The sequence below is a fragment of the Coffea eugenioides genome, chromosome 1 (genome assembly GCF_003713205.1).
Source record: "Coffea eugenioides isolate CCC68of chromosome 1, Ceug_1.0, whole genome shotgun sequence".
Taxonomy (NCBI): Eukaryota; Viridiplantae; Streptophyta; class Magnoliopsida; order Gentianales; family Rubiaceae; genus Coffea; species Coffea eugenioides.
The window spans coordinates 1,068,799-1,139,346 of NC_040035.1; the positions used below are offsets into that span (position 1 = coordinate 1,068,799).

The 70,548-nt window shown below is 36.1% G+C and overlaps 6 protein-coding genes and 2 long non-coding RNA genes across 12 annotated transcripts; 3 read left to right on the plus strand and 5 right to left on the minus strand.

The window, feature by feature from the left end:
• Window positions 1–1,077: 1,077 nt before the first annotated feature.
• On the minus strand, window positions 1,078–5,244 carry LOC113777334 (protein arginine methyltransferase NDUFAF7, mitochondrial). Its single transcript, XM_027322369.1, has 9 exons — window positions 4,893–5,244; window positions 4,600–4,805; window positions 4,387–4,497; window positions 4,114–4,303; window positions 3,547–3,605; window positions 2,832–2,884; window positions 2,511–2,733; window positions 2,161–2,269; window positions 1,078–2,008 (listed from the first exon to the last, which is right to left on the minus strand). The coding sequence occupies exons 1-9, from the start codon at window positions 5,131–5,133 to the stop codon at window positions 1,746–1,748; spliced, it is 1,455 nt and encodes a 484-aa protein (XP_027178170.1). The 5' UTR covers window positions 5,134–5,244; the 3' UTR covers window positions 1,078–1,745.
• Window positions 5,245–6,328: 1,084 nt separating this feature from the next.
• Window positions 6,329–10,828, plus strand: LOC113779132 (peptidyl-tRNA hydrolase, mitochondrial). Of its 4 annotated transcripts, none has more exons than XM_027324595.1 (9): window positions 6,329–6,488; window positions 7,236–7,343; window positions 7,436–7,520; window positions 7,643–7,710; window positions 8,360–8,410; window positions 8,491–8,564; window positions 9,802–9,860; window positions 9,934–10,010; window positions 10,462–10,828. In XM_027324595.1, exons 1-9 carry the CDS (start codon window positions 6,423–6,425, stop codon window positions 10,591–10,593), a joined length of 720 nt encoding a protein of 239 aa, XP_027180396.1. In that variant the 5' UTR covers window positions 6,329–6,422; the 3' UTR covers window positions 10,594–10,828. The 4 variants fall into 4 exon arrangements, with proteins under 4 accessions (XP_027180396.1, XP_027180422.1, XP_027180403.1 ...); XM_027324621.1 differs by having other exon boundaries at window positions 9,944–10,010; window positions 10,462–10,562; XM_027324602.1 differs by having other exon boundaries at window positions 6,398–6,488; window positions 7,205–7,343.
• Window positions 10,829–14,949: 4,121 nt separating this feature from the next.
• LOC113750984 (transcription repressor MYB5-like) lies at window positions 14,950–16,988 on the plus strand. The gene is made up of 2 exons (XM_027294864.1): window positions 14,950–15,529; window positions 15,993–16,988. Exons 1-2 carry the CDS (start codon window positions 15,213–15,215, stop codon window positions 16,696–16,698), a joined length of 1,023 nt encoding a protein of 340 aa, XP_027150665.1. The 5' UTR covers window positions 14,950–15,212; the 3' UTR covers window positions 16,699–16,988.
• On the minus strand, window positions 16,604–24,264 carry LOC113751000. Its single transcript, XR_003464754.1, has 3 exons — window positions 24,032–24,264; window positions 17,986–18,078; window positions 16,604–16,694 (listed from the first exon to the last, which is right to left on the minus strand). It is a non-coding gene; the product is annotated as an uncharacterized LOC113751000 (long non-coding RNA).
• Window positions 24,265–30,815: 6,551 nt separating this feature from the next.
• Window positions 30,816–38,538, plus strand: LOC113749923 (probable cytokinin riboside 5'-monophosphate phosphoribohydrolase LOGL1). Its single transcript, XM_027293804.1, has 6 exons — window positions 30,816–30,912; window positions 31,048–31,145; window positions 31,305–31,335; window positions 31,479–31,578; window positions 31,934–32,004; window positions 38,441–38,538. Exons 1-6 carry the CDS (start codon window positions 30,817–30,819, stop codon window positions 38,516–38,518), a joined length of 474 nt encoding a protein of 157 aa, XP_027149605.1. The 5' UTR covers window position 30,816; the 3' UTR covers window positions 38,519–38,538.
• Window positions 38,539–39,364: 826 nt separating this feature from the next.
• On the minus strand, window positions 39,365–41,833 carry LOC113762158. The gene has a single exon (XM_027305468.1). It carries the CDS (start codon window positions 41,320–41,322, stop codon window positions 39,661–39,663), a length of 1,662 nt encoding a protein of 553 aa, XP_027161269.1. The 5' UTR covers window positions 41,323–41,833; the 3' UTR covers window positions 39,365–39,660.
• A 1,893-nt stretch (window positions 41,834–43,726) lies between these two features.
• LOC113761669 (protochlorophyllide-dependent translocon component 52, chloroplastic-like) lies at window positions 43,727–52,939 on the minus strand. The gene is made up of 7 exons (XM_027304756.1): window positions 51,908–52,939; window positions 48,383–48,570; window positions 47,875–47,964; window positions 47,589–47,775; window positions 47,270–47,467; window positions 44,695–44,882; window positions 43,727–44,124 (listed from the first exon to the last, which is right to left on the minus strand). The coding sequence occupies exons 1-7, from the start codon at window positions 52,466–52,468 to the stop codon at window positions 43,869–43,871; spliced, it is 1,668 nt and encodes a 555-aa protein (XP_027160557.1). The 5' UTR covers window positions 52,469–52,939; the 3' UTR covers window positions 43,727–43,868.
• A 9,541-nt stretch (window positions 52,940–62,480) lies between these two features.
• LOC113782532 lies at window positions 62,481–64,117 on the minus strand. 2 transcript variants are annotated; one of them, XR_003469809.1, is made up of 4 exons: window positions 64,006–64,117; window positions 63,446–63,874; window positions 62,917–63,065; window positions 62,481–62,807 (listed from the first exon to the last, which is right to left on the minus strand). It is a non-coding gene; the product is annotated as an uncharacterized LOC113782532 (long non-coding RNA). The 2 variants fall into 2 exon arrangements; XR_003469808.1 differs by having other exon boundaries at window positions 63,446–64,117.
• Window positions 64,118–70,548: the final 6,431 nt, after the last annotated feature.

Consider the following 70,548-nt stretch of genomic DNA (forward strand, 5'->3'; position numbering starts at 1 on the left):
ATGATTGTAGTATTAGATTTATATTCTCTTTTCAATTTGTCACTCATTTTCCTTTTTTGTGACAGTAGTATACAACAACTCTTGCTAAATTCTCTTTTCTTTTATGCTCAACATCTGAAGTAGACTCATGAGTACACTTGGGGATGACAATGGAAGTCTGCCAACCCTAAAACCCTTTTGATCACTATAAAGAATTAGAGCATAGTTTCATTGTAGCTGGTTTTTTTTTTTTTTCGGCCTCCATTCAACCCAGAAAAAATATACTTTTTTTTTTAAAAAAAAATTGTATTCTAAGGTTAGCACGCTCAAGGATATGGCTCAATAAATTGTAAACCAAGGTTAAATGCAGCTAGTGATCCTAATCTCAATTAATAGCGTTGCATGTATTAGCTCAATAATCAGAAGTCAAGGGTTTTGCTATACTAACACTTGCTTGCTGTAAACAAACCAACAACATATCCATAATGGCTAATTACACTTCACCCTCTTATAAATCAATACGTAGCGTTGACCGTGTTAATTAACATATGTTGTTAGTATTTATGATCACTAGCATAGGTTTCTAGACACTTAATTGCCAGGTCAATCCCTTCTTGTTTTCCATCAAAATTTGTATGTAGATTAAAAGCTTAATGTGAGTTGTCTCATTTCATTTTTTTCTTTAATGGAACTCGAGTGATATTAACACTTAGGATACGTTTGATAATACTGAAGTTGAAATCTGAAGTTTGAATCCATTAAATTATTAAATTGTTAAGTATTAAATCTAATACATTTGAGTACATATCACATTCAGTGATAAGTAAATAGTTTATCATTTAATTTTGGAAACAAATTTTACCAGGAAAATTTAATGCTACTTAATTAATTCAGATGTTCAATTTTTGGTTATCAAACAGTCTGAATATGTTAAGATCTGGTTATCAAACAATCTGAATATGTTAAAATTTAAATCTATTAAGTTTAAGTGTTGAATTAGATTATCAAACAGGGTCTTACTACACTGCATTGTTTTGGTTGCAAACTGACATACGGTTCAAAATTATGCGTAAAATGAGTCAAAAAGGAAGAGAAAGGTAGTACAATTCGCAATTGAACATGTGTGGTCCTATTTCATCCCTCACAATTGGGAATTAATGAGTTGAAATGATACCTAATTCCCAACTACGAGTTGTAAGCCTCTTCAGAGGGTAAAGTCTGGTTAATCTCTGTCAAAACAGAGAACACCATCCCATTTTAGATACCTTACTAACTGGCCCTATGCTGACTTCTAAAAGAGCATATAACTAGGACGTTCATTGTGGGGGGTCAAAAATCCAAGATTGAACAGTCACTCTGAAGACAATACGAACACCTAACTAACATCCATACTGAGTCTGTTAAAGAAAAGCTTTATTTTCAGTAGTATAAGCTGCTATTTATCTTCGGAACCCAAAACTTCCCTGAAATGAAGCTGCACAATCTTGTAGAATCTGCTATTTGAACCATTTACCAGTGAAGCTCTTGTGCAATCAGCTCTCCATGGAGATGCTACCCCAGACTGCACACCTCCTTGATCAATATGCTCTTGATAATCCAGCAGGAAACAGCATTTTGATTTCTGAAAGAAATGCAGGGAAGAACTAACATGGATAGAACTCTGACCTTCAAATATGACTAGCATCCTGGCGTGGGTCATTGAATTACAGACAAATCCGTGGTAGCATATTCTAAGTTGAAGAGTTGAGTATTCCGGCTAAGCGTATTTACTGAAATGGCACTGGAACACCTATCTCCGTATTGATGATAGCCATAGCCAAGTACCGCGTACCCATTCCTATAGGTGTCTGCTCATCAGGACCCTCCCAAAATGGGGCTTCACCTTCGCCAACCAAACGCCAGTAGCCTGTCCTCAGGGAATCAGCTTGTTCATCTGTGCAATTCTCTAGCAATGCTTCTACTCGAAAATTAATGCCAAGAGAGCCAAGAAACTGAGACTGGGTGATTGGGCCATGGACTGTCACATTTTCTGCAAAACATCACCCTATCAGCATTTGCAAACTAGTAATTTTCACATTCTCCGTGTATTTTTGAGGTAGGTTTTTATTTCTTTTTTCAGATTTCTATCTCCAAAAGCAAAATAATTTAACTAAAAATCTCAGAAGATGAGAATGAGGTTACCTGAAATTTCCTCAGCAGAGTGCCTTATTGCAGTGAAATCAACATATGCACTGAGATCAGCGGAGCCAGGATTATCCAATATATTGACAAATTTGTGTTTTCGAATTGCCTGCAAAAAGCTGTCATGAGTCCTGGAATAATTTTTCCTTTATTAGCTAATGAATCTCAACAGAACAATTGATATTAACATGGGGCACCAGTTTGGAAAGATTCAATAATAAAACAAACCTTATGCAGTAAAAGTCCTAATTTTACACAAAAAAAGAAAATATCAAGCAACTCCGATATCCGAAACACAGCTTCAATCAACCAAGTGCATGTAGAGTGCAATGACAAACCAAGGCAACAACCTGAAGACTGTCTGAGACTATTCCGTTGACTCCATAATCAATGATGAGAGCTACACCACCATCTGAACCTATTCTTTTAGCAATTGTTTGAGTCAAATCCATTGCTCTTGGGCAAATTTCAACCTGCGAAAGCTTTTCTATTTCTTCAGTCTCAGCCCACTTGCAGCGTTTCATTAAATACAGAGTTGCAGGTGTAGGCCGAGGAGATAAAACAAAATGAAACCTAAACAACAAACCACACACCATTTATCATCAGCAAATTCAACCCTTTTAGTTAAAACTATGCCTACAAAGAAAAGATGACATGATTCTAAGACTTACGATGAGTTTTCGTCAACATCAATCATTTTCTCATGCCATCCATGAGAAGCTCTCTGCAGACAAATCACAAACAGGGTAAACGTGAAAGGGAATAACAAGATGCAACATAAGATGATCAATTATTTCCCTTTTGGGTTTTTTTGTTGTTAGTTTATTTCAGATGAGATATGACTGTTACATCAAAAGAACAGCCCTAGAAGATTTGCTCTTCTTGATTCAGAATCCTTCTATGAGTGGATGGAGAACAACAGAGGAACCAAGAGAAAAAAAGTCAGAGAATCACAGAAGAACAGAAAGCATTGTGTTATCAGCCTGAAAGTCCAGAATGGTACCATAATTAATGGAACAGTGTTCTAGTTCCAAAGGCTTATAAGAGAGTTTCAGAAACAAAGCAGCCAAAACTTGACGAGTCCCAAAATTACAAAAATCACATCACATGGCCCCTAAGAACACTAGATTCTACAACTCAATTAATAAAGTGCAAGAATTCAGTAACCTAAGTTTATTCAACCTACCAGATTTTGCAATTAATTTTTTTCTTAACAGAAGCTCAAATGAAAAATCTATAGTTGCTAAAATTTCCAGCTATGCGTGAAATCTAGAACTTTTCAGCATCAAGTTTCTAAGGTTAGCCCCAATCACATGCATTCACATATAAATGATGCAACAAAATAACAGAACAAAAGTGTCAAAATAACAGTTCTACTATACACACCTGAAACTGATGAACAGGAAGGGCATCATAGAACTCATGGGCTACAATGATCGTCGGCACTGGAGAAAAAAAAAAGCATAAAACCATTGCCTGGGTACTTAGTTTCAGGGATTTTAAAAACATCAATAACACATTAGACTGCTATGACATTGATTCCTAAGCACAGGAGATCTTACAGAAAAAATATGGGCAAGGATTTCCAAACTGAAACTGAACAGCCGTTATGACAAAATTTAGATATACTTCTCAAGCATGTATGCATTAGAAAACATTTCACTGAAAACAGATAATCAAACTGACTGAGCTAAATCGTAAGTAAACTAGGAGACAGGAGAATCAAAAGTAGACATCAATGCCCGAGCACTAGCACTGTACAACTTCACGTGCACATTGCACAGAAAAAGTCCATTTTGGAGGCATATTGCATTCCAAACAAGTAAATACAGTGAATGAAACATATTAGCAGCAGTCAAGCTCAGCTCCCATCATTGGTATGCCTGTTTATTTTTTTCTTCTATTTTTTTAATAATATATCTATCAGATGCAGAGCCCAAAATATCTTCTTACATCCAGTAGGAACCTCCTCCATTGTAGCATGCCAAGATACAGGACTGCCAGTCATAGTACTGACTATTTGTTTCTCCCCATCCTCACCCTCACATTTCAAGGTCTGATACTGGAGTTTCCGCAGCACTGGACTGCATTCAACCATGTGTATGTGCACAGATTCTGTAAAGTTCTTAAACTTGGAAACACCCTACAATTGCAACCTTTTAGAATTCAATAAACAATACCCCACAATTCATCAATGGACCAGCAAAAAACAACACTCTATCTTACTCTTAGAAGGTCTGCCAAGAGAGTTCCTCGCCCTGGTCCCAGTTCAACTAAATTCACCTTTTCCGGTCGTCCCATTTGCTCCCAAGCGCACATTACCCATACACCAATCATCTAACATATAAGTAGTTTAAGAACAATACTAAATCAGGAAAAAACAGACAACCCATCTTAAAAAACATGCTTTTGACCATATCAAGGTTAAAAAAAAATCACCTCCCCAAACATCTGGCTCACTTCAGGAGAGGTAATAAAATCTCCTTGAGCTCCAAAAACATCCCGGTTAATATAGAAACCAGCTTTTGGGTTCGTCAAGACTTCCTCCATGTACTCCGCCACCGTGATGGGTCCACCCCTGAATTTGATGATTCCTTTTAGATGCTTAACAAGCTCAGAATCAGAAGTCGGGCCATGGGAATGTTCTGCCAAAGTTCAGAAGCAAATTATTTAGGTCATTAAGCTAATTGAAGTAATTCGCATTGAAAATTGTCTAAGCATGTAACAAGCACCAGGTGGGTTGTACAAGCCAGAGCGGTCGATGGAGATTTTGGTAGATGGCGACGGAGTGCAGGCCGAGTCTTCCAAATGTTCGACGCAAGTACTATTAGGAGTGTGTGAATGTGAAGAAGAGGAAGGAGTGGAAGTGGAGCATTGGCGAAATGGGTTATATATGCCCGGTGAAGAAGATGATGGTGCCGCGAGAAGGCGCCGATAATTAGCGGAAGCCTGAGCTGCTACTCTTCTCAACATTTTCTCGTCCTACTCTCGGCTGCTGCAGCTACAGAATTCAGGAGGATGCGAAGGCGGGGAAGACGAAATCAGTGGAAAACGAGGTGTGCGGACAACGGGGGCCTGCACGAGCCGCGCCTCGCGCGTCATATGCTTGTGGAAACTTTTTATTTTCTCGTGGAAACTCCTCCCCTCTTCTTTTTGTGGTTAAAGATGCTGAAGAACTATTATAAAAAAAAAAAAAAAAGGATGCTGAAGAACTAATCTCGCCTTTACATAAGATTATAATCTCTCTTGAGCCATGATTTTAATGTAATAATGTATTTGGATTCTTCTACACAAACTCGTAAAGACAAATTGTGATAATAAATGTTATTTGATTTTGTGATAATAGAAATTCCTGTAATTCTTATCTTGAGAGTTTATATTTAATTTTTTTTGTCAATCAATTATATTTTGCATATTAACATTTTCAAGTTAGTATTTATTACTTTAATTGGAAGTCGACTTTAGATGGGCAAATCAGTCAAGCATCTTGACTCGAATTTGCGAATAGTTCGATTAAGTACTCGACTTGACATTGATTAATGCTGAACTTAAATCAATTTTAAACTATTCGATTGAGTTTTCGAGTTAAACTTTGAGAGCTCGTTGAATTCTGTCAAGTATTCAGTATAATATTTAATTAATATATTATAAATAATTAAGTTACTTTTTTAGATTGATTATTTGTAATATTTACGCCTCTAACCATTTGTTGAGTTTGCTAAAATTCTATTCAATCGAATTTGGAGCCTCTTAGTATTACGTCGAGCCAAACTCGAATTTTGTTTGAGCAACTAGCTCGAATTTAAGTATTGCTACTAAGCATCGAATTCAAGTTTGAATATGACAATATGCAAACTGGGCTAAACTTCATATCACTCAAGTCATATATTATTGTAACAACTTTCTTAATTCTTGATGATGCTTCTTTCATATATTAAAATTTCAAGTTTCGAAGTTTGAAAAGAAAAAATTCTTTTAAAATAAAACAAATGGTTTTTTAATCGAATTTGAAGTCATATATTAGTTTTTTAATTTTTTTTTTGTGATTTGATGTTTGTGAAAATGAAAAGATAAAAAAGATAATTGAATTGAAAAAACGTGTTTTATGAGATATAACCACCTATCCAACAAAACCTAGTACTGCATCTAATTTTGAGAAATTTGAGAATCAAAAACACATGCATGAATGATGTATGCTTAAGGGGAACATTTAATCAAACAGGTAACAAGCAAGCCCAGCAGGCGCATCAGTTCCATGGCCGATGCTGGCCAGTCCTCTGAGCCGAAGCAGCTTTAGACCAAACAAAAACCAACCGGGCAACGAAACTGTAAGTACATACGCAACATCATTTGACTCTCACAGATAGAATTGGAGTGGTTATATATATTCTTACGGTTTTTCGAATTTTTTTGTTTGAGGTTAAGTTTTCTTTCTTCGAAACTTTCAAAGACTTTTTCTTCGTCTGATTGAAGAAAAGAAGAAAATCCTCCAACTTGGGTCTATTATGCGTATGCCTTCTGGGTGTTATGCTCATATTTTGCTGTTATGCTTTGCTTCCTGAGTATGAAATGGTGGGATTGTCTGGCAATTGAATGCAAACTTCATGCTGCTATAGTTTTGTTCTGCTGATGTTTGGGGACTCTGATCCAAAAGGATTCCTTTTTTAATTTCTCAATGATGTTGGACAATGTTGCTTTCTCATAGCAAGCCTCGGTTTTGAACATATGCCCAGATATAGGTTTCTCTTGAGTTTCACAATCTAAATCACTTGCATTTATTCTCTTGAGTATTTTTTTTTGGGGATTGCATCACCATGAAGGAAAAAGGTGCAGGGAAGACAAAATTTCGTGCTCTGTTAGTTATATATTTATGTAAAAGAAAAAAAGAATTCTTGAAAGCTGCAAGTGAATATTGATAGTAATTATGAATAGTTCATTGTTTCAATTGGTTCTGTGACATTACTTCAGCACATTGTTTAGAAAAGCTTGAGACTTTACTGTATTGCATGACTATTTGTGCGAGTAATTTATGTTTTTTTAACAGATAACCGGGGGAATTGATGAAATAGTAATAGATGCTTAGCAGGTTGTCAAGGCACTATTTTTGCAGCATTTCACCTCAGCCATGGCTCTTTGTGGGCTTGGGGAATCCCGGTGATAAATTCAAGGGAACAAGACATAATGTATGTCTGAGGATTTTCTTGTTACAAGAATGATGTATGCTTTTGTTTGTTGGAAGGTCTAACTTTGCTCTACCGCTGTGGGATTGAAACAGGTAGGGTTTGAAATGATCGATGCATTTGCAGAGGCAGTAGGGATTCCAATGGACATGGTTCACTGCAAAGCTGTATTTGGAAAAGGCATGTAGTGATACTTGACTTGTGTAGACCATATACATGTGTTGTTGTGTTTGAACCTGATTTGCAATAAGCATGCTTGTCCTTTGAAGTTTGACAACAGGAGTTGATTAATTGATCTTCAGGTTTTGTAAATGGCGTCCCTGTTTTCCTTGCAAAGCCCCAAACATACATGAATCTCAGTGGTGAATCTGTAAGTGATTAAATATTTCCTTTACATCTCCAAGGTTGACAAATTTGAATATGCTCATTATGATAAATTATGTTCCTGTGATAGTTCTGGCTGCTCTTCCATTTTAAGAAAAAATATATATGAGATAGCAGTTATGCTTGTCCTTCTATTTCTTCCTTTTCTTGTTTTCTGCAAAATTAGTATTATAATTTTCAATTCTTTCCCAAAATCTAGATTGAGCAAATGAATAATGATCAACTAACACAAAAGAAAAAAATAAAAGAACAAAAGAGTGGCAGAGAATTTTTGTTGATTGCCAATAATACGATCTTTGTTACAATTTGTTGCAACGCTGATTTAATCTGGTACTTGTTTTCATTTTGTGGCAAAAAGTTTCCTTTCTCGCATGGTTTATATGTTTTTAGTGTTGTGAAGCATTTTTATTTGCCTTTTAAAGGATAACTCTATTGATAAACTAGTTGGAGATATGGAATGTGGTCAAGATCAAAATGTTTCACAGAAAGTGTTTGTCTTAAACTTTTTTTTTTCCTTCCTAATTACTTTTTGAGAAAACCTTCTTTTTTGTTTGTGTTTTCACTTAGTATTGCTCAGCATACAAACTATTCATTTCATGATTACTTCCATGTGTCCTTTTTTTTTTTTGGCTCAGAGTGGTCCACTTGCAGCATATTATAAGCTTCCTCTCAATCGTGTCATTGTGGTAGGTAGCTCAATCTTGACTGATATATGTTTACCTTTGGGTTAAGGGATGTATTGTAAAGACATGTTTTTTGGTTGTAGTTTCATGATGACATGAACTTGCCATGTGGCGTACTTCGTCTTCATCACAACGGGGGCCATGGAAGTCATAATGGGTATGAAATACCAACTTTCTGTGTTGATATTGTATAAGATTAGTTTCCATTGTCCTGACAAGTTGTTGTCCTTGTCAACCTCCCTCTCCTAAAGTGATAATAGTGTTTTTCTTTCTATTTGTCTGGTTATGTAATGCAAGTGAAACTTGACTAAACAGCCATTGCACGATCTTGATGGTCACCGACTAAACTTGACTAAACTTCAGTATTTGTTGATCATATTTTAATTTGCTTGGTCGACAAGAAGCACTTCATCTATGGTGTTGGCAGAGGGTTCTTTGCCCCTTCCTGTTCCCTGTTTCTTTTCCCTTTCACTGAATTCCCACAAACATGTATTCACTGCTCAAATTGAGCATGCAGCTGGTTGACAAGGAGTTCTTAAAATTTATCCTCTTGGGAGTACATCCAAAAGCTTTGCTTTAGTATCTTCTGAATAAACTGCAATGAAGCAGCCTTAAATTCTTTCTTTCCAATGTTTTATTTTCTTGTCCTATCAGATCTCTCAGTTTCTAACTTGTGCAATTTTTTCTGAAAGGTTATTGAAGGAGTCTACTTATCGTTATTTTAACTCTCTTATGAAAATTGAGCTGGCACACAACCCCCTAGTTTCCTTTAGTTGCGCAAACAGCTATTACTCTTTTATACTGCCATCTATCAGGTACACACTAGTTATTTGGAGTGGTTTGTCTTGGGATCAGACATTATTTCACAAAGTTACCTTTTGGAACTGATCAGTTTTTATTTCAATAGCAAACACATGCATACTCAGATTATGTGGGACTTTGTGGGCTTGCAGAAGATTCAATTTGGTATAGCTGTACAGGAAAACTGAAATTGGTCTGTACTTGTTAACTTTTTTATAGGTTTACAGAGGATACTGCTAACCATCCATTATGAGTAAATTATAATCGTTCCTATAGAAGGAATTGGTGCCCAGTAGATATCCAGACTCATCAGTTTTCTCCATTGTTCCTTGCTCTGTATGACGATTACTAGAATAAGTTAACTCCCCAACACATTGCACTAAGGTAAAAAGCCAAAGGACTAAATCTTTAGCCCCCTGGCTGGAAGTGTTACCAATGATACAATTTTTGAAATGGAAGAATGCAATATTGTGCACATGCAAATAAATACACCTGTCACTGTATAGAAATTGGAAATTTTACTTTCAAAAAGGTCTCTGTTTTTGTTGTATTCAGGATGTCTGACCTACTTGCATGTTTTGATATTTTGTCAGGCTGAAGAGTGTAATACATAATTTTCGAGGAAATACGCTGTTTCCTAGATTGAGAATAGGTTAGTTGCTTTCCTTTTTCCTGCTCCTTTGCATTACAGTGTGAAGGGCACAGCCATTATTTCTGCACCTTAGGTATTGGCAGGCCTCCTGGTCAAATGGATCCAAAAGCATTTTTGCTGCAAAAGTTTAATGCGGCTGCTAGGGAACGGGTATGTCATTCAGAAAGGCCCCTCTCTCTTCAATTACCCTTCTTATATTGTTAATACAGAATTCTGCAGCCTGTAAGCTGTTTTTTAGGACTTATTTTGGAACCATTAGGTAATGCCATGGCCCAGCCATGAGGTTAATGGTTAGTTCAACTTGATTTCTGTCAGATTCTAATTTCATCAGATGTCCTGGAAGGGACAATTTTCACCAGATTTGGTTTCATGAAAAGGATACATTCTGTATTTGACTTTGTTTGTCTCCTTATGTTGGCTGCAGTTTGTTTCTTTTTTTATTTTTGTGGGTATCCTTTTTCATTTTGGCGATCGTTGATGACATTTACTTCTATCATGCTTCCCAAATGAATTTCTCTGAGCAATATTTTTCATTTCTAACTTTTGAAACACGAAAGGGAACGGCGAAAAAGCTGACTTCTTCACTTTTTGGGTTCACTAGATTGATGCTGCACTAAAGGAAGGGGCTTACGCATTGGAACAAGTCTTGTCTAAAGGCCTCACAGAAACAGCAAGATGCTTCAACACAGATCAGAAGTACAAGCATATAAGATTGCAGACTATGCCTACATAACAAGTCCTTGTACCAGTATCTTTTTCCCGAGTAGCATGTGACTTTTATTACAGAGTTACAGTGTATAGACAGTTTACTAGCTACATCTGTATCAGAATTTAAGGTGACCAGCATTCTTTGGCAGCCTATCCTCTATAGACATTTACCCCTCTTAAACTGTATGTATTTCAATCCAAAAATTACCGCTAGAAATATGATAATTAAATAGAAGAGGCACCTGTTAATTCTTTTTAAAGACGGTAGGTATTGGAATTGCTTTGGTCTTGATCAGACACATTGCCGATGCCTTGCAAGATACTGCATAAATGTAAGGTATTATCAGAAAAGAAATATGAATGTAACGTTAGTTAATATTCAATAGGGAAATGTAAAAGATTTTATAAGACTAATTTTACTTTTATTATAGTGTGTGTGATATAGAAAAGCAAGCGCCTTTGATAAATGTTGGGATGAAAGTCGTGAATTCAGAACTCGTTTCCACCTATTTTCTTGAAACTTTTGAGGCAAAAACCAATGTCCACTAACCAATTTGGCTAATGCTTTTCTTGCTACTAAAAACTCGAACTCGATCAATGCCAATACTATTTGAATTTGACCTCAAACGAGTACATAACATTAAACTCGAGTTCGATTCAAGGCGGTTGTAATCAAGCTTGAGCTTGACTCGATTGAGCTCAAGAATACTGTGAACCTTTTGGAAGCTCGAGCTCCATTTTTGCTAAGATATGAACCTATAATAGTCATTTCATAATATTCTTAAGTACTCGAGTACTAAATACTGATGCTCGAATTCAACTTGCTATATATATATATATATATTGAGAAATTGAGTTGGAGTTGAGTCTTTGACCAAGTAAACTTGGCTTGCCTGCAGCCCTACTAAAAATAGAAGACGAGTTTATGATCAGGCACCCACCATCCCTGGTGATTGCATGGTCCGTGGGAGGATCTGGAGGGAATGTGAGGACCTTTCACCGTGATTTAAGCAGCTGTCTTTAGCTATTGATGAAGGAGAAAAGTAGAAACAGGACCGAAGAGTTCAACCATGGCTGACAAGGGTTGAGGAAGGGTGGCTTATGATGCATGATCTATTGAAGGAGGAAAACCAACTGAAGCCAGCCAAACGTGCGCTTTTGTTTTCTTTTCCCCAAGAATTGCAAATTATTGGGTGACTTTGCTGCTTATTTGGTATTTTAATTTACACGTCAAACTACAGTATACGACTTTATAGACTAGTTGCATTTGGTGATCAGTTAGGTTATGCAATTTATTTTGTTTGTTCATTGTTTTGCCTCACCCATGCATCTGCTTAATTCTTCTGGATTTTGGTCTACAAAATTTATGATGTTCTTCTCACATGTCTGTGCAGGCACTGCAAAAGCAGCAGCTGCTTCTTCAAGTCCTGCCTAATATGAGAATGGGGGGCTTTGTTTGAGATGATTATTTATTGTGCTTAAACTATTGAGTTGCCTTTTCATCTTCGGACTTGTTTTGTGAAGGTTGGGTTCACAAGAAACTTTTTTGTCTTTGGAGTCTCCGGAAACACTCCAAAAACAATTTAAAAGAGATGCACAATTTCAGGTACGCTGTTACAGTAAAAGTTTTTCACGTACACAGTTACGTATTTTATCTATTAATTCATACATTTTTGCAAAAAGTTGATAAACCAAGTCTTAAGATTTGCTTGGTTTAGGAGGATACATTGAGGGTTTGTTCTTAATAATGGTAATAGTGAAAAAGTTACAACAAAAAGGGTTGGCATGGGCTCAACCAACAATAAAGACCTTGTTTGGAAGCTAAGTTTTTTGTCAAGTTTGTCTGCTACAAGTTTTTTAAAAACTTTAGTTACAGTAATCTCAAAAAATTTTTCAAAATTTTTAAACTATACACTTCAAAATATTTTTTTTAAAAAAAACACACTTCAAAAAATTTTTAAAAAACTTCTACAGCAAAGACAAACCGTATGAAATGTCAATTAACTTGAAACTGAAATTAAACCTTAAGTAGCTAAAGACCAATCAAGTTAAAGATATGCCCAACTCTGCAACAATATTTGTGACAAACTGAGGTGTGATTCTGATTATTGACGTTAAGTTCATGTAATTTTCAAGAACAACAGAAATTGGGCTGACAGTAACAGAAATCACAAGTGGAGTGTAAATCTATAAAAACTTAGGAAGGTTGGGTGGAGTCGGTAAATAATGTGGTTTTCACTTTGATCATGGAGAATAATCAGAATCATCAAAAATTACTCTCTGAATGATTATAAACTTTAGCCTCTACGTTCATTAAAAAATTAAAAATTCTATAATCACAATATAAAAGCAATCTAAAATATCACAAAATTTGATTATAAAACAATCAAAATCTATAATCAGTTAAAATAATCAATCAAGAACAAGTCCATCCTATATATTATTGGGATACCTTGTGTCAAAACTAGAAAGACTTCTTAACAATTTTCATACCCTTCAATTTTTAGTGTGTCATTTTCACATGATAGAAATGACCTTTGAGCTTGGCATAATACCTTCTGTGACTCCCTCCAATTCTACTTTTCTAATCTTTTACTATCAAAATTCTTTCAGATTAATTTTTGTAGTTAGATGTCCAGTGGGAACTGTGTTTTCTTCCACACCGATCGATTATAATATCAGTTCTTCTCCAAAGTTTTCCAACATAGGAAGTAGCCTCGTTAACAAGAAACCAAAATGATACTAGTTTCCAACCATTTTTTGCCCCCTAAAAATGCAGACTCATCTTTTCATCAATAAACCATCCTTTTTCTTTTATAAAAACCCAAAATGATAATTAAGAACGGAAAAAGAGAGCACAAACTCATAATCTATTGCTCCCTTGTGCATTTAGACACTTTCATTAATTTAATTTTACTTCTAATTAACGTTTGAAATCCCTTTTAACTACTGACAATTAAACGCGGTTAGATTTTCAATATGTATTCCATTTTTTGTTTTACAAGGTTTGCTAATATCTTTTGAAAGGTGAATTTGATCCCTAACGTGAAATCTGGCAACTTTGCCTGCTGTTGTCTGAATTGAAGATTTAGCATTTGCACCAAAAAAAAGAAAAAAAAAAACTAAAAGAAGAAGAAGCAGAAGAAGAAAGCGCCGACTGGTACAAGGGGACGCGTAGCGCCTTTTCCTTCTCCAATATTTTTTCGGACAAATCGATGTTGCTGCGAGATTCGACCCAGAACCTGACGATGCTGAGGAAGAGACGCCAACCACCGGCCATTCGCGTGGGGGCTGGCGCCAACCACGAGCCTTTTCCTTCTCCAATATTGGAAAGCGGAAATTTGTAGGGGCCAACAAGGATCCCAATTGGCCCCAGATGCAGACCAAATTACGTACATCACGTTGAGTGGATAGGCATTGTGTGTCTTCCCAAGTGCATTCTTTGCGCGTGCTGTTCACTCTCTGTCACGTGTCTTTTTTACCCCTCGCTGTCTTTTTCTGTCTTTGTCTCTTTCTCTTTCTATTTATGATTAATCTTGGGATAAAAAATAAAACAACTCCATTAGGTAAATCTAATATACAGAAAAATTTTCCGTAATTTCAAAATATACAACACGACACTCCGTACTTTGAACTAAATTATAAATGTGATAGAATCCGTTAAATTTAACGGAAATAAATGAAATGACAACACGACACTCCGTACTTTGAACTAAATTATAAATGTGATAGAATCCGTTAAATTTAACGGAAATAAATGAAATGACCAGAATGCCCTGATATAATTAAGCAAAATACAGATAAAAAAATCATTTGTTTTATTTTTTAGATAGAGAGAATTGAGGGTTCAGGGGTAGAATAAGTATATTTGTTAAAAATTAGGTATAATTTTTTTTTTTAGATTCCAATAAGTCATTTCCGTTAAGTTTAACGGATTCCATCACCTTTACAATTTAGTTCAAAGTACGGAGTCGTGTTGTATATTTTAAAACTATGGAGAATTTTTTTGTATATTAGATTTACCACATGCGACTTTTTTGTAGTTTATCCTTAATTTTGTATGCATTGATAGTGTATATATTAATATCTTTAAATGCATGTCATATGTGCAGAAAATAAAATTCAAATTCAAAATTAGAATAAGGTAGCATGCATGTAAAGGCATACATGTTAGTGCATTGATAGTGTATATATTAATATCTTTAGATGCATGTCACTGATTTTTTTTTTTTCAACTATAATCTAAGGAATTGGGCTCAAAGAAAAGCAATGAATAAATCTTGGCAAATATAAGAGCATACAAGTTCAATATTTTTTCTTAATAGGTGACAAGTGAAAACCGCACAAATAGATCAATTAAAGATGGATGATGTTAAACGAACAAAATTCATCATTCTTTGAAAGGAATATTTGAAATAATGTATTTTAAAAAAACTGTAGTAGAACTTTCTTAACCAAATAATCGTAATCCACCAACGACAGCGCGTGCCATCACGCTCGCATGGGGTACGCGTGTGCTACAATTCTATCTCCATCCTTAGCTCCTAAGCATACATTTCGATTTTCAGCTATCCATTCCGTCTTCAAAATCTACCAGACAACAACCACAAGAACAAGGGCAAAAACTACTGGAGAGTGGCCGAAATGAGGAACCCTTCATCAAAACCACAAGCAGCAGCAGCAACAAATAATACAGGAGCTGGAGCTTCTTCAAACAAGACGAAGGTGGGTTTAAAGAGAGGTCCGTGGACACCCGAAGAAGACGAGCTATTAAGCGATTACATCAAGAGAGAAGGCGAAGGCCGGTGGAGGACTCTGCCTAAGAAGGCAGGTCTCCTCCGCTGCGGCAAGAGCTGCCGTCTCCGGTGGATGAATTACCTCCGTCCTTCCGTTAAGCGCGGCCACATCGCCTGGGATGAAGAAGATCTCATCCTCCGCCTCCATCGCCTACTTGGCAACAGGTCCATCACATATATTATTATATACTCATCAGACTAACAAAACAAAACCCAAAAAAAAAAAGCGAATATCTTTGGAGGGTTTTGATCAGAGAATTCCATGTCGTCATTCTCGTGCCTTTCTTGACTAGGGTTTGTTTTACATTTTTATTTTTTTTACCATTAGGTCTAGGGTTTCACTGTTCCACTCGTTGAAAAAGCGTTGTTTTTCCCTATTTGATGCGGGATTTCTTTTGTTCTTGGGAGACGAATTCCGGTAGATTCTTCTGATCTAAACTTTTTGAGACCAACAAACGTAGGTAATATGCATCGAGCAACAAATGCACACAAGATTCTTCTCGAACATTTAGGTTGAAAGACAAACGTACGAGGAGCAATACAGTGGACGAGAATTTGTCTTACAATACTAGTGTGCTTTCACTAATTCATTTAGTACTCTCCTAAGTTGTATATGTTATGGTTGCAGGTGGTCTTTGATCGCTGGGAGAATTCCAGGACGAACGGATAATGAAATCAAGAACTACTGGAACACTCACCTGAGTAAGAAGTTGATCAGCCAAGGAATTGATCCAAGAACTCACAAGCCTCTGGAACCTAATTACTCCGACTCCAACAATGAAAACAAAGCTTCATCCTCCAAACTGCATCACGCAGTAGCTGATCATCCCAGTTCCAGTAGCTACGAGCCTTCTGCAGCAGTAGTTATCAAAGACTCGAGAGATGCAAGTACTAGCAACATCCCTATCGATGGGATTGAATTTAATTCTGACGATCAGTACCAAAACCCTGAAACAACAGCTGGAAAAGTTCATGTGAACATGCAGAATGCTGATCATGAAGGGGATGTTACTTATGGGATGGATTTGAGGAGCAGTCATGAAGGATTTAGCAATGAAGACGATGATGATACCAACTATTGCACTGATGATATTTTCTCATCATTCTTAAATTCATTAATCAACGAGGATGCTTTCAACAGCCCAAACCTACTTCAACAACAGCAGCTGCAGCCCAATAGCACGAGCACTGCTACAGATTGTGATGCTTTGATATCTTCCACAACTGCATTCACATTTGGTCCTGGATGGGATGCTCCGTCGGTGGCTTCCACTTCTTCTGATGATCACAATGATCCCAAGCTCACGAATGAAAAAGTTGAAAAGCAGTTCTGAATTACAACATATAAAAAGTTTATTATACGGCTGATAAGATTTCTAGGGTTTTTGTCTTTCTATTTTATGTATCATGTATAAGTGGTTGCATCACTGCGTGTGATGGAGGTTTGTTTCTTGTAGTCGATAATCATCTTTTCCTGTTATTGGTGTGGTGTGATTGTGGTATGCTGCAATGCTGTGTGCGTTAATTACATATATTGCAAACATTCACGACATGTATTATAAGTACCTGAATGTTAATTTTTCTTTTACTTGATATTTGATAAACCTGGCAAAACTTCGAGATTCGTACTGCTATTTTAATGACCTTTCTTTGGTCCTTTTACTGTTTCGATTCGGTAACTGGTGTTCAAGAAAAGTTCCACTATCGAGTAGTAAAAGTGCTGAACATTCAATTAATTTGTCAACAACAGGAATCAAGATAAACCACGGAGGAAAATAATTTGTATGACTAATTGATAGGTTTAATACTAGCAGACTAGTAATACAATAATTTATCTGGATATCAATACCATTTGTTGCTTGGATGATTGCATCATCATGTTTTTTTGTAACCGGAGATAAATCAATGAACACACATTTCCTTGATTCTTGAACACTAGACATGAATCAGAGGTTGATAAAGCTTCAGCTTCCGCCCTCCATCATTCAGGTTTTTGTTGCTCCTTAGCATTTACATTTGGAGTGAAAATCTTCTAAAGAACTTAAAAGGTTTAGGCAAAGATTCTTAATTATTTATTCAGTATTATGGAGTTCGAATTGTGTGGACTGTCACTTGTTATAATTTTAATCTTGAATACTGCATAAGCCACAAAAGATAATGAGTCGCCCGTGGCATTAAGCTCTAAAAACTTTTAAACCTGCAGCATTTTTAACCCTTGTTTCTTGGCCATCATGTTTTGTAACCCACGTAACATATGATAAATAGGTTAAAAGCCAGGTCAGTCCAATTAATATCAATGGCATGGCCAAGCCCTAGGTATTAAGAAAAAAAATTAAATCTTGTATATACTGATAGTATATACGTTACCACAATTAGATGCATAATACATATGTAAAAATTGGACACAAATTCATATTTAAATTAATTATCATTCATCTAAACCTGACAGTATATATAGAAGATTATTCAGAAGAAAAGTGTAGAATAGATGGCTACATTCTATATGATATACGGACAACAGATTATGCAAAGGTTACCAGGTCATGCAGCTTAACAGAGTAAAAGTTTATGCAAAAGTTAAGAAAGTTTGTGTGGGGAAGAAAAAACAAAGAAGCACTTACTTGCAGCAAATAAATATTGTCATTAATGAAGCCGAGACATTAGAAACTTATCGATCAGAGCGTTCACTTCCCCATGATGATGATATGGAGGACCTGCTAAAGCACCAGGAGGCACGAAGCATCAAAAAACTATTATAACTTCAACGAATATATATGAAGGCAATATTTAAAACGTTTCAGGGACTTTTTAGAAGTTTTGGCATTATGATTATGCGTATACATAATGCAAGAGGCAGTATACTCGTGTGCTTTGTGCAGTAAAGCTGTAACGAAAACATCAAAGGTTTGCAGTACTTACAAAAGTTAAATTGCCAATGAATTGCTTACAGGAAAACAAAATGAAGAAAAACAAATTACCAACGAGTTAGTCATAGGCTTAAATTCCTCAAGTATGTCCCCCAGAGTGAATTTCCATGCATAGGCTGTTGTTTGACTTGTTTGAGTGATGACTTTCAACTGTGAATGGTTGTTATTATATATATATGTATGTAAGTCTATGTATGTATATGTATATGTATATATATGTTGTTAAGATTGATTCATAATCACCCTCCAGATTCATTGGTACATTGAATGAAGAAGATACATTGGATGAATCCTTTTATTATTCATTAGTCCATTTATGGAGTTATTCAATTGATGTACTTGAAGTACTAATGAGTGTTTAATAGGATTCATGTACCTTTGATCTTATATTACCTGTATATAGAAGTATTCTAACATCTTTTGTAACAACTTTTGATCAGTTGAAATAATAAGAAAATAGTTCTTTATTTTCTCTCTATTTCTTTTTCTAATATTCCAATCCCTATTTTAGCAATATATTTTATTAGTTTCACAGCAAATGTGTGTATATATATGTGTAGGTGTAAGACTTTTAGGACTATTTTTTATAAAGAGGAGAAAATGGCTTGCAAAACTTGAAGTTAATGTGTAAAGGTAGAGCATCCTTTAGTCTATGGCATCTGGTCCTTTTGATCCTTATTTGAAAAGATAATTGCTTCTTGAGACTTTTATCCCCAATGACATAGTAACTAAAAGCAACTAGCTATTATTTGTTCCTATCACATTAATTTCGATAACTCATTGGACATAACTTTTGATGATTAATCTCTTCAAAATTCACAATACTCTTTTCAACTGCAGAAACAGTCATATTTTGGTGTGCATTGAGAAATAATTGCTATATAATGAGGCAAATCTTAGAAAAAAGCTAGTTTAGTCGATTGCCTAACACCCATTCCCCACCATTCATAGTCTAACTCTATACCGCGAGACATAAAAAATTTGTAATGCATGTGGGAGCTAACTGCATGATCCATGCTGCAAAAAGTTTAAGAACTTGACTTGAAAAGGAAGGTGGTCTAATTCAAATAGAAAAAAGATTAAACATGATATAATCAGTTTTTTTTCTTTTGTTTTTGGGTTCAAAGAAGACTCAATCCTTATTCATTACAATTAATGGAGAAGGAACAAGGCAAGAAATTGAGCGTTAAATCAGAGTTTTCATGGTTATCTAACTCAATATCTCTATCAGCTGGATGGATCTTAGGGGGAAAAAAAAATCAAACGTGATTTTGGTCAAACTTGTAAAGGTCATTAAGAAGCATTTTGAACCATGCCAAATCAGTTGATAAGCATAGCCCCAATCTGGCTACTTTCGCCCTCGGTTCAGAACTATGTTAAGATTGATTCCAAAATCAAATATTCTAGTACTACACTCACCATCGACAATTATGTCCTCTGCCTCAACAAATCTAATTCATTTTTGTTACACTAAGGTTAGTGGCTACTGACTATTGATAACATAAGTACTACTATCTCATTTTATACTAACAACTAGTTTATGTTATTCTTTTTTTTTCCAACATTGTGGATATCCGGCCCTACACCCGACTAATCTCACAGTGTCCAAGTAGAGCAAGTCCGACCGATGCCCAGGATGATAACAACTGGATCTCAAACCAAAGACCTTGGAGTAAAAACCCTGAGCAAAAACCAGTTGAGCTACCCCAATACGGACAGTTTATGTTATTCATATCATTTTTTTTTCTATTTCATGCCCAACATACCAAAAAGAACGGATGGATTCACTCAAAAAATGATGACATACATTTTGATATATAAAATTAACTTTTTGTGAACGAGGTAATAAAACACCTTTTATCTTGTGTCTTTTAGGTACAAATAGAAGAATCCATCCATAGCATTATGTGAAAAAACTAAAACATAAGATTCTTCTTAAGGTGGAGTATATTAGGTTTACATGTGAAAAATTAGTAATTGTTCACCAGCCTTTTTTTTTTTTTTTTTGAAGATTTCCATACCCAGTTGTGCAGCATGGTCCAATTTTATAATGCACTGAATCACCTCCAAAAGGGCAAAAATGAAAAAAAAGAAAAAATTATGTGGTCATGGCCTGATTAAATAAGTGGTCTTGTTTTTGGGCCAACGAGAACTGTCTACAAGGGAGTTTGGCTGTCTCATGTCCGATGGGCTGGTTAATGTGACTTGGATGCCCAAGTCTTGTTTGGACCTGATAATGGAAGAAGATTAATGAATTGCTTTCTAAACGAATTTTAGTTGAACCTAATCACAAATTGGATCTTACCTAGTTTGCTTTGAGCTTAAGTTTAATTTTTAGGGTTATTATCACTTTACCCCCTTAAATTATATCACTACTATTAGCTTACGCCTTAACATTATTTTTTAGTCACTTCACCCCCATAAGTAATTCAACTCAACATATTAAGAAATTTTGGACAAAAATTCCCTTTTATTCTATAGCATTACTATATTATTATTATCACTTTATCCCTTTAAATTATAATAATACAATCACTTTAATCCCTAACATTATTTTCTAGACATTTTACCTCATCGTTAATCTAACTAGTATGGTAAAAAATTTTTAAATCTATTTACCTTTTTTTATATATAATTAAAAATAAAAAGTTGGAATAGTAATTCTTCCTTTTTTTTCACTTTAAGAGATTAAAAAATATAAAAATAAAAGGATTTTCTCAAATTTCTTTTTTCACACTTATTAATACTGCGAAAAGAAAAAGAGATAGGAAAGAAAGAAACACAAAATTATATTTTGCAAAGAAAGAAAATAAAGAAGAGTCTAACATTGTCGTATTACTTTAAAGTTGTCAAGATTAGGATTGGAATTGGGTAGTAAACAAAAAAGTAAAATAATTTTAAAATAATAAAAATATTTAATTCTTTCTTATTTGTAATTTTTAAAAAAAGAATTGAGTTCTCTCTCACTCTCTATCTCTCTCCCTCCCTCTCCCTCTCCCCATCTTTCTATTTTTTTTCAATATTATTAAGATTGTCAAGAAGAAAGAGATTAATATTTTGACTTTTTTTCTTGATACTAAAAAGGAGAAGAGCCACTCTAAATTTTTTATTGTTTTTATTATACAAAGAGGAGGGTACTTTCTTCTAAAGTTTTTGAACTTGTTAAATTGGTTTAACGGTGGATAAATTGCTTAAAAAATAACTCAATGGAGTAAATTGATAATGAGCCTATAGTTTATGGGAGTAAAGTGATAATAATTTTAAGGGTTAAACATGTCTTTTCACTTTAATTAACAAATTTCGTTAAGTTTAACCGTTAGTTTTGGAGATAAAATGACTAAAATGTAACGTTAAGAGAGAAATTGATAGTGACACTAAACGTTAAGGGGGGATAAAGGGTTAATAACCCTAATTTTTACACCAAATAACTATTTATGGTTTTCTAATTTTGCCTATTTATGTCTAATTAAGTTTTGGTGTCTCCATCAATTTTTTTCTTTTTTTTTGAAGAATAATAGGAAGTTAAATGTTCTATTATGATCTTAATGAATGTTTACATATCAAAATTTGAATCATCTAATTTGAGATGCATACGGCTAATCAAAAAAGGGTTGCATATAAAAATCAGTTTCTTTTACTGGGCTAGATTAGCACAAACCAAACAATACCAGTTTTTCTTCTGCTTCTCAGCTGGGAGTTCCTATATATGGATTAGACTAGAGCTAGCAGCACTCAACTACTTGCTCTTTCTAGACAAGAGGTTAGTTAAGCTGATAGAAAAGAAAGAGGAAAATATGTAACAATAAATGCCAAAAAGGGAAAAAAAAACCAACTAGAATGTACTAATTAAGGAATAATTAGTATTTGTATATTAGTGTGTGAGTTGAGTAAAAATCTCAGGAGTTAGAATGTGTTAAGTTAGTGAAATGCCTAAGACTAGCATATAATGAGATATTGGCACCATTAATTTCTTTGTTCTTTTTTCCTTGGATGAGCTTGAATTTTGATTTGTTTGGAAACTTGTAGTTTGGGGAGCACTTATGAGGTTGAAATTTGGAAAATCATATGGTCCCAAAAATGTGTCCGCCCTTCAACTCAAAAGCTACCAGTAAAAAATTGCAGTGTGCAGGAATGGTAGGTAGACACATGGTTGACTTCAACTTCTGACTCATTCTAATGGTTTAGTTGAGTTAGATTCTCCAAAAGGGTGACAGTTTTACTTAGGGAGGAAAGGAAAGACTACCAATTTAGAACAAACAATTCTTTTGGCATAATCAACAATTTAGAGGACAGAGAAAAGTAAATAAGTGTACCACATTTATGCAAATTTTGTCACCTTTCCAAAACAAATGGATTAATCAATCTGCTAATCTTAACTTGACAGTTGTTGACAAACAACATATTTTGGAGTTGATAGTTGTGGATTGGATCAGGCAGGCTAGTTGGTGGCCATTGTGTCTTCCATATTTAGTTTAAAAAAAACTGTTCTTGATTTTCTTAGGATGGTGGGATTTAATTCTAATATGCGAATCAGATTAGACAGTTTGCAGGAGATTCATATCTGTAACACTTTTCAGGAAGACGTGACCAAATCTCCAGCAGGGTTTTTGCCTCCCAATGCAAACCTATCCTTCAAGTATTAACTTTACTCTTTTTGGTTGATAAGCATCTTCCAAAGTAGCAAGTATTACGTAATTCCCATACCAGTAGTCCTGTTCGATTGCTATTAATTTTGTAAAACTTATTTCATATCGAAGTGAGTCTTGAAAATAATAATCTTCGGTATGATATGATACATACGTACGTAGATACATACATACATACATATATATAAATGTTTGTCATTTTACAGCTTAAGTGAGCGTGACAGTTGATTTTGTTAGGCCCTCTTGACTCAATTGACTCATTATATATGCACACACAATCACATACAAAAGTATGCATATTTGCAATATAACAAGAAAAATTGAGGTCAGGAGGCTTCATGTTTAGTTAGTAGTTTAGACATATGGCCTAGGCATGTGTGAACCAAATGGTCACAAGAGATTGAGGTTTAAGTAATTGCCCATGACCTAACATGTTAGTTGAAACAAACTAAACGATTCTGCTTCTTCAATAATCCAATGTAAAACTTGATGAAGAATTTTATGATGGCATTCATGAGGCCATGATGTTGTGTGCTTTAATTCATGAGGTCAGTTGAGAATTTTGATGTAAAAAACTCAGGTAGCTGTCCTTGACTTTTCTTCTACCATTATATTTATGTTTTGGTATGGCGAGTATTTTATAGTTTATACTACTATTTGGGTATAGTAGCAACAACTAATTAACGTATACCATCTAATAAGAATAGGGATTAATAGAATTGGTCATATTGAATCTAAAGTAATCAAGAAAGTTTAGATGGAAACTTAAACTCATTAGTTTGCCACTTCACATAATGCTTATGATCTAACCATTATCTGGGAATACAATGGTATCCGATATGCATGCTACATTATCTCAATTCGAATTTAAACATCAAATTTTACATATATAACATGCATCTAAACCCGTTGATATATATACTGATATATATACTGACAGTGCATAAAACGTTTACTTCTGAAATTTTCCATCAAAGTTGCTCAAGGGAAATGATATCAATGGTAATTAACCAAGCATTATTGCATTCATGTATTAGAAATGGGACAATGAAAGCAAGAAATCATCAAGTGGTGTATACAGATTGCAGACTCACCTGGAAACATGATCATTGAGACATATACAGCTACTGATCCCTGCGTCCAGCTCTCTTGCCAATGGCATCATCACCTTTAACACGATCAAATGGTTAATGGGCTTGGCTGCTGACAATATTTTCGAGTCTAGAATCCAAACTTGCAGCTTCAGAAAATTTTTCTACCACCGCAAGCCGCTACGTTTGTCCCTGAACAAGAAATATATGGTGGGCTTATACCTAAAAAGTTTGAAGATTTGTCTAACTACCTATAAAAGCACGGAGCATTTATATGTAGCAGGAGTATATATATCTACTTCCAATTGCATTGCATGATTTTTTTTTGGCTTTTGATTGACCGGTAGTTTCCCAGTACCTTTACCGGATTGCTGTTGAAGAAATTAGTATGGCAAAGGTGGACTAACCGAACGTTCTAACCCACAAGGCTACCGATCCATACGACAAATAAGTTACCAACCTGTCTTTGATGTACATATGCATGCCCTATCGGAACAGGTCTTCCAATTAGTTTCAAAGCATTAACTCTTGTGGAGAATTGATGGTGGAAATTGTTGTCTATCTCTGTTCAATATCTAGACTTCTAGTTTGTCAAAAAAAAAAAAAATCTAGACTTCTAATTAAATTATCATCATTGTACACAAAATACTTTGAGATGTATGCTAATTCTTCTATTTTGTGACTATACAAAGATAGAGGAGTAAACGAATCTAATCAACTCGAATACCCTAGTATTTAAACTTATTTGATTATTTTAACAATATTGAAATTTTGTTAAGGTTTACTTGTTTAGTTGTTGAATCGAGTTTGAACGAGTTCTTTTTCGAATTTGAAAGTTATCGAACACAAAAAAAAAGAGTTCAATGCTGACTTGAAACTCTTATCAATTCGAATTCGATTCGAATACGGAATAGTTTGATTTACCTTTCGGTCGTGCAAAAATGTATGAACGACATTCGACGCGTTCAACAAGCTACATCGGTATACTTGTGGTACTAAACACTACTAGGAATATACGTATGGTACCCAACAAAACTACATCCGATACTCATTACTTCTAGTGGATGAAAATTTCCCTTCAAGCATTGAGAATTTTCCTTGGGTTTTTATAAGTCGCTGATAATGATATACATTGAATACGAAAAACGTTCATATCATGCTTCTTAGTCATTGTCTTTAGTATTCTAAACAACGAGCTCATTTTTTTTTCCTTTTTTGTCTGGGGAGGAAAGGGGAGGGGGCGCAAATTCAATTAAAGAGTTATAAAAACAAGAGTATTTTAGCTGTAAAAAGAAATTGACAGATTCCATATCTTAAGGCTTTAATTCCAAAATACCCCATTGACATACATTTATTTGTCTTTCAATATTTTCTCAATGAAGTCAAGAAGCCCAAATGAATATCAAGTTGTGAATGAAATATTCATGTGTGCCATTGATGAAAAAAAAAAGAATTAGAGATGGTTTTGAAAATTCTTTTTCTCCTAACAACGGGTTTTATGCACAGAAAATTAATGTTATCACTAATCATCCAAAAAAAAAAAAAAAGGCAACCAAAAAGAGAATGAATCCCAAATGTCTTTTACATTTTGTCAAAACTTTTGTTGTGAATAGTGGGCATAAGGATATAGAATTTTGAACAAATTTTCAGGTATTGAATTTCTTAGTTACCAAATTATTACATAGAAACTTGACATTAATTTCAGAGCCAAAAAGTTAAGAAAAAAAGTGCAGAAACTCGCAAAGTTGGATGATCGGTTGACCACAAAAATCAACTTCGGCCATGTTAGCTAAACGAAGAGATGGGATTCTAGTAAAAAAAATAAAATGCACAATTTCGATTTTACCATTTTAGTTGACATTACAAAATAGAGAAATTCTAACACCCTTTTAAGAATCACACCTTCAGCATAAATTCTCCGTTGGATGGTGAAATAATTATTTTGGACCCTTATATTATTTTGAAATAATTATTTAAAATTTTTACAACGATCGACGTTGAAAAATAGAAATTGAGAAAATGATTCCTTGAAGAGACCATAGAATTTTTCATCAAACTATACAAATATGTATTTGAGGAATGATAGTAGGCAAGATTGAAAATTGAGCCCGTTCAATATGACATAACATCTGAAAATAATTACTCCATAGAGAAGGATCGATGAACTACTACTATAACTACTTCACCTAAATTTTTTTGCCTCCACCACTGCTAAAGCTTGTATTGTAAACCCAATTATGCCAATCAATGATATAGCAAAACAATTGTTCAAAAAAGAAAAAAAAAAAAGATTCAATAGCCCTTGAACCATTCAGATGTAAAGGTTCCAGAAACTTGTACTGTAAGATTGAAGAATGCTCATAATCATATTGTGCACGAATAAATTTTATACAGTGATGATGGGATTGCTTTATCCTTTTGCCTCTACTTTTTTTTTTTTTTTTTCACTCTGGCAAACCGATCCTGCGACATTTGTACTTAATGATATTTCATATCAGTTTCAAGAAAAAACGTGTTGCTGCATGTTATTTCACATCATTCCGTAATTTGGTTTGAGGGATTCCTCATTCCATGATCCATCTTCTTCTACACCTTCCTACAGTTGATGCATTTATTGTTGAGTGTTCTCCTAATAGATCCCCAACCAAAAAGCATGTCGCAGTTTTATGGTTAGAAGTCATTCTGTCGATTAGCATTTTATTGATAGAATGTTTTTATTTGCCTGTCTGTGAATCTCTTATTTTTTTTAGGCTTTAGCATAGTTAACTCAATATGCTACACACACACACATACATGTGTTTGTGTCAAACTCTCATTCCATGTTCTTTTGTGGAATAAGCTTCATATGTTCAAAATGGTAGAGTTGGTGTCATGTTTTCTTGTCAATTCTTCTTTTGGGACATCTATCCATCCACAAGATTTCTCTAGTGCGTTCCATGTGGTTGACCGGTTATTGCACGGAGCGAGATTTATCCAATATGCACTCTTGAGTAGTGACTGGGGATTTTCTTGTCAACAAGAAAATAAGTTCCATAATGTTGTATCTAGAATCAATCCTGTTCATCTTTCATAGTGACACTCAATATGTACACTCATGGATTAAAGAAATGAAAGATGAAAGTAAAGGAAACTTGGCACACACTTGAACAGGTACACATGGCGATCCCTAATCGATCAATCATGCTATGGCATGTGATCAACGAAATTAAGCAGTAGAAATGAGAAAGAGATTACGTACTCAATTTAACTACAATTATTTTGCCTACAAGAAGGAACCATCTAGATATGGTCATCAGTAATTCGACTTTAAAAGTGTTTTGATACAAGAAATTTTTTTTTTTTCCCGTTCCTTTTTGGGTTTGAAAATCCAGGAACAAAACTTGGTGCGTAGGAACAGTGATCTGCATTCTAGTATTGTCCACCTCAATTTGACTTTTCTGGGTTTGAGGTGTGACAACTAACACTCCAAGTGCTTCTATTCGTTGCCGTGAGCTACAGCAATTTGTCCTTTTAGTTGGAGGTGTGACGATTGGATGTACCATTTTGTCCTTATTGAATGGCTTCACTTTGACGGACGAAGCAGTAGCACTAAAGCTGGCTGTGAGCAAAGCAACCACTTTGCAACTAAGGAAAGTGCAATTCCAAGTAACTCCTCAACCACATCCGAACTCAGAAGACAAGTGATATTAGAGTAGTTACGCTGGCGGAAGATATTGTTCAATTGAAAGAGTTGTCTCATATGTGCTCCTTTTGTCTAGTTAATAGTTAATAGTGATAAGAATCATCTAAACACTAGAATTAGCATATATGCCTTAGGCATCACAATTGAGATGAGGAACTCTTGTTTCCTCGGTGTCAAGCTCACTAATTTGTAAAGTTAACTCGAGCCTTTGCTCGTACTTGTATATGTTTTGGAAGTAATATAATCAAACATCGTTTCGAAAAAAAAAAAAAGAATGGCTTCACTTTCACAAAAAATAATAATAATAATAATAATGGCTTCACAGAACCATCTATTGCATCAGAAATCAGTCACTTGTCACCATTGGTGCATTGTCATTTGGCACACCGTCCATCAGTGTAACACGTTAGCTACATCCTTCAGCAATTTTGTCAAAAACCATAAGATGTAATTCACTTTTAACATAAATTAAATATAGAATAAATTTTTATGAATTCCATATGTAACGTTAAAAACGATGTACATATGATGATATCAACCTTACACTCTTTTTGATCAATCTTTGACGTTAACTATTCAAGACCGGTCATTCTCACTGACGACCGTTCTTGCTCCGCGTCTTGATGGGCAGCAAGTTTCAGTCTCTTGTCAAGGACATGACTACCGTGTAATGTTGCACTGCCACATTCTTCTGAGAAGAGAAAGCAATCATAGGACTTCTTGTTTTAGGGTAGCAATTAGAGGCTTGCAGTAGCTGGTAAACTACTTTGCAAAGAATAATTATGTCATAGGTGTTTCTTTGCATCAATTAGGATCCAAAATTGAGTGTCGACCATCAATTGGAGTTTGGAAGATACGGATCAATGTTAATTGTTGTTCAATTATGTGCAACCAAGTGGACAACTACTATAAAATAAAATATATATATTGCAAACGAATGAGATTGATCATCAAGCTTGTTTGGCCATGGTAACATCATGATCTCCAATGCACGCGTGGGACTTAAATTTTAATATTTCTTAGTGCATTGCCTTATTCTCATATCATAATTGAGAAAGTCGGCACCATTTTTTTAATGGAGAAAAGGCTAAATTCTTGGATGTTATTGCATTAATATTATATGAAATGTGAGCCCTTTTCTTATCTGATTCTAATATTCAGGACAAATATTATATGGTATATGATTCGATTAGACACTTATATTATGGTAACTTGTATCTTCATTTTCAATGATTAGAGCTGACTATTACAAAAGCATAAGAAAATATTCGTAGTTATCATTTCGGCTTCTTTACTGCCAATTTGAGGGTGCCTTGGTGATTATGTATGTAGTCAATCGCAGACGGAATCCTCTATCCATTATGTTTGTCCACTTTCCTATCTAATAGAAAATTACGTAGTTTCACTTACTAATACTGCTAATGTGGCACATAATATTGGATGCATATTTATGGAATGTTTGATAAATGGGTTTCAAATTCAATTTTAACATGTACGACCTACTTTCTGAATCAACATGACCGCATGTAACTGCAACTCTAACAAGTTCAAGGATTCGTCCTCAAATGTTTGCCTAATCTCATCTGAATCATGCGGTGTGGAATTTCAAAGTAGAAGACTATGAGTACAATTGGGCATAAACAAACATCATTTATGGATATAATTGAATTTAAAACCCATTTACCAAATACCCCCTAAATATGCATTCAATGATATGTGCTACATCAGCAGTATTAGTATGTGAAACTACGTAGTTTTATATTAGACAAGAAAGTGAACAAATATAATGGACAGAAGATCCCGTCTGAGTCAGTCGACACCTTTCAAAAATTTGGGTGGGATGTTTTTAAGTTCCATAATGATTTAAGCTTTTCGATCTGGTATATAAGATAAGGAATGTCAAAACTTTTAATACCTTGTACATGCAGAACAAGTCTGCTTATATAGATGTTGTTTTTTTCTTTTTGAAGTTTTCATATAGAAAGAAGGTAGGATTCTGGAGCAGAGAAAATCAAGTTGGTTTTGAACAAATATGTGATGTTAACACAAAATATACCAATTTTTTCCTTATGAAACATTAGAAATATAGGGGATGAAGTGGACAAAAAATCATTGTTCTCCACAAATTGACTGCATATATAGGTTCAATGTAGCTACCCTCTTCTGCTGGTTGAATGGCTGCTGGATACATTGGCAAAGTCCTCCCTTTCTATATGCTTTATTGTACAAAAGGACTTGGAATTCTTGAGGGGATACGAATCTGTTCCAAAATCCAAGAAGGTGAGCAGTACTGGTTTTGGGTGCACCCACCAAACCAATTGGACACAGAAAGGAAAGCAAAGATTGAACAGGAAAAGTGAGAATCTTCTTCTTCTTTGACTTGAAAAAAAAATGATAATTAATCACAGCAAAAGGCATTATTATTCACAAATGCGCCACGAACTTCAGTAATTGTCACTTGTCATGCAAAGTCTTTCTTAACAGTAGCCATCAATTATAAGAAAGGCATTTGTGACCTGACCTAAGGAGTTTCTTTAGCGGCAACTAGACAGTGGAAATGTGTGTTTTCCCCCCTTTTTTGTGATGTGCCTAATTTCCAAATTTAATTATTTGAACTGCTAAAATTTGATGTCCTTCTAAAACAACTGAGTGTACTAATCATGATTATGCACTATCAGAATTAATTAATTGTCATATCAAAGTAACAAAATGAGATGCGAAACCACACTATTATATCTATGGCTAAAATGAGATGAGGGACAATTGTATATAAAGACACCTTTTCCCTGCATCATCATGTTCGTTTTTATTTCTTTCTGTTTTCTTGTTTGGTCAAATGGAGGCTGAAGCTGGTTAATTACATAAGGTCATGACTGAGCACAATCATTAACCCTATTATGATTCTCGTTAGGCAAGAATCAAGCCTAATGTGGCTCGATTTAGACCACTGTCCCTAGCTGCATAACATGGTCCCTATAAAATACTATGTACATTGTGGTAAAGTAACCAAACAATACATGGATATTGACCATTGAGCGACAAGTTTCTCTCAGAATCAAGATTTCTTAGTGCTTTTTTTTTTTTGTTTTCTGGGGAGACGTCCGACATGGGCAAGTTCAAGAAGGTTTGCGTCTTCTGCGGAAGTAATTCTGGGTACAGAAAGATATTCAGCGATGCAGCCCTTGATCTTGGAAAAGAATTGGTTTGTTGCCTCTCTCTCTCTCTCTCTCCTCCCTTGCTCTTTTTTTGTTTCTGCTCTTTTACAAAGATATATGGATAGAGGAGCTGGCTTTGGTTTAGTCTTTCAACATCAACTGATGGAGATGGTACAAAATAGGTGCAAAGAAAGGTAGACCTAATCTACGGAGGAGGGAGCATTGGTCTGATGGGATTGGTTTCCCAAACAGTATATGATGGTGGATGCAATGTTCTAGGGTATACATGCCAAATTTACTCAATTCATTCAGAGTTTAAACTTGAATCAAATCAATTGTATTTGTCATGGACTATTTAACTTGTTTGATACAACTCGTCAATACTAACTCTGCCTTTATGTCTCCTTTGTGTCTATTCTTTCTCCATATATATATAAAGAGTGATTCCAAAGGCTCTCGTTTCGGTAGAGGTATGTATGTATATCTGATTTCATTGCCATGCCAAGTCTCTCCAACCCTTTCCCACCTCCCTATATATATATATATACCTCCATCTCTTGGGTTTTCTTGGAGATAATTGGTAAGCAATTGATTAATGAGGCATGATGAGCAGATATCAGGCGAGGCAGTTGGAGAAGTGACCATAGTTTCTGACATGCATGAAAGGAAAGCTGAAATGGCTCGTAGGGCCGATGCTTTCATAGCTCTTCCTGGTATTCATCTTTCATCCTCATCCCACTTCCTGTTAATGTTTCATGCTCATCCCAATTTTTTTTTTAAAAAAATTTCAATATTTTTCAAGCCCTTTTCTTTACGAAAAAGTTAAACGGTTTGCGATTGAGGGTGTCATATCTAATTCCCGTTATGATCCTAAATTGATTGAGAATTTCGGAATTTTTTTTTTGAATGAGTGAATTGATCAAACTTATTTGTTAACTTAACTAGCTTGGAACAATAAAAAAAAAGAAAAAAAAAGCCTACTTTATAAGCATATGCATATGCTATATGGTATTAATAACTTGATAAAAAAAAATTGCTGATTTTCTGTTTTGGGTGATACTAATGAAGGAGGGTACGGAACAATGGAGGAGCTGCTTGAGATAATATCATGGTCGCAGCTTGGAATTCATGATAAACCGGTACGCATGTTTCATGTTCCAACACTTTGGCATCATTCTTGAGGGCCATTTTGAGCTAATATTTCTGCTAATCTTTCATTTGAGATTAATGATTAATTGGACCACATCACTTTATAATCCAACCTACCCTCCATTGCATAGAAAAATTGGAGAAAATGCATTTGATAAACGTAGAATGACTCTATATATGGAAGGAGGAATATAGAGTAATTCCATTCTAATAGTGTCAATTTGCTATTTTTGTCTTTTAGGACTTTTTTAGTGATTCATTTTGATGCTTATTATTTACAACTAACAGCTTCTATAGCCTTTTTTTTAAAAAAAAAAAAAAAGAAAGGGAATAACTTCTATGACATTTAAATTAATCTTCATTGCTTCCAACTTCCTTTTATTAGTAACCAAACAATGAACAATTTCTCCCAAGAGTCCAAAAAAAAAAAATCAAAGGTCAAAATTTTAGTTTAAGATTCATATTTGGCTTTTTTCTAATGTTTTGTAGAATTTTGTAAATAATGTTTGCTTGGTGTTGCCGGCTATATAATATAACTCTAGGGCCTTATGGAGGATTAATGCTTAAAATGATGTAACTTGTCAAGTTGAATGGATATTTCAAGTTTTAGCTCCTTAGTTCTTTAACTTAGAGTAATTAACAAAGTTTGTAATGCTTTAGAAATAGTGCATCAATTCTTCATTCCAACCTGGTTAACACTCTTCAATTATCAAATTCCCACTTTGATCTTTGAATTTCAAAATTGGACACTTTAGTCTATTAACTATAAAATCCATTCCACTTAAGTAAGACCTTTGGGGAAGTGGGATAGATTTTATACTTAAGTCAAAATATTTTAGGGACTAAAGTGAGATAACTTTTATAATTTTGGGACTAAAATTGGATATGTGTTATATTTTAAGGACTAAAGTAAAACGGATTTAATAGTTTATGGACTAAAGTATCTCGTTTCGAAATTTGAAGACCAAATAGAAATTCGAGTATAGTTGGAGGGTGTAAAGTAAAATTGATTCTTCCAACACTGGGGAACAGTGCAATCAAGCATCAAAATTCGCGCGTTTTAGCAAAGAAACCTGGTACTACGATTTCGTTTCGGTAATACTCCGCTAGCCCATTTTGATAGTCTTAATTTTTTTTATACAATTTAAGAAAAAATAGTTAATTTTGTTGGAACAATAAATTTAGTTTGTTATTTTTCTAAAATACTCTTACATTAAATAAAGTACAACTTTATATTAACTATTCATGGAAACTTGAATTGATGATTAAGAAAGAATTAATCTCATTTTACATTATTTCACATTTTGGCTTGAAAGAACAACAAAGCTGGCTTTTCATATATCAATATGTTTTGGAAAATCTAAATGTATTAAATGGGGTAGATTAACAATCTATATTAAATAAGGTAGTTTATACTAATAACAACCTACGTACATTGAATAAGGGTATTTTAGAGAAATTAAAAAATAACTACATTTTTCAATTGGAAAGTGGACTACAATTTGAAATAGACGAAAATGGAAAACATGACTATCAAAGTGTGACCGAGAGGGAGTACCATGCATGCTTCTTAATCAATTCCTTTTATTGGTCCAAGTACCTAAAAGCCTAAGGGCTTGTTTCCAACTAATTCTAATTCTGTAAAAGTTGATTTTCTAGAATTGGTTTTTAAAAATCAAATTGTTTAGAGTAAGTCATGTGTTCTCGTCTATAGTTAGAAAATCTATTTTTCTAAAAGCATAGACGTTCTTAAACAAAGTCGTAAAGCTCATTTTGACAAAAAAGAAGACCAAATGACACTTATAAACTACACAAGTGACTTTTATGATAATTAAATAATTTTTTATATAATTAATTATTTTCTTATGAAGATTAAAAGTTGGGCAAAAAAATGGAGAATAGGGACAAATTAATAATATGAATCTAGAGCTGCGATTGTGAATAGGAAGAAATGGTGAGAGATGTGGCAAAAAAAGAAGATATTTTTTGTTTATATGAAAAAGTAGGTCAGAATCAACATCTAAAAGCAACTTACGACATGCTTCTGATTTTCAGATTCTTTGGACTCGAAAAATCTAAAATTAGATTTTTTAAATCAGTTGAGAACGCATCAAAATTGTTTTTTGAAAATCAAAAACTAAAATCAGTTGAGAACATGCCCTAAAACTATAATAGAATGAGAAGGTGGTTTCCCTTTTTTTTTTTTGGAGCGATTTCCATTTTTGGCCCTAAATGATATTTTTAAAATAACTAGCTTATTCTTATTAGTCTACTACATAAGGTTGTGTTTAAATGGTACCAGGAGTATCCTTTCAAGCACCTAGTTTGTAGATTTTATATCAAATATTTTGCTATAAGAAGAAAGAAATCTTGGAATGACGCCAGTCACCGGAAATAATTTTTGTTGCAATTTTGAATTTTTTATTAAAATGAAACTATTTTGGAGATTAAGGTTAGAAGAAGGAAAAGTTTTCACTTAGTTTCCATTGAGTTATTGAGACGTAAAGGTACTAATTTTTTTTATATATGTTTATAAATTGATTGAGTCTTTTTTTCCTGAAATACTATACAATGGTATGGTATGAATGAAGCCCTATATTTATCTTTTTTATTTTCTAATTATGTTGGTATTAATGCTAATATTGCTCATCATCATTTAGCTACTGCATTTATTTTTTTTCTCATTGCCAAATATCTGTATAGAACTAATTTCGAGATTGAACACAATATATTTTCTAATATCCCTTTTTATGCTAATTCTCTTTGTGACTTCAAAATGTTAAGCTTAAGACACTTTCCATACCTAAATTTCCAGTCAAATCAATTGATTCTCCCCCCCCCCCTCCCCTTTTTGTCTCTTTGAATTTAATTATTGGATAAAAATGGGGCAAAGGAATGAGAATGACAATCAAATTAAGAGTCATTATGAGTAACTAATACACTCTTATGCAATTATTACTCACAACAGTACTTCATTTAGTCAAGCAAAGGACTGAGTATTGTTGAAATAGAATCTTTTAGACTTAAAAAAAAAAAAAAAGGGGAACCCTCCTTTTTGTTGCTATAGTTTCAGAAGTTAACTGCTTTTATGCAGTTCAAATAGCTGATTTTTTGTCCATAGTTTAAAGTTTGGTAACAATTGGTGTGGGGTGGGGAGTGAATATAAATAAAAACTCAGGGACCGCATTATGATAACTAAAAGTATGGAGGTCAAATTTTCAGCTTTAATGGTGCAATGTTAATATGAGGCTCAAAGTGGAACGACTACTAAAAGACTTTTTTTTGTTTTTTCTTTAAAAAAAGAAGGGGATTAATGCAGTCATCAATAAGATTGTGATATAATTAGGGCCAAAAAGGAAGAGAGATGATTTTGCAACCAATATTCCCCAAAAATTGGGTTTTAGCCATGCCTTTCTTTGAAATAGTTTGTCATTTATGGTCCTCGAGATACGCATTATTGCACTTCACGTCTAGTTTGATTTGGTCATTTGCATCAATTATATGCATCGATGAATTCAGTATTTTATCAATAACCTTTTTACCTCACATATATCAAATCACTGCAGTATATTTGTTGACAAAATTTTCAAAAGAATTGCAATCTGAATGAGCTCTTAAATATTTTAGTAAAGCTCCAACACAATATTCTCACCAAAATAACTTAGGCCTTGTTTGGATTGCTTGTTTCTGTGGGAAAATATTATCGTTTTCTGTAATCACATTTCCCTATCACATTTTTTCCTCACATATATCAAATCGCTACAGTATTTTTTCCATGAAAGATGACGGAAAATGCAATCCAAACACAACCTTACTATTGCAAAACATCAATTCTCAATGTACATGACACTCCTAGTCTAATGGTCTTTAGCCCCTCACTTGAACACCTAATGAATATTTTTTGCTATTAACATATCCAAAGAATAATGTATTAAGTTAACTATGTTGGAAATCTCCTAATTTACTTTTCAAATCATCTATAAGATGATGAGACTTCTTGTTCTACCATGGAAAGCAGATAAATTGCCTTCTACACTCTATTCAATTTATACACCACCATGCGGTGCAATGAAATTAGATCGATACAGAATCTAATTCTGCATCTAACTCTAAAATAAATACAATAGTTAAAACTAAAGCGTGTTTATTAGACACTCGTTAACAAAATCAGTATCATAAATATTTGCATAATTTTTTTAAGAATTTTTAACAAAGGGTGTCTTCGAGCTTTGAATCTCTACTAGTAATAGGCTAATAGCCCTCTAAATTGATCGTAGCCAACTAACTCTTTGGAAGGTAGCTTCTTCCTTAGTAAACATATAGCCACGAGTGGTGTATTGCGATTTGAGCAAATTGGCCAAAATGACAGACCTGCACAGGTCCTTTGTACTAAGATGATGTAAGGCCACTCAATTGACATTTGTCCAAACTCGATGGAGATAGCCTTGAAGTGGACTTCACACCAGTTTTTTATGTAATTATATACTTGCAACATAATCATGTCCATCCACTCGAGATCATATCCAGTCCTATGTAGGACCATATTAAAATTGAATGTTTGGTGGGATAGACAAAATGTTGTGATTAGTTTTATCCGGTCTATTTTGGATTTGTTTTGTGAGATTCCGTCCAATCATTGTACGTGTTTAAATTTTTGACATATAAAAACATCATAATGTTATATTAAATAAACGTCAAATATTTTATATAAGTACATCACTTTTATCTTGAATATAATGATGTAAATAATTATACATCAAATAATATAAAAAAAGTACAACAATTGAATCGAACCATACCAAATCCCAACCGCACTGGCCCCTCTCCCGATCATTTGGTTTTTTAGGTAGATACTGATGACCCTTTTTTTTTTCTTTGGCGAAATGGATGCATTATTTGTTTTCAAATATGACAACTTCTTTCATGACTAAGGAGCTTTCCTGCGGTTTGCTGAAAAGTATTTAAACCAAAATTTCTGCAGTTGAGATTATAAAACTTCAAGTGGTCAAAAATCGAAATGAACAAATCTTGAGTTTAAGATGATGTTATAAATTACATGATGAATGAAATGCCTGAAACAGGTTGGCCTCTTAAACATTGATGGATATTATGATTGCTTGCTTGGATTATTTGACAAAGGGGTTGAAGAGGGATTTATTAGGCACTCGGCTAGGCATATTGTCATATCTGCACAAACTGCTGGAGAGCTTATAGAGAAGATGGAGGTACAATCTGCTGTTTTTGTTTAGTCTTTTGTGTTCAATCAAAGTCATCATCAATTTCTCTATAACACAGAAAAGACACTGGAATGAAAGAAAGTGAAACATTAACTAATTTAATGAGGAGAAAGTGGAATTGGTGTTGTTGTTGTGGGGGGGGGGGGGGGGGTGTTGGAATGTTTCAACTTGAAGTTAGGATATCAGTAGTTAGAATGGTCCTTCAAACCAAGAAGATACATTACTAGTGCGGTGCAGCAGGGGCCCAAAGTTTGACAATAGCATCTTCTTTGCCAAAGCAAAATGAAGACTACGTTTTGATAGATGTAAACATCCCATAAAACAATCATTGGACCAAAACATCATGTTCAAGCTCAGCAACATTGGAACACTCTGAGCTAGGCATATTGTCATATCTGCACAAACTGCTGGAGAGCTTATAGAGAAGATGGAGGTACAATCTGCTGTTTTTGTTTAGTCTTTTGTGTTCAATCAAAGTCATCATCAATTTCTCTATAACACAGAAAAGACACTGGAATGAAAGAAAGTGAAACATTAACTAATTTAATGAGGAGAAAGTGGAATTGGTGTTGTTGTTGTTGGGGGGGGGGGGGGTGTTGGAATGTTTCAACTTGAAGTTAGGATATCAGTAGTTAGAATGGTCCTTCAAACCAAGAAGATACATTACTAGTGCGGTGCAGCAGGGGCCCAAAGTTTGACAATAGCATCTTCTTTGCCAAAGCAAAATGAAGACTACGTTTTGATAGATGTAAACATCCCATAAAACAATCATTGGACCAAAACATCATGTTCAAGCTCAGCAACATTGGAACACTCTGAGCTTAGTCATGTCATACCATCTAAACTGCATTGCATTTCCAAGCAACCTATGCTGTCCAGGTTCCTCTTGGTTCAGACCCCTTGTCATGTACGGCCACTAGCTTTTACAAAGAGTGGGGGAGGGACAAAGAAGGAAAGATAACCTTCGAGTAATGGAAAAGAAAGAGAACACAGAAGAACAAACACACAACTCAAGGGGAGGAGGCGCAAAAAGTTTGACAAGGAAGCGTTCCAGGCAAAGTAGAATGCTAGATATCGTCGTACTCATAAATCATACTTAAACAAAGGTGTCATCAAATTGGCGTTTCTGAGCAAAGATTACTTTGTGCTGACTTACTGCTAATATCATGTGCTTTATTTGCATTTGCAGGAATATGAACCATTGCATGACAAAGTTGCACCAAGCCAAAGTTGGGATGTTAAGGACTGTAAACTTGCAAAGTCGTAGTCATTTGAATGCTTTTGCCCAAGAATGGGTTTATACTCTATGTAACTTTCTATTTGATATCTTTTGTAATGAAAATCTACATAAATAGAAATGTCATTTTTTATAATCAAGATAAAGTCAGAAAGCAATCTTGAGAGGTTTCGGCTGTCATTCCTAAGCTTGACACCTAAAAATTGCATTGGTCCCTCTAGTGGTTTTCAACAAGACGCTCGATTCAAGTAAAAGACACCACAAGTAATTCAAAAAGGAACTGAAAATTCAATGTCAGATATAAAAGTCCTGCCATGTGCAAATGGAGAAGTTTAAAGTACTTTTACCATTATCATCACACTCCTCATACCAACATGTACACATACAGAATTCAAATTTCTGCAGAGGGGAGAAAAACATTTTATCTTTGCCATCCACCGTGGAGCAAGTAGAGATGCTTATAGAAACTTGTGCTTACACCAACTACCAATAGGATGCTCACAGAAACATGTGCTAACACCAACTAATACCAGGTCTGGAAATGCATAGATGTTCTTCTGTTTAAATCAATGCAGTGAAATGCAGGGACACTTTTAGGCTGTTTAGAAAACTAAAAAGAAAGTGTTGTTAATCAAGAAACTTTTCATTCAATGGCAAATAACTGAGTTCAAATGCGCAATGCTATTAGGTTCAGAACTGTCAATAAAAGAAATTATCTTCCATTCAGGATCTATGCTATTAGGACCAATTTTCTAAAACCCCAAGGATTTGCAAAAAGTCCAAGAAAAATATAAGCAACTACCAACTATTTAAGACATATTTGACTAACCACACAGTTCATCATTAGATACAGCCAATGTTAGATTATGAGACTAGTAAAGCAAACAAAAAACGAGTTGTGGATTGAAGCAGATTACACGAGAATGACAGCTGTGAAATAAACCTATCTATCATACAGATACATGATAAGACCAAGTGACGGTCAATCAATACAATAATGTACCATGAATGAGTAGAATCAACAGCACCCTGAAATAAACTCAGTATACTCTTTCAAGACAAAATACAAAAGGTGATACAGGCAAAAGATGTTTTGAGCTGAAGTCTAGAAAAAAATAAAGATTCTATCCAACCTGTTCAGGATTCTGCGATGGCAGAGATTTCCAACTGGTTCAGCAAGTATTGATTCCATCCTTGCAATCTTTTGTCAAGTTATAGAACGTTTCAACCCTAGTCTTTGCCCTGTAAAGGACTTCAGTGTCCACCTCAACTCTCATATATCCATCAAACTCAACTGGGCGCCCACCATTCAAAAGCCTTGTGTCATTGTACCATTCACTGGTATTTCCCCACATTTCCTTGTAGTCATCAAGCAAATGAACCTTGTAATGAGATCTCAGCTTATCAAAGTAACTGTAAAATGGTTCATTAGTAGCAACATACAAATGCCTCCAAGGCATAACTGCTGTTTGCAGTTTTTGAACAAGCGCCTCCGGAGATGTGTCAGCATCAAGATGAGCCCATAGTTCCTTATTCTGTGCCTTCTCTCCTCGAATGACATGAACTGCATCATAGTCCCAGTCCATGCTCCCACTAATTGCCGTAACTATATTCATTAGTCTCTTTGATTTCCAAAGTGCATGCCAGGGCCTCTGGATGTATTTAGCTGCTGGACCTTCACAGACCCGATACCAGTAGTTGTCCGGCTCAGGAGCATCAAATTGCCGCAATATAATAGTGCTCTTATCTTTTTTCAACTGCATTGGTGTAACTTTATAATCTGCAACCTTTCTCACAGGGATTTTCTTTTTATGTGTTTTATCCCATCTCTTCCAATCTTTATGGAACTCCTCCTCATCCACAACTGATGCCGTCTCCTTCAAATGCTCAAAATCAAAGTAGAACCTAAAATCTTTTCCCTCCTCATCCCTATGACTCTGAGTGTAAGAGGAGGACAAACAAATACTCAAATCCATCACAAATGTCCTATTCAGATACTGAGCCTCACCTAAAGCGCACAAAAAGCTCCATAGGTAATGATTCATTCCTTTACAATAATCCCCACCATGTGAATAATACAGGTATCTCCCATTTCTAAATGCCAAATCTGATCCTAACACCGGAAGCGTATCATTTATTTCATCATCTCTAACAACAGGAGCAGTTTTGTTTCTCGGACCATTTCTAGTGGCATTTGTTCGAATCCTAGGACGGCGGGCATTCAAACCTGAGTGCCAACGCCCTGCATGGATCACCTTATAACTGCAATCATCCTTGAACCCAATGGTAAACCTTCTGAAATCCCTATACTTCCTCCAAGATTTCTCCTTCTTATTTCTAAACCTCCACGCTACATCACACTCATTAGGCGCCGAACCGTTAACAGGATGTTGATAATCTAAAAATGCAAGGGACCTAAAGGCCCTCAAGTTGAACCTCTCTATAGTTATCAACACCCTAGGATCTGAGCAATTTATGACACCTGTATCTTCACAACCAGATTTCAAGCTCACATTTTTAAGATCCGCTTCAGTTCTCTCAATCACATCATCAGTAATAGATACACTTGCCCCCGCAGGAGCTAATCTTGGAGACTCAGCAATATCCTCACCAGTTTTAAGTACAGAAGTATCAGTTTTAAAAGTGGCGTTTTCAACTTGTGTAAAAACCTTAGTGAGGGCTCTGGAGGACTCCCATGGATCAGGGGGCTGGTATGTTATTGCAATTACGGTAACTATGAGAACTGAGAATACAAAAACTGAAAAACACACATTGCTTATGAATTTTATTAGGTTTTGCCCAATTGGGTCACTTGCTGAGTTTAATTCCTTCATTGGAGCAAAACCCTTTTTCCAAAATGAATCAAATTGAAGTCATAAATCAAAAAAGGCAGCAAAATTCAACAAAAGACTAGATCTTGACAGAAAATAGACAAAGGGTCTGCAAAAACAGAGGAAAGAGGCTACGGAAAAAATTAAATAATTAGCTTAACTAACCTCTGATCTGAGAATGATTCTTACTGCAGACACTGAATTAACAAGAAATGAATCTTGACAATTATAGTGAGCAACAAGATGAATAATTTTGCAGAATGCAGGAACTGAGGAAGTGAGGGAGAAACGGCAAGGTTTTCTGTTAATCTGATACTTCAAGCTCTTTTTTTTTGGAGATTTGAGTAACATGAAGGCAAGGATTGGGATCTTGAAGTTGAGAGCGAGCTCTGTGATGGGCACTGAGAGAGGAGGAGATGTGAAGGAAAACAGAGGAAGCTAGATTGAGGTGTGATTAGCACTAATCAGGAACTAAACTTCCAGAATCGTTGGTGAGAAGATAGGCTCTTGAAAATTAAATAAACAATAACCTTCTCTGAGAATACTTCAAAAAGGTTTTATGGCAGTGGGACCTTTCCTTCAGTATTTTTTTTTTTTGACGGAAGTTAGATTAATAAACCTAATTCCAGAAGAGACCTCAAAAGCGGCAACTTTTGAGATCCTTTCAGGGACTTATAAACCCAACTCCAAACTCCTCCAAGAACCGACGTGGGATGACAACCCCACAAGATCAAGCTAGTAGGCCCGCTGCTTTCCTTCAGTAAAAAGTATAAGTAACTAGTAGGAAAAGTGTAGAACTGTCAGGCACAGGTGTCAAAACTAGACAAACATTTTTGTGGGTGCCCTCTTATGATATAATTTTAGGGATAATTGCAGAAACCTCCCCTGAAATTTTTGATATTAGCACTCACCTCCCTTATAGTTTAGAAAATAGCACTTACCACCCTTAAACTTAAGGTTTGTGTTGCAAATTCAGTCCATGACAGAAAAGTTACCATTAAAAAATTTTTTTAAGGAGTGAGATGAGAAATTTATACTAGATTTGCCTTTCATGCTGCTTTTCAAGTTATATTAATAGAGGAATGACAAAATATGAAAAACTATTAAGAATTAACAAAATTCAAGGGGTCTAAGTGCAATTGAATAAAGTTTACCAACAATACATGAAGCAACGGTGGATACTACACAGCTAGTTAAATGATTATATATCCAGATTCTTGCAGCAAAGTTTATAAAGAATACATATTACTTTTAAAACTCTCTATTAGTAATATGAATAGCTATTTCTAGGAGTAACACACCTGCTTATGTTATCAGCACCAATCATATATAAAAAATATATATATTGCTGAATAATTAGCTAATTAACAACATACTTAAGCATCACTAAAAGTTATTGAGCATGAGATAAGTTTAGTTACAAGTAATTAGAAGTGCATACTAATAAGATGAAGTCGTTTTTAGTAAATGAAAATTGCAGTAAGTGCATTAGAACCACGTATTAAAACTGCTGCTGCTGCTGATATTTCCAAATTATAGTGTTATAACTGTATTAATGGAAAGAGATGTAGCAACTTGAGAAGTAGTAGTAGGCTGAACTAGAGGAGGTTTTGAAATAGAAATGACTTGAGCAGATATATTTGTACAAGTTCTCTTTATACTTACTTTAGTAAAAGTTCTAGAATTGCTTACTGGCCTTCCTCTATGCAGTTGTATAAAATTAGACTTAAATTGATTGGTTTAAAGAGCATAATATAGAAACATTTACGCCGTTTTCTTCCCTCAATTGGCACCATTCCTTAGGTTTGCTTACAATGGCTAATAATGCTAAAACTCACAATTAATTTAGTTTAATTAGTCACTCAATTTGTTGACAAAAAATAATTTTTCTTTTCTAAAATCCTTTCATTAAGTTTCTGCAATTAGTTAGGGTATAAAAGTAAAATCATACAATTTATTATTAGTAATAGGTCCAATTTCCTCCTAGGGAGGTTAGTGCAAAAATCATAGAGAAGGTGAATGCTAGTGTAAAAAACCTCAAAGGAGGTTTATGCAATTATCCCATAATTTTAAGTAACATGATGAAATGACCAGGAACAATAGGTGGTGAATATTTTTCAATCTTTTCATTGCACTTTAATGTGAATTGGGCATTTAATTTAATTTATCACTATGCTTTTGTCTCAGTATTGTTAGAACTTATTAGCGGCTTCTTTCCCATTTTAGGAAAACATGTAGAAATGGTCCCAGAATTTTAAAGTAAATTGTAACTTATAGTAGTATAAAATACACCTTTTAGTAACTTATGGCATTTTAAAGTAAATTGTAACTTATAGCATTTGTAACTTATACATTTTTAGTCTCCCAGAGTTTTAAAGTAAATTGTTTTGGTTTTTAACATATAGTATAAAAGAGTGCATACATAACTTTCTGCATTTTCCCACATTTTTTAACTGCTTCTTAGTGATACACGTACAAAGACACTGATGAATATTTTTCCTGTCATCTGTTTCATCTAAAACTCTGGTTAAGTAGCTGACACATGTATCTCAGCGCGATGCGTGATCATAGTCATGAAAATGGAAGTTTTTGTAAACAAAGTGGGATAACCACTTGGAAACCAAAAAGCTGATAATAGCCACTGAGACCAGAGTGCTTGTTGCTGCTGCGGATAGTGCACCCTGTCTTGCAGCAGCAACAATTCCAATGGAAGCAAGAGAGAATACTTGCAACACAATCTCTAGTGCATTGAGCCCTTTATATGCTAGATTGCAACTCCTGCAGCTGACTGTGTGACTCCAGTACCTGAAGGAATAGGCCAACATGTAATCATGAAAAATATGCCCTGTCGCGTTAACTTTTTTAAGTCTATTGTAAGTCACGTATTCTGAAGATAAGAACATGTATGTTATCTAGTAAATAAAGAAAGAAAGAACACTTGGTCTTTCAACCAAGCAATCGAAAGCATTCTTGATTCCTGACCAATTGGTCTTAGGATTGGGTCCATAGTTCCTTTCAACATATAGTTTCTTTCTGTCTTGCAACCATCCTAGCTGCCAAACTTTGGTCCTCCAGAGAGACAGTACAGCGGTTTTTTTTTTTTTTTTTTTTTTTTTGGTGTTTTGGGGGGGGGGGGGGGGGGAACAGATCAAAGACTGGATTAGGAATGAAATAAAGTTGAAATTTAAGAATTTGTTAGAGCTTTTTACCCATATAAGCTTCTTGTATTTTGCATGTAGCATGACATGGAACGTTGGGGTTACAGAAACTTATTTTGAAGTTTCTGTATGGAAGAGTGATCATCTCTACTGTTTCTATCAACACAAATAAAAAGAAGCAAAGGCCAATATTTCACTCAAAATGGAAGTGATGTACCTGTCCATAAGCTGCTCCCTTGGTGGAGTGGGTGGGAGAGCTCCAGTGTACTTTGTTCCCCAGTCAATTTCACCGTTGCTATACTTGTTTAACCACCTTCTGAAGCCCACCACAAGGGCATCTGCCTTTGTAGGAACAAAGTAAGCTTTATGCCAGTTTAAGGACCCAAATTCCTTTATCTTCCGCTCCTAAAGAATATAATGAACACAATAATTAGTAAATCAGGCTACTACTTTTCGCGAAGATTTACAAAGTTTGACATGTTTCCAGATAGAAATATGATAGAGGACATGATACCCAAGCTAAGGAAACCTTAAATGGTGGATGGTCTGCACAGAAGCCCTAGCTATGAACTCTATCATATTTTCCTTTTCTTTTCAATTCTGGATATGTTTTATTTGTGTCGATGCAAAGGATAATGTTTGTGGCCATCCAATTTATTGTCACCGTTCAAGTCCTGCAGTTCTGGCCTTGCAGCCTCATGCTTGAAAAAAAAAAAACACCCAAGTGAATATTATGCAGTATCACACTACTTGTTTGATCAAAATTTGTGTGTGGCTATCATCTCTTAATTACAGTTCTTTGAATACGCTAACACCAAAATGATAATTTAATTTTTTGTTTTTGGTGCTTAAACTGGTTAAGTTGGTGTGCATTTAAAAGTTCACATTGAACACAAAGGTAATTTTCTTGAGACTGAGCTCCTTTAGTTGTTAACATTGTCCGGCATAATTGTTAAGACTGTTCAGCATAATATGTCAAAAGTAGGATCATTGGTCCTAAAAGCTTCTGATAGTGCTATGCAGCCTGGCTAAAACGTAATATTCTAGTAATCATGTACTCCAGAATACACAACTCATATGTATTTGCCACCATGCACGTTCTCATTTCATCATAATGGCCCTTATGCTCTAGATTTTCTATGGAGAATTGAAAATCATATATATATATAAATTCGTGTTCTCATCCTTATCCTTTTACTTTATCTCTTTCCTACGTGATTTATCGACATAATAAGTAGGTGCAACGCGCTTTATGAGTTAATCCCCTAATAACCTACGCTATTCTATCCCTCTTTTTTCTCTTGACTTTACAATTCTAGATAATCCTTCCATAATTATCTCTTCCATGCTCTCACCTTTTTTTTCCTTAACCCTAATCGTCAAGCCTAAATTTTCTGGGGATTAGTATAAATAATTTTGAATTATGTTTTTAACTCTCTTTCATCTTCAACTCAAAAGTTCGAAATATCAATTCAAATATTAGATTATCTTTATCAGATTATCGCTATTGAAGATGCTCTACATTTTTACTCATATAAATGGTTCTTGATCTATTACTCATCACTTTATCAAGCAGTGCAGATGTTTACACTTTTCCACAATTTTTTTGGAAAGTTTTTTTTTTCTTCAATGCAAGGACCGGATTTGAAACTTCGTTTTTATTCCCTTCAATGCAAGGACCGCAGTTGGACTTTGTTTATGTTCGCTGTATGTGGTCTGTAATTTCCTACACCTTCTTCATAGTTAGGTCATTGAATTTGAATTTTCTAAATCTTCAAAAGTTACAGTTTGTTTTTTATTTTTGGCAAGGTTTTTGTAATTAATTTGTTATTTCAATTTATGGATTCACTCTTTAATTCAAGTAGAACACATATTGCTTTTTTGGTTAGTGATTTAAAAGTGGCCTTTTAAACTATGTGTTTTCATACGATTTTTTAATTGCCTTTGACAATTTATTAATTGTCTTCAACAACGTATTAATTTTTTTTTATTTTCTAGGTTTCTGGGGTTAAAAAAATTTTGTGCAGTTTTCAATGTTTTTTTTTTTTTTTTTTTTTAGATTTTGGTAGAAAGCTTCTAAAGAACAAGAAGGTGTCACTGATTACATAAATGGCAAGGCATCAAGTTCATTGTCATACAGCAGTTCACGTCATGCAATATATATCAGACTATTTAGATTTTTTTATGTTTTTGACTTAATAGCAAAATACATCTTATGTTTTCGTTTTGGTTTCTATTAGCCATGAACAGATTTAGAAGGTTACTGTGTTCCTATGACTTGATTGATTCTGAATTCTTATCTTTTATTAATATTTCATTCAGTTTCTTTTCTTTTCACATTAACTTTTAAGCCATTTATATTAAGTACCAAAATTGATGTTTTGGTAACGGGTTGGCCATTCTTTTGTTTACAGAAGATCAACCAAGATTTGATCTTCCCTATTTTCAAGTTTTTGAATGTCATCATACTGTCGAATTTTTTTTTTAATTATTAATCACTGAATTAGATGTTTAAATTTACATTATAAGACTTTTTTTGAGTAAAAATGTATTTAAGAAAAGTTATAATAGATTATACAATAAGTTTGTATTTTATGCAAATATTTTTATAAACTACACTGAATAATTTATTATTTTTAGACAATTCCCATTCAACGAACGGATACAAAACTAGTTTCAATATAGAGTTGCAACCTTGACATTCTGATGTTCAAATTACCATGACTGAAGATTTGGACACGCACAAGGACCCCTGTTGTAGAAAAGAGAAGAGGAAAGGTTCCAGGGAGTACCTCCACATGGAGAAGAGATAAATCTGAATCTATAATTAGATTTTGGTTCACATGAAATATCCAGTGCGGAACAATACGATCTATCCAGACGTCAAAATTCCTTGGTGAGGCAAATATCAATCTGCTATTGCCCGGGCTAACTGGAATACATAGGAACACCAAAAGTACCTTCTTCACTGGCTTACGTGTGGATGGATTCTGCATATAGTTATCCCTTATATGAGTGCTATAAATGGACAATTAGACAACGATAGGTAGATATTATAGAAAAGAAATAATTAAGAAACAATGACTAACTTCAATATTACCAATCAATTACCTCTGTGGTTCCAGCTAGTGAAGTAGTTACATTCTCTTGACTACCTCCTAATGACCAGGAATAAAAAACACAAGGTGGAATAAATATGTGATCTGCAACTGTCGATGATTTTGCAGTGAAACCCTTTTCGTCCAATGCCTTTACCCTTATCTCAACTGGTCTCCCTCCTTCCCTGTCAGCCTGAACAGTGCAGGAAAATGCAGAAAAGAAACTATTAGTAATTTGGAACCCATATAAAAGGTTAGGAACAGCAAACATTCTCAAATTATAAGGTAAAGGCTCTTATCTCTCTGAGGACCGCGGGACTCTCAGTATGCCATAATGTGCATATGGAATATGAGAAGGGTCCATAAGATTTTCAATCAGAATCTCGTACCTGTAAATGTTTGGCTATCAGAAGCAACTTAAGAATAAAACAAACAGTATTTGACATAACTTTTCAATCACTTTTTTCTGTTTTTCTTATTACACTTCATAACATGAACACAAGAACCAAAACCTTTTAGTTTTACCATCTTTTGAGTTTTGCCTATTTCTCTTTATTGATTTTTCCCGCATTTTTCTCACCCTTCTTGAAGGAAGCTAATGAATTTCTTTCTTTTTCCTTCGCATTTCCCAGAGCATGTATTGAATACTAACACAAGTAACAGTGAAAGCAATTTACTTTAGCATTCCATAGCGATAGCAGCCTTTTCAATATGATTAGAGTGCAAATGAAGATTTGCCTAGTATGAGCGTGGAACAACAACAACCACAAAAGCTATAATTAATAAAGGGGGCAACTAATTGCTTACCCATATGGTATATCTCTAGTGAGCATCCGATTGGTAAAGGATGGATCATCAATTTCCGGGATGTATGGAGGCTTTTCCTTTGAAAATATGTCTTTGTACTGACTATCAGCATTAGGCCAAAACCAAAGAATGCCATTTTGCACACAACTTGGATATGCAGCTACACATGCTTTGCTAGAAATATGGATCTGAACTTCCAAGCAAAATGTCAATCCATCATGCTTTGGTTTAGGTACAATGGAAATGGCAAGATTTGCATGTTTAGACATGATGTATCTGCTATGTACAACAAAGTAAGCAAATGCATTTCCATAGCATCAAGTATCAGAATGAAGCTCCAAACTGGCATACTTAAACAGTAGAAAGCTATTGGCAATATTCAAAATTTCTAAATTTAGTATTGCATAAAAGATGTTCACAACAACTGGAAACAATATTCATTGAATAACTGTCCGACATAGAGGTAATTCAAGTTTTGAACCAAGCCAAGCTTGATTGGTAGATAAAGAAAAATCGCTCATCAGAATATTATGCATTTTCTCATAGAGCCTTGGTGGAGAATTAATTGAAAAAAAATGGAAAAAGAGAAGTGGCAAAATTTTTTGTAGATTTCAAGTTCATAATGGCTGATGAATGCTTAAAGTTCTTTTTACTTTTTAGATGAGGAGATTTTGAGTATGAAAAGGTAAAAACAAGCGGAAATGTCGTACTAGAATGACCAGACAGCAGGAAGACTACTAAAACCTGAAAATTTTCAGCGAGTTTGGTCAAATGAGTTCTGCTTCTTTCCCCCAGCTACTCTTGATACCCTATCTACAAAGGGCCTCGAGTCCAGAACAGATATGTATGTATGTGAAAGCTTACAAGTGTATTAGATGTGGAAGTTATTAAATATTTTAAATTGGATTCCATCATCTAATCCAAAGGCAGGGCCGGATTTAAGGTGGGGGCACTGGGGGCACGGGCCCCACTGCTCCCCTTAAATTCCTATAATACTTATACAATTTTGATATAATTTTAAGTGTGTCCCCAGAGTTTTCTTAGAAAGGATGTGAAAAAATTACGTAATTTTTTAAGATAGTTCATAAACTAAAATTCTGAAAAGATACGTGGGGCACAAATTCCATTTGAAATAAGATAAAAAAAAAGCCTTTTCATTTCAACTAGCAAGTACCAATTATATCATTCACTTTTTTTGAACCCCACTCCACAATTTCCCTTCCTTCCTCTAGTCCCCCATTTTTCCCCCACAACCGAGAACCACTATCTTCCACAACCAAGCAGCTAGCTACTCTTTCTCTTGATCAATTCACCCAATCATATCATTCACTTCCTTTGTCCCCACTTCCCAATTTCCCTTCCCTCCACTAGTCCCCCATTTTCCCTCCACAATCAAGAGCCATTCTTACTTCCACAACCAAGTTAGTTATCAAAATATAAAAACTCGCAGTGAGCAATTGTAAATAGTTTAGTTTGTTTTTTAAATAAATTATTATTATATTAATAATTTTGAATTTGTCTTTTTATGTTTTTCATGGAATATATGCATCATTTGTATTTGTCGGTAAATTTTTTTTTCTGCTTCAAAAATTAGAAAAAGAGTAGGTAAAAAATTTTAGTGTTGCTTTTGCCCCCACTAAGAATTTTTTCTGGCTCCGCCACTGTATAAGACACTATGGCCATTCTATCATAAAGATCAAGCCTACATCAAATAAAAATTTCACCAATCCAATTGCACTGAATTCTTATCCACTTCCTCTGCTATATTCAGATTTGTAGCTCGTGGTTTGCATATAAAGTTTCTGGGTAATTTCTGGTGGAGGAATCCGAAATTCATATGACTAATTGTCAGTTAAACATTGAATATCCCCATTCAATGACCTGGCTTTAAATGCCACCAACAAGTTATCGTTGTATCCGAATAAGACACAAATAACTTCTTGAAATGGCTAGGTAAAGTGTGCATTATACTTGAGAAGTTTCCATCATATCTAGAGTGTTTTGCCTGCTTCAGTGCTGGTGATGAATATCTGCCTATGTTCAAATTCAAAGACAATCTTGTGCTATTCAAATAGGCATATAAAACTTTGGAGCTTTCTTCCAAACTTGATTATATATCTCAAAAAATTGGGTTTCCACAGCTAGTCTGCTATTGATAACGGTCCTAACTTCACTATTGCCATTTATGTGCTATAATAGCTTTAATCTTTCAGCTACTACGGCTCCGTTTGGAATCTGAGTTTTTTGGAAGTTTGTCTAAAATTTTACTGTAGTGCACTGTAGAAGTTTTTAGAAATTTTTTTTTAAATGAATAACTTTTTTTCCTTTTCTTTTTTTCTTTCTTTTTCTCTTTCTTATTCTTTTTCTTCCTTCCCCTCCCCCTTCCCTCCCTCGTCACCTCTGCTCCGACATTGAAGAACCATCTGATGGTCCCAAATTTTTTTTTCTTTTCTTTTTCTCTTTCTTTTTCTTTTTCTTTCTTTCCTTTTTCTTTTCTTTCCTCTCTTCTTCTTCTTCTTCCTTCCCTCTCCCCCTTCCCTCCCCCGCCACCTCTGCCTCCAACTTTGAAGAACCAGCAGCCATGAACTTGGCCAATTTTTTCTCTTTTGCTCTTCCCCTCTTCTCTCTCTCCCTCTCCCTCTCTGCTCCCCTCTCCCCCTCTACTTCCCTTCACCCTCCCGAAGCCAGAAAACCAGCAGGCAGCAGCCATGGTTTTTTTTTTTTTTTTTTTGGCTTTTTCTCTCCTCCTCTTCTCCATCTCCCTCTCCCCCCCTTCTCCCCTTTCCTACTCTCCTCCCCTTCCCCCTTTGCCCAATGCGGTCGCTCGACCAGATCGCAGCTAGGGGAATGGGGAGGGTGGCCAGGGAGGGGAGGGGGAGGAGAGGAGGAGAGCGGGAGGGAGAGAAGAAAAATAGCCAAAAGAGGGGTTGTAGATCGGTCAAAGAGGGAGGGGGAGGGGGAGAGGGTGAGGGAGAAAGGGAAAAAAAAAAAGGGAGGCCGGCGCCGGAAGCAGCAGCGGAGGTGGTGGCCGGCGATCATTGAACTATTAAAAGTTTGGTTTTGGCCATTGAACTATCTCAAGTTTAGATTTTAGGTCATTCCGTTAGATTTCATCGTTAAACATGACAGATATAAGTGGTCGCATGATTCACGAGACAAAAGAAAATGACATAGTTGACGATTAAATCTGATGAAATGGCCGGAATCTAAACTTTAGATAATTCAATGGTTAAAATCAGACTTTCAATAGTTCAGTGATTTAAAATTGGATGTTTCCAAAAGTTCATTGGCTATACGGATAATTTGCTCTCAAGAAAGTTACTCAAAATTTAGATATAACAGATGATAAGGCAAAAAGAAAGCATGTGACTTGCACAGTGATTAAACAAATATGGATGTAGCAAACAGTAACAAAGACACTGACTGAAAATCAATGCATCGAAAAGGAGAACTAGCGGATACGAAAGACGCATACTTCGCATACTTCACAATCATGAAAATGAACTTGTTAGCAATTTCAATTACCGGAGGACCATCTGGGGGTGCTTGAGGAATGAATTTGCAATCGCCAGAACCACCAAAGCACCAACCATGATAAACACACTGCAACCTGCCCCACTGATCAATCCTTCCTTCAGACAAAGGAGCCAACCTATGAGGACAAGTATCATCAAACACCTTCCACTCATTCTCATTCCTATCCCACCACACAACAATATCAATTCCCATCACTTTCTTCCCAAGTGGCCTCCTTTTGTCAAGATCACAAACAGGCATCACAGGATACCATTGTGCGTACCAATCAAATTTCTCATCTTTTTCTGAATTCTCAGTTTCTTGACCAAACGAAGCGTCTTTGGATGATTGATCAGCCGCTGGCACAGTGTCAGTGGAAGAGATGGCTGTGGAAAGCTCGAATTTTGCTCTCTTGAACTGATATGAAGGGAGATGTGAATTGGTGGGGTGTTGATAGCTAAACGGATTATGCAAGATTGGATTTTTAATCTTTGTTCCAAAGGGTCTTCCTGGGATCAAATTAAGGTGCGATGATGCAGATGAAAGGGAAGTAGCTGTCAAAGTTCCCATTGCAGCTTCTTTAATGGCAATAGTTTGTGACTCCCCCAGGTTTCAAACAGAGGTTGTCTTGATGGATGTATATACAGCTGAAAGACGGAGCTGAGTGTGTGTGTGTGTCGTTTTTGGCTTGTGGGGATAGTACGAACTTCCAGACAAAGACTGAAAGAGGGCGCCAAACTTTGTGGATGAGGCGCATCACCCCCATTATTGAAACTGTTAATTTTGGGTGCATTAGCTGTAAAAAGCTGAAAGGTGGGAAAAATCTTCAAGAACTTGGCCACATTATTATTTACTAGGTATTCTGCCCTGACGCTATGCTAATTGGACCTGCTAATAGGAAAACAAGGGAAGGAAAAAACACTGGCCAGAGAAAGCTAAGAAGAAGAATGAGGAACGGGAAAAACACACCATCTAGTTAGCAAGAGTGATGGAATCTAGTTGGACACAACCATAGTTAGCAATAGTGATGGCAGCATCTAATGGCTTTCATGGTTTGGGAAGATCGCGGAGAAGGGAATAGCACCATCTACGCTATGACTATGACCGTTGAGAAAATCTCAAGAAGAATCTAGTGTCGTGTTCCTAGGAAAGAAGAACACGAGTTTCTTTTAACTTTTGATGACGTGCTTCTGGGGAAGAAGGAAACGAAGGAGGAAGAGGACAGAAGAAATAAAAAGGAAAAAAAAAAAGAGAAGAAAAGAAATATTTTGCTTAATTACAAATTTTTAAGGTTTTTCTTTTGGATCTCATGAAATTTCATTTATATCCCTATTAGATTTGGTTTACATTAATTGCAGTAATAAGCTAACGGAATTGGCAACCATTCTGTTAGGTATTATGCATTCAGTCAAAAACTGGAGTAACGTGGGATGGATTTTATGATTTAGGAGTTTAAATGTTCCATTTTGAAACTTAAGAGCTGAAGTGGAATTTCAGTGTATATTTGAGGGGATAAAATGGAATTAACCCTAAAGACCTTCTCGTATAAACTGTATATTACTTTGCATCATTATTAGTTTTTTAGCCCTGACGCCATGCGTCAAGTAGCTGAGACTCATTATTTTGATGTTATGTTTGTATGTTTTTTTTCTTTGTTAGATACAGTACTCATGTGTGTGAGTATATGTTTTTTCCTAATTGCACAAATAAATATGACTTTGAAATCAGGTTATCTTACATTCTTAATGTAGCATTAATCAATAAGTAATGCTTAAAATTAGGTAGAACTTAAAGGCATATGGCTATACATGTAATGTGTAGCCTTGCTTATTAGTCACATTACTTCTCTAAGACAAGCAATTTGACAATTTCCATTTTTTTGACACTTTCTATTTGCTAATACTTCACATTTAACAATCTTTTAGAAGAAAGAAATAAAGAAAGACAATTATAAAATGGGTTTGTCATTTTCTTTTGTTTGCTGGACTTGAATGAGCATTCAAACATATTTAAAAATATTTTCAAACCAATGTAAAATTGAATTAATAATTTTTGTATACTCAGTGTGATGTGTGCACGAGTCTCGGCCCACGCAACGACCCAGTCCGAGTTCCATTGGGCCCAGTCACACGTGCACGGGCCAAGCTCTTCAAAGAATCACTCCAAACCCTGGTTCGAGTCGTCCAAGACCAACATGGAGTTCACAAAGATATTGAGGGCTTAGAGAGAGACAATCAAGCCATTTACACCATGATCCAAACCCACGAAGACTCAAGTGGGCCTTCAAGAGGATCGGCCCTATAAGGCCTTAGCCTTAGTACTTGTTAGATTGGATTAATTTGTCTTCATAGCTCATTGGGCCGGCCCATCTTGGACACCAAGATGGCCGAACTCTTGCCATTGTTTCCTTAGGGTTTTTCAGTCACTTTAGCCTATAAATAGGCTTGCTTTGTAAGGTTTTAGGTAGACGTTTTATCAATAAAGTTTTGCATATTTTCGATTCTTCTTGAGAGAGAGATTCGACCCCTTTACTTGCTTTGGCAAGGGTTTTGAGCAGTCTTGCGTCCTGTCCTAGATTGTTCTACCGACCTATTCCCCTGGAGTATTCACCTTCATCGGAGTGTCGTCTACCGTCTTGAATCAAATCGTGTCGTCCGTTTGGTTCTAGATCCCGCAATTCCAAGCGTTGGACATCCTCGCTAGATCCTTGGGCAAACGTGCTACGTGTCTCGAAACGTGTTGATCGAGGAACGTATCAGTTGGCTTCAGAGCTTTGGTAGAGGTATCTTTCGTTATATCCATATTTTTCGTAGTTGTGTCGTAGAATTATTAGTACTTTCCGCTGCCTTGTTCAAAAAAAAAAAATAAAATCACTGTTCACCGACTGTTCACCCGACACTGTTCATCGTTACTGTTCACCGATACTGTTCATCCGAATACAAATCTGTCCAGCCTTGTTGTTTGTGTTATCCAACTTGTTTACTTGGTTTTCAAATCTGGATTTTGGCAAAACTTGTTGGAATTTTGTGAATCTTGAAGAGAACTTACAATAATCTTGAGCTTCTTGAATTCTTGACCACAATCTTGAAATTTCTGAAGTTCCTGACAACTTCCTTGAAAGTTCTTGAAAGATCTTGGAGTTTTTGGTAGTTATTATTTGTGGACTTCCTTGTTTTGTGTCGTGGTTGATAGTTGTAGTCAAGAAAAAAAAACAGAAAACAAAAACGAAAAGAAAAAGAAAGAAAAGAGGAATCGGTTGGCAAGAAAAAAAAAAGGAAAGGAAAGAAAGTGGCAATCGAATTGTTTTGAATAGGGAACCAAATCTGATTTGTGTAATCTTTCTTAGAGTAGAATTTGGAAGTTACCAAAAGTTGTTTCAAGAAGATTACCAAAGGTTGTTTCAAGAAGGTTACCAAAAGTTGTTTCAAGAAGATTACCAAAAGTTGTTTCAAGAAGGTTACCAAAAGTTGTTCAAGAGGAAAAGGATTTTCAAAGGGTTTCCAAAAAACTGACTTGTTTCCAAAATCAATTAGGAAACTAAGTAAAGCACTTGGATAACTCTTTGTACTCACTTGGACACTCTCTCTCCTACCTTTTTAGGAAACTTTCCCAAACTCTCTCATCCATTTTTTTTGGAAACTTTCCTAAGGTCTCTCATCTATTTTTAGGAAACTTTCCTAAATTCTCTCATCCATTTTTTTTGGAAACTTTCCTAAATTCTCTCATCCATTTTTAGGAAATTTTCCTAAAACTCTCTCATCTATTTTTTTGGAAACTTTCCTAAATTCTCTCATCCATTTTTTAGGAAACTCTCCTCAAATTCTTTCATCCATTTTTAGGACCTTTCCTATATTCTCTCATCCACTTTAGGAAACTCTCCTATATTCTCTCATCCACTTTAGGAAAATCTCCTATATTCTCTTCCTAGATTTTAGGAAACTTTCCTACATTTTCTCCTACATTCTTGTGTTTACTCTTGTGGGAAAAGTTGGAGACGATTGTTGGACTCGAGCAACATTACTCAACTACCTAAACCAACAAGTAAGGTACTTGGTAAGTTTCATAGAGTGACTTGAGCACTATACACGAGCGCGAGCGATACACTCAGGGAGTGAAGTGAGGAATTATATTTGCACTTTCTTTGCTTGTTACTAACCTTTGCAGGGGGCATCAAGAGAGACATGGGGCAAGATCAACAACCGCCTTCCAAAGACTATTCTCTGTTGTTCACCGCCATGAGGCATGAGCTCAAACGCATTAGTGATCAACAAATGGAGGAGTTGCACACCCGATTTGACGAACTCGCCAAGAGTCTCGGTCCACGCTCTCGTTCTGGATCACGCAACCGGAGTAGTCATGGCCTCAAAAGAACACCCAGTGAGGACTACTCCGCCAGTGAAGACGACGAGCAACCCGAGAAGCCACGACGGGACACGCTTAAGAACGAACTCAAGGGGCTTAAAATTCAAGTCCCCGCATTCAAAGGCAAAAGTGACCCGGAAGCTTACTTGGAGTGGGAAGGCCGTATCGAGATGGTCTTTGACTGCTACGATTACAGCGAGGAACAAAAGGTTAAAGTTGCCACCGTGGAGTTCACCGACTACGCATTAGTCTGGTGGGACCAAGTAAGGACCCATAGGAGGAGGATGGGCGAACCACGTGTCCGGACTTGGCGAGAACTCAAGGCACTAATGCGCAAGCGATTTCTTCCTAGCTACTACAATCGCGATCTCCACTCTAAACTTCAAACTCTCACTCAAGGCAACATGAGTGTGGAAGACTACTACAAAGAGATCGAGATGGCCATGATGAGGGCCAACATTCAAGAGGACAATGAAGCCACGATGGCTAGGTTTCTTAGAGGTCTCAATCCTGACCTTCAAGAAATCTTGGAGCTCCAACATTACTTGGACATGCACGACCTTCTAGAACTCGCTATCAAGGCCGAGCGGGGGAAGAAACTAAGACGAGGAGCACGTCCTTTCCCATCTTCTAACACCACTTCATGGAGGGGCAACCAACCACGAAGGGCGACCCACGAAATTGGAAGTACGGCGATACCAACCTCTTCTAACCGAATCCCAGGTAACACCTCTTCCCGCAATTCCTATTCTACCCCTAACAAGGCTTCCGATGCATCCAGGTCCACTTCAAAGGCACCGCTTGAGACTCCTAAGCCTAGGAGTAGGGACATCAAGTGCTTCAAGTGCCAAGGGTTTGGCCATATTCAATCTCAGTGCCCAAACCAACGGGTCATGCTCATCACTCACAATGGCGACATCGTGTCTGATGATGACGAGTGTGAGGAGATGCCCGAACTGGTCGAAGACGACTGCCTGGAAGAAGAGACAGCTAGGGAAGCTTGCTCGCCTACACGAGGAGAAGTAGGTTGCTTGGTGGCACGGCGAGTGCTAACCGCCCGCGTTAAGGAGGACGAGCAGCTACAACGCGAAAACCTATTCTACACCCGCTGTAAGGTTGGCGACAAGGTGTGTAGTCTCATCATCGACGGTGGGAGTTGCACCAACGTGGCCAGTTTGCTCATGGTTGAGAGTCTAGGACTCCCCACTACCAGGCATCCATATCCTTACCGCCTCCAATGGCTAAGTGAGGATGGCGAGGTCCGAGTCTTCAAACAGGTACGCATTCCCTTTTCAATTGGTACTTACACTGATGAAATCCTGTGCGACGTCGTGCCAATGCATGCTACGCATATCATTCTGGGGAGGCCTTGGCAATTTGACAAACACGTCACATTCGATGGAAGAGCAAATAAGTACACCACTTTTGCATGACGGCAAACGTAAGGTCCTTACGCCCTCACGCCTGCACAAGTTTATGAGGACCAACTACTATTGCAAAGGGAGTGTGAACGGGACCGTCAAAGGAGGACACTAAAGGCGGTCGACCCTGGACAAAGCTCCACTTCTACGGGTGAGCTAGCTACCAAGGGTCAAGGAAGTACACCCAGGGGTATACATGACAAATCACCTACCGCACCTACCACTAAGAAGCACAACATGATTATTAAGGCTAAAGATGTTAGAAAAGTGGTGAACTCTAATCAGCCTATACTTCTCATGATTTGCAAGCATGTGCTCTTGGATGTTGCTGAGCTCGATAAGGCATTGCCTGCGAGCATAGTTGTTCTTTTACAGGAATTTGAGGATGTTTTCCCTGACGAGGTCCCTGATGGCTTACCACCCATTCGGGGAATTGAACACCAAATCGACCTCATTCCTGGCGCACCGTTGCCCAACAAACCTGCTTACCGCATGGGCCCTGAGGAGACCAAGGAGCTTCAAAGGCAAGTTGATGGCCTCTTAGGTAAGGGTTGGGTAAAGGAAAGTCTAAGTCCTTGCGCTGTGCCTGTGATACTTGTTCCCAAAAAGGACGGTACTTGGCGCATGTGCACTGACTGTCGGGCTGTGAATGCTATCACTGTGAAATATCGTCATCTCATTCCTAGACTTGATGATATGCTTGATGAACTCGATGGGGCCATTATTTTCACTAAAATTGACTTAAGGAGTGGCTATCATCAAATTAGGATGAAAGAAGGTGATGAGTGGAAAACAGCCTTCAAAACCAAACATGGTCTCTATGAGTGGCTAGTCATGCCTTTTGGCTTGACTAATGCTCCTAGCACCTTCATGCGACTAATGAACCATGTTTTGAGGCATTTTATTGGCAAGTTTGTCATTCTTTACTTTGATGACATCCTGATCTATAGTCATAGTGAGCATGAGCACTTAGAGCATGTGAGATTAGTTCTTGAGACACTTCGACAGGCAAGTCTATACGCCAACCTCAAGAAGTGCACCTTTTGTACTAACGAACTTGTGTTTTTAGGCTATGTGGTAAGTTCGCAGGGCATCAAGGTGGACAAATCCAAGATTGAGGCCATCGAGCAATGGCCAACTCCCACATCCGTCCCTGACGTGCGCAGCTTCCTTGGATTGGCGGGCTTTTACCGGCGCTTTGTCAAAGATTTTAGCACCATTGCCGCCCCGTTGACCACCGTAACAAAGAAGAATGACAAGTTCCACTGGGGAGAATCACAAGAACAAGCATTTCTCGCCCTCAAGGACACGCTCACACATGCACCTGTGTTAGCATTACCAAACTTTCACAAGACTTTTGAAATTGAATGTGATGCTTCTGGTGTAGGTATTGGAGCGGTCCTCATGCAAGACAAGAGGCCTTGTGCCTTCTTTAGTGAGAAACTGGGCGGAGCTGCATTAAACTACCCCACATACGACAAGGAGTTGTACGCATTAGTGAGGGCCTTGGAGACTTGGCAACACTATCTTCGTCCTCGGGAGTTCGTGATACACACTAATCACGAGTCATTGAAGTACCTCAAGGGACAACCCAAGTTAAGCAAGCGGCATGCCAAATGGGTAAGCTTCATTGACACCTTTTCATATGTCATCAAGTATAAGACTGGCAAAACGAATGTAGTGGCTGATGCATTATCACGTAGACATTCGTTGCTTGCCCTTCTGGATGCCAAGTTACTAGGGTTCGAAATGGTTAAGGAACTCTACACAAATGATCATGACTTTGGTGATATCTATGTTGCTTGTGTTAAGAACCCGCATGGCAAATACTTCTTGCATGATGGATTTCTATTCCATGTAGATAAGCTGTGTGTACCTAATTCTTCCATTCGTGATCTTTTGATTCGAGAGGCACATAGTGGTGGTCTCATGGGCCACTTTGGCATCACCAAGACTCTGGCCATGTTGCAAGAGCACTTTTACTGGCCTCATATGCGTCGAGATGTTGAACGCATGGTTGGTAGATGCGCTACTTGTCACAAGGCAAAGTCTAAGACAAATCCATATGGCTTGTATACCCCATTACCTATCCCACACCATCCTTGGGTTGACTTGTTTATGGACTTTGTGCTAGGTTTGCCTAGATCACCGAGGGGTAATGACTCCATATTTGTGGTGGTTGATAGATTTTCTAAAATGGCACATTTTATTCCTTGTCATAAAACTGACGATGCATCTCATATTGCTACTTTATTTTTCAAAGAGATTGTCCGTCTGCATGGCATGCCTAGGACTATTGTTAGTGACAGGGATGTGAAGTTCCTGAGTTACTTTTGGAAGACTTTGTGGTCCAAACTTGGCACTAGGTTATTATTCTCCACCACTAGTCATCCTCAAAGCGATGGACAAACTGAAGTTGTCAATCGCACACTTGGCACTTTACTTCGGGCCTTGATTAAAAAGAATCTTAAGTCTTGGGAGGAGTGCTTACCTCATGTTGAATTTGCCTACAACCGAACTGTGCATAGTGCAACACAATATTCCCCCTTTGAGATTGTTTATGGCTTCAACCCCCTTACCCCCCTTGATCTGGTGCCATTACCTTCCTCTGAGCACACAAGCTTAGATGGGAAAAGGAAAGCTGATTTTGTGCGCAGGTTACATGAAGCTGTGCGAGCAAACATCGAGAGGCGCACGCAGCAATACATCCAACAGGCCAACAAGCACCGCCGCAAGATGACTTTTGAGCCTGGAGATTGGGTGTGGCTACACTTGAGGAAAGAGCGATTCCCCAAGCAACGTCAAAGCAAATTATCCCCACGAGGTGATGGACCATTTCGGGTACTCCAAAAAGTCAATGACAACGCATACAAGTTGGAGCTACCTGGGGAATACAATGTTAGTGCGACCTTCAACGTCGCGGACCTAAGTCCATTTCTTGACGAGAAGGATCCAGATTTGAGGGCAAATCCTTCTCAAGAGGAGGGGACTGATGTGTGCACGAGTCTCGGCCCACGCAACGACCCAGTCCGAGTTCCATTGGGCCCAGTCACACGTGCACGGGCCAAGCTCTTCAAAGAATCACTCCAAGCCCTGGTTCGAGTCGTCCAAGACCAACATGGAGTTCACAAAGATATTGAGGGCTTAGAGAGAGACAATCAAGCCATTTACACCATGATCCAAGCCCACGAAAACTCAAGTGGGCCTTCAAGAGGATCGGCCCTATAAGGCCTTAGCCTTAGTACTTGTTAGATTGGATTAATTTGTCTTCATAGCTCATTGGGCCGGCCCATCTTGGACACCAAGATGGCCGAACTCTTGCCATTGTTTCCTTAGGGTTTTTCAGTCACTTTAGCCTATAAATAGGCTTGCTTTGTAAGGTTTTAGGTAGACGTTTTATCAATAAAGTTTTGCATATTTTCGATTCTTCTTGAGAGAGAGATTCGACCCCTTTACTTGCTTTGGCAAGGGTTTTGAGCAGTCTTGCGTCCTGTCCTAGATTGTTCTACCGACCTATTCCCCTGGAGTATTCACCTTCATCGGAGTGTCGTCTACCGTCTTGAATCAAATCGTGTTGTCCGTTTGGTTCTAGATCCCGCAATTCCAAGCGTTGGACGTCCTCGCTAGATCCTTGGGCAAACGTGCTACGTGTCTCGAAACGTGTTGATCGAGGAACGTATCACAGTGGCTTTTTTGTTTTACATTAATAGGTCTATATTCATGACACATAATTTTTATTCAACTCTATCCCACCATGACCTTGGTTTATATATACTACCATGTCTCCTAATCAGGGTTTCATATTGGATCCTATTCTTTTTGTTGCAATTCAGATGATTGTTTGATTAATAGATTAAAAGTGTTCAAGAATGGAGGGAGCAACAATGATTTCTTTGGACAGGACATCATCTATTGAAAATGTGAATAGGACTCTCAATATTAAACAAGTTTAACTTGCAATGGTGAATATACATGTTTTCTTATTTTTCTTTTTTTCTTCCCTTTTTTAGGCTGTCTATATCTTCTTCTTTTTTTGGAGATTTTGATGATTTTGATATTGATAATTTGTATTTATTGAATCATTTTTTTCATGCTCAAAAGAAAAAAAATTGGACCTACTGTAAAAGTTCAAAAACTATAATCCATTTCTTAAATTGCATTTTTTTTTAAAGAAAGTTTATCCTTTTGCCAAAAACAGAATGAACAGAACCAAGAACAGAATGAGAGGAAATTGCTGACCGCCAAAATGTTCCCATCCAAGAGGCCTACGCGGACAGAAGAGTAGGAGAGAAAGTGGTAATTAGAAGAGAGCAAGGATTGAAATTGAGAGCAAGGAAGAGAGAGAGAGAAGGCAAAGCAAAGAGCATCCACCGATTCAATGAGGCTATCTGCACCCAGGTTTCCCCAAGCCACCGAAAAATCATGCAACCAACAAACACCCCTAGCGTTCATGAAAATTACGGAGTAACCGGACCATTTGCCCACGCGGACAGGAGTGAATTTCCAACAAAACCACGCCACCCATCAGCAAAAGACCAAAACATCCCTCAAAGTCACAAAAATAACGGCATAACCGGCTCATTCTGCACTGTTCATAAGCGATTGACGCTTTATATATGTACTAGTTTTTCAGCCCTGACGCTATGCGTCAGATAGCCTGGATTGTTTTTTTTTTTTTTCTGCTGTGGTATATTTTTTATTACTTTTGTGTGTGTATGTGTGTGTGTTTTTTTTGACATACTTTCAAGAAAAGAGCTGAAGTGCAAGCCCTAGCTCTATTCAAACACAAGGAAACTGTAAAAAAAAATTGTGAAAATCCTGCCCAAAAACAACACAATCGCAAATTTAAATTTGATCACAACCCTACTTAAAGCCATCTGCAGCAACAACTTCAAAGGAACAAAATATAAATTCTAATTTATTTAGACATTTTTTTCGACAGAAGAGGTATCCGATTGAACAGCAAATGCATTCTGCAGGCCTTCGCGAAGCTTCTTCCGCAAGCTTTCTTCTTTACGGTTCTTTCGAATCTCGATCATGTTGTTTATTCCCCTCCAGCAGCACTCTTCAGCGTCCAACGCCACTTCAGAAAGATTAGTTCTCAAATTACATCCCGAGTAGTTTTTCTGGGTTAGGAAAATTAAATTTGAAAGTTACGGAAGATTCGTGGGAGCTCTGCAAAATGCATTAAAAAAAGTGAGAATTAGAGTAGAGGAGTTTATTTTTATCTTTTACCCTCTGATTTTTGGGACTGGCTCAATATGCCTATTTATCTTTGAACTCCAATCGGAGCCTTGTGGTTTCCAATGTCCTATGCAACTATAAATCTCCCTCTAATGCCAATGGATGGAGCTCTCCTCCTTCGTCGCCCACTTCTCCACTTCCTGTAATGACATATTTAGTCAACCCCAACTCAAGAAAAAATCCAACCATTCACATGAAAATTGAAATCCCATGCAATGATAAAACCTAGAACACTTAAAAGTAAAAAAATAAGAAGAAAGAGAGGCAAAACAATTCAAAAATGGAATTACGGAGATGGGATTAATTGGAAAAGGTGTTTACATTTTTGTTGTGCGTGTAGGAAAAATTGAGAGGGAATCTACTGTAGATTTCTAGATAAGATTATGGAGAAAGACGTGGTGTAGGGAACAATTAAATAGGAAGATGATGAGTGAAAAAAACTGGCAGAGAAGGCCAAGAGAAGAACGAGAAAGGGCAATGGAGATTGCAGAGCTTTCAAGCGGTGGTGGTTCCATTGTACCTCAAATCACTGCTAAACTTGTTGCCGTCCGAGAACAGCACGTGGGGAATGTTGAAGAAAGCCAAAATTGCTTGGACACCTGGTAAAGAAAGCCAAGAAAAGAAGAGAGGAAACAAGGCCGAAATTGCACACCCGCCAAAATTGCTCCTATCCAATAATAGCATGCGGACAGCAGTGAATTTCCACCAAAACCACTACCATCCAGTGCCAGAAGACCAAAACACCACTCAAGATTCTATTCCGACCCATTGTCAAAACATTAATCTACAACAAACCATCAAAAGGCGCAAATAAAGCAAAAAGTGGAGACTTTAGAAGATCAGCTTGCTCAGAAAATCAGCTAAGTGAGACAATGAAGATTTCACCTTGCAAAACCAAAGATCACTGGGGACACCGTCCACTGCCTACTCACCAGTGGAGGCAAAGCAACTGCAATTACACAAGAGATTAGGAAACCAAACATACGTGTGAGGCGAAATATACATAAAGCAACGAGTGAAGACTCAAGAAAACTTTGCAAAACCAGAGATCACTGGAGACACCGTCCACTGCCTACTCACCATCGGAGGCAAAGCAACTGCAATTACACAAGAGCTTAGGAAACCAAACATGCGTGTGAGGTGAAATATACATAAAGCAAAGAATGAAGACTCTAGAAAGCTTTTCAAGACATTTGCTGACCGCCCAACTGCCGCCCAACCACCCACTAACTTAATAGTAATTGCTGACTACCAAAATGAAGAGCCACGCGAACAGAGCATTGCTGACTACCAAAATGAAGAGCCACGCGGACAGAGCAAGGTTACAATGCAAGAGAGCTAGCGGACAAAAGCAAAATACCAGCAGAGCCACTGCCACCCATCAGCAAAAGACCTAAACGCCCCTCAAGCTCACACAAATCACGGGTACGCCAAACACTGTTCACAGCTATTCGTGCTTTATATATGTAAGATATGTAGTTGAGACTCATGATTCTTCTGTTATGTTTGTGTGTTTTTTTTCTTTGTTAGATATAGTAGCCATGTGTGTGAGTGTGTGTTTTTTTCTAATTGTACAAATAAACATGACTTTGAAATCAGGTTATCTTACATTTTTAATATAGTATTACTCAGTAAATAATGCCTAAAATTAGGCGGAACTAAAAGGCATGATTATTTAACATTCTTAATGTAGCATTAATCAGTAAGTAATGCCTAAAATTAGGTAGAACTAAAAGGTATATAGCTATACATGTAATGTGTAACCTTGCTTATTAGTCACGTTACTTCTTTAAGACAAGCAATTTGACAATTTTCATTTTTTTGAAAATTTCTGTTTGCTAGCACTTCACATTTAACAATCTTTTAGAAGAAAGAAATAAAGAAAGACAATTATAAAATGGGTTTGTCATTTTCTTTTGTTTGCTAAACTTGAATAAGCATTCAAACATATTTAAAAATATTTTCAAGCCAATGTAAAATTGAATTAATCTTTTTGGTATATTCAGTGGTTTTTTTGTTTTACATTAATATGTCTATATTCATGACACATAATTTTTATTCAACTCTAGCCCACCATGACCTCGGTTTATATTTACTACCATTTCTCCTAATTAGGATTTCATATTGGATCCTATTCTTTTTGTTGCAATTCAGATGATTGTTTGATTGATAGATTAAAAGTGTTCAAGAATGGAGGGAGCAACAATGGGTTCTTTGGATAGGACATCATCTATTGAAAATGAGTCTCGAACTCTAAATATTGAACAACTTTAACTTGCAAGGGTGCATATACATATTTTTTTATTTTTCTTTCTTTCTTCCCTTTTTTAGGCTGTCTATCTCTTTGTTTTTTTTCATGTGGAGATTTTGATGATTTTGGTTTTGATAATTTGTATAGAAGGCAACACTTTATGTGGTGAGTACGAGGAGCATGGAAGAAACTCTTTGAATTTTCACTAAGATAATGGCTTAGATATATACAATATCTAATAATTTATTGAGCTTATAATTTTTCTTTTCTACTTTCTAGGTTCTTTGGATTTATAATTCTTACTTATTTGATGATTCTTTCTCTTACTTGGTTGTTGATTTTTTTTTTTGGTAATCTGTATCATAAGTTGCAAATTTATAGGTTATTTTGTGTTCTTAAATCATGTGCTAAAATAGGTGAGTTTCTCTTTTTCTTTTTCTTTTTTAATAAAAGAGGTATTCAAATCAAGAGATAGTTGGAAACTTTAAATGGTGAATTCCAAATCAACTTGTGTTTAAGGATAGGTTAGAATAAAATGCTAAGAAATAACTGGTGGAACTATTCTACAAATGAAATAATAAACTCGTGTTTAAGGTTAGAAAATATGTATTTATTGAATCATTTTTTCATGCTCAAAAGAAAAAAGTTGGGCCTATTGTAAAAGTTCAAAAACTATAATCCATTTCTTAAATTGCATTTTTCTATGAAGAAAGTTTATCATTTTGCGAAAAAAAAAATGTCGTGACCATGAATTTGCCCCAACAAGATTCTGACATGCTCTTGTTAGCAGACAATTCGTGGACCCCATTTATAACATAGTACTGCAACTTTTCATTAGTATAAAAAATAATGCACTGACCGGTTATATCTTCATTAAACAGTGAACTACTTCGAAATCGAAAGAAAACTTTTCAAGTCATTTCCGAAGCCGCAAAAGAAAACTAAGAAGAAGAAGAAAGTTAAGAGAAAACAAAGGAAATTGCTGACCGCCCACCGCCCACAGACCAGCAGGAATTGCTCACTGCCACAATCGTCCGCATGAAATTCCAGCAGAACCATTGCCACCGAATGACAAAAGACCAAAACGCCCCTCAAAGTCACAACAATCACAGTATAACCGGTCCATTGTCCACTGTTTATAAGCGATTCATGCTTTATACATGTAAGACTAGGTGGTGAGACCCCGCGTTTGACGCGGGGTGCCCTTATTAGGGGTTATCGGTCGTATTTTTTTTTATATGTCTATGAATTATTTTTGTTTATTGTAATCATTCATTATAAATTTTATATAATTTAATGGAAGTAGTGTTGGTTTTTGCGTTATTTTCTGTTCAATTTTTTTAGTTTGGGTGGTTATTTTTATGGTCGGGTTTGTCTGTTTTGTGTGCATTTAATTAAGCAGTGTATATTTGTTGAAAATTAATTTTTTTTGTATTGTGTATTCAGCGTGAAGTTTGTAAAATATTTTGTTAGAATTGCGTTTGTTATTTTTTTTTTGTTAAATGTAGTGGTAATTACAATGTATATAATATTTTTTTGTCTTGATTATATGTAAATAGGTTTTTGGTTGCTTCGAGGATGTTACTGTTTATCTTATGATAAACAAATGTCATCATTTGTTTTTTCGATGGACTTGGCAGTGTTTGTTTTTGAGCTCTAAGTTTGTGTGGTGGGTATCCGAAGTTGCAGTATCAAATGATTGATCAATGGAATTATTTGTTTCTTGTTTGTCTTGTTTTAATTTGTAATTTTAATGGTTTTGTTTATATGTTTTTGTTGAACGTTTGTATTAAATATTTAATGGCTTTTGTGATTGATATATAATATATTGTGAAGATAATATGATTATTGAAATTTGTGATTAACAATTAACATAATGTGATCTAAGAATATGAACAGGTTTTTCATGAGCAAGTTCTAAATTCTTCAATGAGATTGGGAGTAAAGATTTGTATGTAGTAGCTATTGTCGTCTAGAAGCATAAATAAATTAATATTAAGTTTCCTTCTCCTAGAAAATGTTTGTCAGTAAGTGTAGCCCAGCCAGTTGTAACATATGGCTCTTCGATGTCAAATGTCAAAGTTTTTCTATCACATTTGCAGGTGATTGTGTCGTCTCTATTTACATGGAGGTGAGATGGGTTATTTCCTGGGAACATCTGTAAAAGAAAATTGGTTTAGTTTGTATATTATATACTAGTGGGTATATAATGGGATGTGATACGGAATTTTTTTTACCAGGCATTCTAAATCTTGTGATGTAAGGATGATGCAAAAAGAGAATTGTGTCAGCAATTTTTCTTCATGACTGAATAACACTAGTTGTAAAAGGAGCAAAATGGCTTGGTCACTTCAATTTGTATTGTAATAAATTTTAAATATGCTAATATGGCTCTATGAAAATTCACAAAGAGAACAAGGAATACTAATATGACGTGCTAGAATGTTGATTGTTCTGAAGGAGTACGGTCCACTCGTAATCAATAAGACAATTGTATTTTCCATATATGCTTACTCTAAATACCATGCTGCCATTGTGAAAAAAGTGTAGCATTAATCCGTTTTCAAGCCAATGATCTTGTATGAATTTTGTCCAACCGGAGAGGTTAAAGCTTGTATCAAGTTTGATGAACCAAGTGCAATTTCTGTTGCGGAGGATCAGAAGAGAGGAATCTTTTTTTTGGATTTTTATGCTACAGTCTATTATATTTTACTAGATGGTTACGAGACTAACGTTTTGTTAGTGCAGGGGAGTGATTTTAGGAAAAGTAGCTAATATTTGTTGATCTATTGTTGTTATTGTAGACAAATGTCCTTGCATATCCCCTAATAATAGCTCTTTTTACTAATTGATTTTCATTTAAATTATTCTTTTTTCACAAATGAAAAATATCCTACATGCAAGTTGTAAAGAACATGAAAAATGAAAGAACTGCAATGCATCTTTTAGAACAATTTGAGGCACTGCACCATCACCTTTCTCTGTACTAAATGTGGGCATAATTTGCTGCCCCTTCTGAATTTGTCATTTGGGTTCAAGGTTTTGGACGATTTTATGACGAAGTCGGACGTTTTAGGCTAAAATGTAGTCCATTGGCTAGTTTTTGGCCATCATGGTACCTTTTGCACCGGGCACCAATGCTTTGTAAATCATGCACTCGAGAGAAAAACAGGTGCCTCTGCTGCATCATTTTAGAGATTCTGCTTGGGAATTCCTGCTTATTAGTGCGTGCTTATCATCGTCTTTTCCCTCGCTGACTCACAATTACGCTGAGTGTTATCATACTGTCAATAGCAATTTCATGGCCCAGAAATTTTGTAGCATTTAACGTCCTCCGTATAGACAAAAACAGACCAACACCCTCCGTCCCCACCTGAAAATAGATGATGAGTCAGTTTAAAGTTTGCCTGCGGTTTTCAAGGTTCGAATTGTTTAGATTTCTAAAACACTGACAATGACTGGAAAATGAGTGCAGTGGACCACGGTATTCATACCATTCAAGCAATTCACGTAATTTCTGCGTAGAAGACACGACTTTGATGCAATCTTTTCATACTAAGATCTAGACCAGAAATTTAAGAATGAAGACAAGTGAAGATAAGAGAAAAGCTGTGAAAAGCTCTTTTAAGGCTGTTGTTCATGGATGTCTTTTGATTATGACGGATCAACAACCTGTGAGGACCAGGTACGATGCGTTATCTAGGAGAACCTTTTTCCACTGTATGATATCCCTTTTGAAAAATCTCATATGGCTAATTTAACTTCTACTATTCAAAGGATTTCCATGGAGACTACAAGTAAAATAGATGGATACCATTCACCAAAAAAATAGAAATTAAGTCATTGGTTTGCAACATTATTCCAAATAATATATTCCAACATTATTCCAAATAATAATGGTTTGCAACATTATAATTTACTGAAGGTTTTATGTGGATGCAATTGGGTGTGTTTTTTATCTCAAATTTTACCACCTTCTACTATCAGATCTCCAACATCTTTTCCTTCAACAAATACTTCTTCCTTCTCCTCAGTGTAATGATTGATGTGTGATAGTACATTTCCATGGCTCTTCTTTGGCACTCCTCATCTGCAACTTTCTTGTTCTTGAATGTTATTTTGCCCTGGTTTTGAAGTTATGGAGTTATATTGACAAATTTTGGATAGAAAGTAAGAGATTGATTTTTGGAGGGAGGGTTTTAGTCTTTGAATTTTAATGGACAGTCATGCAAAATCAATTTCGGCAGGATTTTTTTAAAACGGAGTTTTTGACAGTAGCTGAATCTATTAGGCTAAAGTAAGTTTTTATTTTTTATTTCTTTTCATGCTCACTAAATGAAACAAGAGCATTTTATCTCTATCAATGTGGATGCATGAGGGCCTATTATTAGAGCTTGTGAGGAACTGTTCAGGGCAAGGACGGTCCTTCTGAATCACCGTCCCTGCCCCGTATCTGATCAGAAACAGGTGTAGGCCTCAAAGAAGCATTGATTAAGAAGGTCAAGTCAAAATCCCGACCAACTTCCGTGCCAACTAATAGAACAGCATCCAAGTTTCATGCCCACTGGCGGTTCCATGAAAATAAATGAAGTGTACATTTTCAAATCTCTGCACCTGAACAAGACTCAAGGCGATGGTAGCTCTTCAAGTTTCAACCACTCATTGATGGTAAGAGGCACACCTTCACCTACCACAATGAACGCTTTCACCCTACCGTAATTACCCAAGAAACTGAACAATAAATTCACAAGAATGTTTGTTTGTCAGTGTAAATTTTATTGTCAGACAAATATTTTCGTGCAAAAAATTCCACTAAAATAATTGGGCATTTTAAGAAAATTTTCTTGTGCTTGTTAAAATTCTTTTAGAACATATATTAGCTTAAATAGTCTGTGTAATTACTCCCCTACCCAGAAAAAAGAAAAGTCGGTCCAATCTAGTAGCCGCTCACATGATACCTCCCTGTCTTTCTCTCCCTTTCTTTCAACACCGCACATGCTAAAAGTATACTGCACGACCGTATCGCTAATACAAACAATGTGCGCGGACCAGCCAATCACTTTCTCGTATGTAGATAATGTAGATGAGGAAATCCATCTTGATAGGTTTTTTGAGTAACTCATATGTAAATGGGAGAAATAGGGAATTGGATGTTCCTAATTGTATCTAATGCTTGTTCTTTGGTAAGAACGTACCTGAGATAAGTGAGGAAGATGTTCTTTGCGTTTATGAAGAAGGAAGAAGGTAATTGGCTGGTCCGCGCACATTGTTTGTATTAGCGGTAGGGTCATGCAGTACGCTTTTAGCATGCGCGGTGTTGAAAGACGGGAGAGAAATGACAGGGCGGTACCATGTGGTCCGCGCACATTGAT

What these genes read in the sequence shown, in the direction of transcription:
- LOC113777334 (XM_027322369.1), bottom strand. Translation starts at nt 5,133, where the DNA reads ATGTTGAGAAGAGTAGCAGCTCAGGCTTCCGCTAATTATCGGCGCCTT. An exon ending in TAGTCTCAGACAGTCTTCAG is followed by an intron (nt 2,270 to 2,510) that starts GTTGTTGCCTTG and finishes AGCTTTTTGCAG; the next exon opens with GCAATTCGAAAACACAAATT. An exon ending in CTCTGCTGAGGAAATTTCAG is followed by an intron (nt 2,009 to 2,160) that starts GTAACCTCATTC and finishes GATGTTTTGCAG; the next exon opens with AAAATGTGACAGTCCATGGC.
- LOC113779132 (XM_027324595.1), top strand. Translation starts at nt 6,423, where the DNA reads ATGCTGGCCAGTCCTCTGAGCCGAAGCAGCTTTAGACCAAACAAAAAC. An exon ending in TGAATCTCAGTGGTGAATCT is followed by an intron (nt 7,711 to 8,359) that starts GTAAGTGATTAA and finishes TTTTTGGCTCAG; the next exon opens with AGTGGTCCACTTGCAGCATA. An exon ending in GTTTCCTAGATTGAGAATAG is followed by an intron (nt 9,861 to 9,933) that starts GTTAGTTGCTTT and finishes TCTGCACCTTAG; the next exon opens with GTATTGGCAGGCCTCCTGGT.
- LOC113750984 (XM_027294864.1), top strand. Translation starts at nt 15,213, where the DNA reads ATGAGGAACCCTTCATCAAAACCACAAGCAGCAGCAGCAACAAATAAT. An exon ending in CATCGCCTACTTGGCAACAG is followed by an intron (nt 15,530 to 15,992) that starts GTCCATCACATA and finishes TTATGGTTGCAG; the next exon opens with GTGGTCTTTGATCGCTGGGA.
- LOC113749923 (XM_027293804.1), top strand. Translation starts at nt 30,817, where the DNA reads ATGGGCAAGTTCAAGAAGGTTTGCGTCTTCTGCGGAAGTAATTCTGGG. An exon ending in TGCTTTCATAGCTCTTCCTG is followed by an intron (nt 31,579 to 31,933) that starts GTATTCATCTTT and finishes ATACTAATGAAG; the next exon opens with GAGGGTACGGAACAATGGAG. An exon ending in TTGGAATTCATGATAAACCG is followed by an intron (nt 32,005 to 38,440) that starts GTACGCATGTTT and finishes TTGCATTTGCAG; the next exon opens with GAATATGAACCATTGCATGA.
- LOC113762158 (XM_027305468.1), bottom strand. Translation starts at nt 41,322, where the DNA reads ATGAAGGAATTAAACTCAGCAAGTGACCCAATTGGGCAAAACCTAATA.
- LOC113761669 (XM_027304756.1), bottom strand. Translation starts at nt 52,468, where the DNA reads ATGGGAACTTTGACAGCTACTTCCCTTTCATCTGCATCATCGCACCTT. An exon ending in ACTAGAGATATACCATATGG is followed by an intron (nt 47,965 to 48,382) that starts GTAAGCAATTAG and finishes AAACATTTACAG; the next exon opens with GTACGAGATTCTGATTGAAA. An exon ending in AGGGAGCAGCTTATGGACAG is followed by an intron (nt 44,125 to 44,694) that starts GTACATCACTTC and finishes CTATTCCTTCAG; the next exon opens with GTACTGGAGTCACACAGTCA.